The sequence below is a fragment of the Nothobranchius furzeri genome, chromosome 8 (assembly GCF_043380555.1).
Source record: "Nothobranchius furzeri strain GRZ-AD chromosome 8, NfurGRZ-RIMD1, whole genome shotgun sequence".
In the NCBI taxonomy this organism is placed as follows: domain Eukaryota; kingdom Metazoa; phylum Chordata; class Actinopteri; order Cyprinodontiformes; family Nothobranchiidae; genus Nothobranchius; species Nothobranchius furzeri.
The window spans coordinates 49,836,161-49,908,249 of record NC_091748.1 but is presented as its reverse complement, the minus strand read 5'-3'; the positions used below and the strand labels follow the sequence as shown (position 1 = coordinate 49,908,249).

Sequence of the window (72,089 nt, the reverse complement as noted above, 5' to 3'; positions counted from 1 at the left end):
GCTGCTCTTTTTGGTCGTTACCTTCACATTGTTAAACAGTTATAGCACAGTGAGTCCTATTATTACATACTGGAACGTCTCCTGATTCAAATCATAAAAACTTTTTAGTGGTGTAGTGCCACTTCGTGCCACTTGATGGCAACAGAGAGCCGTCCCCCCAGCAAATTCCAGTTTTATTTTCAGGAAACAATTCACATTGGAAACCGTCACAAGACACATATTCATAACTTCACTTTAATTTAAACAGGCAGATTTTTTTCTGTCATTATTTCACATCTTGTATTTGGTTGAAACCTTGCCCCGTTGAGTTGGGGTTCTCTCTGGCTTCATTAAGTGTTGTCTGGCAGGTTTCAGTTATTATGAATGATGACCTCACGCTGACAGCCAGGAAAAGTACTTTGCTGCCCATTCTGTGAAAAACTGGGCCTTTTTTGTGTTTCACTGCTGCATATCTGTGGCTGTCAGAACACGCACCACACATCTGAGATTATTGCAAAGTTAAGTTGTCTGGGTGTGATGGTTTTGATTATCAAATAGGGTTAGAAGTGTGCGTGTTCATTGTGAAACTGCTGCTGGCGCTACAAACGGGTGATCTTAAAACGATCAAGTTAGTTTTTGTGCTTCTTGGATGGAAACTAAAATCAGTTTCAATATCTGGAAAAGAAAAAGTCAACACTTTTCTCACCCCCCCCCCCCCCCCCTCTCCTTTCTAATCTCTAACATTTTGTCCTAACTACCAACTCTTAGACTGCACGCTCACGATTCGGCTTGCCTGAAGGTGAGTGACACTTGAGAGGGGGAAAAAAGAAATAACCGTGCAAAAGTTATGCAAAAAAAAAACCCACAAGTTTCTCCTTTTGTGCTTCTGCTCTGTGATTTTTAATGTCACTGTTGGCAAAGAGCAGAAAATGACCGTGTGATTTCCGGGTATTTATTTTAACACGTTCAAACTGGAAATGGGGTATTTTTAGTTTGTAAAATGAGGAAGATTTAAATTTAAGTCACTACATTTTTGTCTTTCTCAGCCACAACCCCAATGATATGAATGTCATCATTGTGCTTTTGGACTGGAGCGTCTAAGTGGAGCAAAGTGATATAAAAAGCCTCTTTGGTTGATAAAGGAGGATAAGTATCCACAGAGAGCCCTTGCTGAAGAGCCATTTGGTGTTGTGTAAGGGCCTGTGGTAATAAGTCGCTGTCTGTCCCTCGTACACTGTAATTAAAAGATTGCAGCGTCTGCACCCGGGTGTGAATAGCACGATAGGCTTTGTGACAATAGTTCGTGTCATCAGTGAGTGGTGCTCCACCACAGCTTTGGGAAAGCTTGCTGTGGTTCATTTGAGTCAAACATGAGGAATAAAGGAGAGCAGCTCTTGTGATTCATGGGTTTAGGGTGATGTCACCACTGAACTAAAGCTTTAATTGATTTCTTTTCTGTTTGTCACCAGGAGTTCATACAACATGTGCAACGCGTCAGGCTTTAGCAATAAAAGGACACAGATCAGGAAATAATGAATTCAACGAAAGAGATGCTCTGTTTTGGTAGCATATGTCACACGTTTGGACAGATGTTTGTGTTATTGAATTGGGGAATCTCTTAAGAAGTCAGTCTGATGTGAGTTCACATCTCTTTGAAAGTTTTACAAAGTCCAAAAGTCTAAATTCATAGAATAAACACAATCTGATCAAACGCTAATGTAAATGACATCTGTGGAAAACTGCTATGAATCTGGAATTTTTATTTATTTTGGTAGCATCTCCAGCTCTAAAATCACCTAACATTAAAACAAAGTCTGCTTTATTTATTTATTTTTTATTTTATTTTTATTTTTTTCATGAAACATGTCAATTTTCCTTCTCTACAGTTCAAACGTGGTTATTAAATCAATATTATCCTGGTATTTATGGAAAATTTATCAAAATTCCCATAAACACACTCCTCAGCACGTGGAAAAAGGCTGGATCCACTCTACATTAAAGCCCGGATGGAGAACATGTAGGCCAAATGTGTGTTTTTTTTTTCACAATCAGTGACATCCTTGTAGCAGTATCTGTGACGGTGGCCCGCCCCGTAATCATAAGGTTGCAGGTTCAAGCCCCGCTCAGTCTGTCGCCGTCGTGCCCTTGGGCAAGACACTTAACCCACATTGCCTGCTGGTGGTCGTCGGAGGGACCGGTGGCGCCTGTACTCGGCAGCCTCGCCTCTGTCAGTGCGCCCCAGGGCAGCTGTGGCTACATTGTAGTTCATCCCCACCAGTGTGTGAATGTGTGTGTGAATGGGTGAATGATTGGTTGTGTTGTAAAGTACCTTGGGGGGTTCCAGGCCTCTAGAAGGCGCTATATCAAATACAGGCCATTTACCATTTAAAACATAATATTTGAAGATGCATTATGTAGAAATGAAGTAACCCTGTAGGAAAATGTTGTTACTGCAACAACTTCAAACAACTCTGGAGCTTTTTGCTGGCCGTTGTCGTCAAATTACAGTTGTTGGTGCTGCAGTGTTGGCTCGCAGGAGACACGGCACCCCCACCCTCACTGATGGTAAACAGTAGTTAAGTCCCTCCTTGTTTTGAAAGGAGAAAAACTGACAATCCCACATTCAGCTGGATATGAAATATGTTTCAGTACAATCTTCCTTCCAAAATGTTCTCACTGTAAAAGTCTCACTATATTCTTACTTCACCTCAACCAAAGCCATTGGTCAAACACATCTCCACACTGTAGGCACAGTTTTAATAGTTTGATGGAGAAATGTTGTAATAAAGTAGTAATTTTTTATTTTTCAAATCTTGATGTCTTGAAATTGGTATTTCTTGTGAATGTGTTATGTTTTATTTGCCCGTGAACTGCGTCGTGTTACAGGTGTACACCCATGGAAGTTCAGGTGCATCCTGATTCTGGCTGACGTTCACTTGCCGTTTTAAAACTACACAGTAAATTTTCATAAGCTTTGTCTGATAGCGCAGTCAAGCAGAAGAAACGCTCTATAGATCTAAATCATTTAAGCTCTTCTTTGGGATTCTTAAAAATCAAGAGCAAATGTGAACCACTGTATTGTTTTATACTTTTACAAAAGATCATTAAGGTTCTTAAGAATTTTGGCTCCAGAACAAAAGCCTCTTGTTGTGGGATAATGACAACCTACTAGAAATCAAATGTTTTAATTATGATTTTGTATCAGCCTCAACAGATTAAAAGGCTGAAACTGTAAGTCTTGCAAACGGTTTTCAGATCAGGGCGTGGCGATCTATGGACCAAAACTTGTATCTCGATATCTTTTAGCTGAATTCCAATAGACAATATATATCTATAAATATATATTGTATACATAAATTCATCAGCAAAACAATCAGCAGATCAGCAGCTCTCCATCTCTGTTTCCTGATTACACGGGGGAGGGGTTTGACCTCTACACAAGCAGGATAAACAAATCTTTATCAGCAGCCACTATGAAAAGACTAGCTGAAACACGAACAAACGTCCCTAAATAATAAAAACCACAAAGCCAAATGCAAAAATAACACGGAGTCAAGTTGTTCTTGTTTGAAAATTATATTGATATTTTATAAATATCGATATATCGCCCATTCCTATTTCAGATACATGTTCTCTCATCTATAATTAGTAGAAGTGCCATAAACACTGATAAATACAGCGAGTACAGAAAATATTCAGACCCCCGTCAGTTTTTCACTCTTACGTTGCCGCCATTTGCAAAAATCAGTTCAATTTATTTTTTCCCCATTAATGTACACACAGCACCCTATATTGAAAGAAAAACACAGAATTCTAGACATTTTTGCAGATTTATTAAACAAAGAAACTGGAATATCACACGACCCTTTGCTGTGACACTCATACTGTATTTAACTCAGGTGCTTTCCATTTCTTCTGGTCGTCCTTGAGGTGGTCCTACACCTTCATTGGAGTCCGGCTGTGTTTAATTTTACTCATTGGACTTGATTAGCAAAGCCACACACTTGTCTATAACAGACCTTACAGCTCACAATGCATGTCAGAGCAAATGAGAATCATGAGGTCAAAGGAACTGCCTGAAGAGCTCAGCGACAGAGTTGTGGCAAGGCACAGATCTGGTCATGGTTACAAAAAAGTCTGCTGGATTTAAGGTTCCTAAGAGCAGCACAGTGGCCTCCATAATCCTTAAATGGGACACATTTGGGACAACCAGAAACCTTCCTAGAGCACGTCGTCCAGTCCAATCTGAGCTACTGGGGTAGAAGAGCCTTGGTGAGAGAGGTAAAAAAGACTGTGTCTGAGCTTCAGAGATGCCATCAGGAGATAGATGAACGTTGTAGAAAGTCAACTGTCACTGCAGCCCTCAACCAGTCAGGGCTTAAAGGCAGAGGGGCCCGTCGGAAGACTCTCTTCAGCGCAAGACACATGAAAGCCCAAATGGAGTTTGCTAAAAGACAACTGAAGGACCCGAAGATGGTGAGAAATAAGATTCTCTGGTCTGATAAGACCAGGATAAAACTTCTTGGCCTTAATTCTAAGCGGCATGAGTGGAGAAAACAAGGCACTGCTCATCACTTGTCCAATACAGCCCCCGCAGTGAAGCATGGCGGTGGCAGCATCATGCTGAGGGGGTGTTGTTCCGCTAGAGGGACAGGATGACTGGATGCAGTCGAGGAAATGATGAATGTGACCACGCACAGGGATATCCTGAACAAGAACCTTCTCCAGAGTGCTCAGGAACTATTAACCAGTAGTCTGAGGATCCAACATGCGAGCCATTTGTAGTCTTTACTATTGTGTGAAGATGAAATGATGATGAGATTTCTGACCAAACATGTGCAGCAGGAAAGAGGAGCAATAAAATGAATCACAATGAAGGCATTTTCTTTATGTGCTGGCAGGGCCTCCATCATTACACACTCTGGCTGTGAGAGCGTGAAATTCTCCCATGAAAACGTTTTGATGTCGGTCGTACTCATCAGGCAGAGATGGAGTGACCTTAACTTCATGAAAGGACGGGCAAAAATCAAAAGCCCTCTCTCCAGCTGGTTTACATCAGCGCTCTTATTGGCCTCCTTGGACACTCTCGTGCAATTCAAGCAGCTGGAAGACCTGTGAACTTACCAGTCATAACTGGGACAAATTCATTTGTGGAACAGGTGCAAAACAGAGAAGCGACAGATGACACATTAACTGACAAGCCGTGACTCACAGAGGACATCGGATTTGTCATCCCCTTAGTTCAAACAAAAGACCCATCCATCCATGGTCTGAACCCACTTTGTCCACGTTGGGTCGTGGGGGCGGGGGGGTACACCCTGGACAGAGAGCCAGTCCACCGCAGGGCAACACAGAGACACACAGGACAAACAAACACACTCTCACACCTAAGGACAATTTAGACAGACCAATTAACCTAACAGTCATGTTTTTGGACTGTGGGAGGAAGCCGGAGTACCCGGAGAGAACCCACGCATGCACAGGGAGAACATGCAAACTCCATGCAGAAAGATCCCAGGCCGGGAAGAGAACCCAGGACCTTCTCGCTGCAAGGCAACAGCTCTAACCACTGCGCCACCCCAAACAGAAGACCACAAACTGGAATTATGATGTACTGTAGTCCTCAGAGCTGTTTTGATGAAAAACCACAATACTCTGACACATTTGTTTGTCTGGCTGGTCCTGTTCTGGGCAGCCTTATGTGACATTTCAATTGGGTTTGAGATGAAATGTGGAGAAGACATTTTCCAGTGGCAGGTGGCGAGCTGCAGGATATTGAGTGCCTGATGTGTGAAAGCAAATAAGAGACCTGAGAAGGAGGAAATGAAAGGTTTGGAAAATATAAACGCTCTCAGCGATGAGCCAGTGAGGACTTAGAGGGTGACAATTTTCCACGAACCAAAGCGTTCCGAAATTACACACACACACACACATGATCCAGTGGGCAAAATTATCCACCTTGGAACTTTATTGCATGTGGATGCGACATGGTTCAGCTACATAAACACACACTGGTGCTGGTGTGTGAAGATGGCAAATTTTCACCTGGTCGAAGCGGTCAAGTGTGGTTAAGTGTTCATTGGGGGAGCTGATTGAAGTGCCGACCTTTTGGTGAGGCTGTGCAAAGAGGGGGCCTGCAGACTCTGTCAGCTGTCAGATACTGCATCCAGCCTGGCAGTGGGAGTAGGGCCCTGACTCTAGCCTCCCACGGCTCTGCCCTGTTTGTGTCATCCATCTCTCTGTTCTTTCAGCCCTCCATTCCACGTTAACACCCACCCATCCACCTGCCAAACACAAAAGGGCCAGACACAGCCACAAAAAATATATTAAAAAAAATCTCAAACATCCACACAAACGCATTTTAAAGCCGTGCCAGCCAGGTAACATTTCCACAAATAGCAGAGTGGGCATTGGGGAGAGAAATCACAAAGCCACAAGCAACCTGCTGTAGGGGTGAGATAATCAGCTTTGTGGTAACAGCAAATGGCCCCCTGAGTGGCGAGGCAGGTAATCGTTGGACTGAGTGCTTCTCTGGGAGAGGAGGAAAAGTGCATTTCTATCCTTACACGAGTGCCGGTGAATATTCAGGCAGAAAATGAGCAGCCAGCACAAATATGTGCAATTACACAAGAGCTAGGGATGGTTAGCGGTTTCTGCTGTGCCACCGGATGCTGTCGGCACCGAAATAAGGATTAAAAAAAAATTAAACAATGGAACTTGAAGCTGCTCTTTGGCTTTAGCAGCAAAATCAGAAAGAGAAAGGGACAAAAGTCTTCATGAGGGGCAGGTTTACATGCATTTCCCACCAAAAAAAGTGTATAATGCCTTTATGAAATGGAACACACTGTAAAGATGCATCTTGCTAATTGGATGCAGGATTGATTATAAAAGTGGAAAGGAGTTGAAAGATAAGCAGAAAAATACTTTTATTCAATTGAAACCTGGACTTTCCAATAAGCAGCTGCATTAAATCCATACAAATGTCAGTTTCTGGTAAGTAAAATAAACCTGCGATAACTTTGTGCCGTGCCTGTGGGACAGATGTACAGAGTGATCTCTGGCCCAGACAGAGGAGTAAATTATGGTTCTGTCCCTTTCACTTTGTGGCTGCTTGACATTCCAGTCGGAGGTGCAACAGGGGCATGCTCCAGCAGCAGGGTGGGACCCATCATGTGTGTACAGTATGTACAGTGTGACTTTTGGACTCGTAAATATTTGTGGCGAGGTGCAACGTGGCTCAAAAAGTTCAGATTGTGCCGTGAGAAAGGAGAAAGGAGAGGTCTCAAAATATATGTCAAAGGTCAAAGCCAAGCACATGGGGGCAGCAGTTCAGGAGGTGACCTTGCTGACATCGATGATCGGCTGTAGCTAGACTGTTACACCCCCGACATGTGTTGTTAAAATGTGAAGGAAGGGTTTAACATAAGAAACATGACAGTGGATTAAAAATGGGTTTAAGTGCCATATAAGGTTTTAAAACAAGCGAGCAAACAGGCGGAGAGCATTGTTAAAATAATGCCAAACAAAAGACTCAGACTAGGTTAACAATAAAAGACCAATCACCAACATTAAAAACACCTGGTTAGAACTTGTGTTAAAAGTCTTAGCAAACAGAAGGTGTTTTAAAAGCAAAGTCAATAGAACTGCATCACCAAGTTAACCTTTAAAACGATATCTCTGGACCACTCAGAGCTTTCACTTTTTAAAACTCATCAACTCAGAGTTAAAACTATAAACTCATCAAAACAAAGGGGTTGACACCAAAATCTGAGGCCCTGTCCACACGTAGCCGGGGATCTGCCAAAACGTAGATATTTTTCTACGTTTTGGCCTGTCATCCACACGAAAACTGAGTTTTTTCACACGAAAACGGATCTTTTTAAAAACTCCGGCCAAAGTGAAGATCTGCGCTTTCTCCATTTTGGGTGTCTGCGTGTGGACGGACAAAACCGGAGTTTTAAGGTCCACAACGTCACTTTCCGCGACAAAAAAATGCTGACATCACGTGTGCGACCTGTGTTTACACTAGCCGGCAACATGGATGCCCTCAGAGCTGCGCTCGCTTTATCGATTGTCCAAGCGCTTTCTGCTTGTTTGTTTTTGCAAGCGGAATTACTGCTCCTTGCGGAAGACCACAGACGAAGGACGAGGTTAAGAACGGGGGAAGTACTGCCGCCTACAGGTCTGGCATGTCCTTAACAACGTATTTATCCGGGTACGTGTGGACAGAGTTTTTTTTTAAAACGCGGTGGTGTGGATGCAAGTTTTTGGAGGGGCGGATATTCGTTTTCAAAACCCCGGCTACGTGTGGACTAGGCCTGAGTCCTGGAGGACAGCAGAACATCTGCACTGCTGCCTCCCAGACTGCTGAAGGCACAGCCTTTTTACCCCAGGTGTCGATCGTCAAAGGGATTCGTCTCAGCTGTGCTCCTCAGCAGCCTGGAAGAGAGAGGGGGGTGGGGGGATCCTGGTGCACCTGAAGGGGCCAGGCTGGTGGCCATAACATAGACATTCACCATGGTGCCTTGTAAGAGTTAAAATAAACAAGACAAAAAAATACTTCAGTGCTGTCAACAAATGAAGTGATTAAGAGCGATCTGGAGATGCTCCTCCACATAATTTGGCACCACGAACACAGACAGGAGGAACCGCAGCCGTGCGTCTCGCTCTTCGTGCAAGTGTCACAAAACAGCCCTGCAGGGGGTGGAGCAGGCTCATGAGCTGGTGTGAAGCCTACAGTCATACTAGGTGAGTCTGCTGCAGAAGCTTCAGATGGTTCAATCAGTGCCAGGTTATCCGAGTGCGCCAGAGCTCCTTTATGGGATAAGTCAGCTCTCCAGAGAAAGCAATTTTCCTATCTGAGAGGGCGCACAGACTTTCCGTTCTCCTCTGTTCACATCAGTCAGTCCCAAGTGATCTTTCCATCAGGCACTGTGTGTATGTGTGTGTGTGCGTGTGTGTTTCCTACCACCTGGGGCTGTTTCACGTGCCTTTTCCTACAGTTTATCTGTGGCTGGATTGAGCTGATCTGCTCTCCCCCATTTTTCCAAAACACATTCTGAATGTGCCTGGGCATGATATAGCATCTTCACACATGTCTCTCACTCACACACACACACACACACACACACACACACACACACACACACACACACACACACACACACACACACACACACACACACACTTATTGTGGTGAAAACACTATTTTTGTCCAACTTAATTGCATGGTTAGCACAGGTGAGGGCCCTGTTATACATCTGTGTGTGTACTTGTGTACATGCGCTCAGTCGTGCCAAAAAGAGGAATTGAGACGGTGTGTAAATAACGCCAGAGAAGCACCTACTGCTCGCCTTCCTTCCTCCTATGTTGAAACCTCCGTGCATACGTATGTCTCTTCTGCCACCTGTGCTGTTTTGAAACTTTCCAACAGATGGACAACTTCTTGAAATCTTACAGATGATGTGTTTTCCCCAAAGCTGATACATTGAGACGATAACCCAGTGAATTACGATGTCACTCCATGAATGAATAATCTGTAATCTGACCTCATGCAGACTCTTGTAATCTTACAGCACACGTCAGAGTTCATGCTAGTGTGACAAAATGATTTCAAAAAGGACTTTAACATTTAAATGATACAAAATGTGAAAAGTATAGAGCAAGCATATCTACTATAAGAGACAACAGAAAACCTGCAATCTTTCCACAATATTTCATGTACTTCTTTACTAAAAGTGCCATGTCATGCATCTCGACAGGTCAGACTCTCATATCCTCAGAAACTGTGTTTTAGAAAAACAAGAGACCGGAGACCAACATTTTAAGAAAGCGTGACGCCCTCTAACCTTTACGATTCCAGTTATCATCTTCCTACTGTAGCAGGTTTTTTTTTCTGAATCTAAAGTTGACCTTTTGTTGAACGTTTTGTGGTTTTGTAGTCACAAGTTGGAAAATATTTCAACAAGCTAGTTTCCACCTGTGAGACAGCTTTCTTGCACGCGGCCTGGATTCCTGCAGTTGGACTTTAATATAGTAAAAGAGTAATGAAGAGTATGAATAGTTAGTGTAAGATCACTGCTATACTCTTGTTGACCAACTATATTAATTCAAAATTTCCTTCATATTAGGCGCCATCCATGTAGTTTCCCTCCTCTTCAGGGTCTACCTGTCACCACCATCCACCCTCTCTCTCTCTCAAAAACCCTTCAAAGTATTTCACCCCCATCTTGGATGTTCCAGCTTCACAACATTCGGACAGAACAGTGACGGCAATGACTCAGAATCAAATGTCCCACGTAACATCATTATGCGCAGAGGTCACTTACGCCACAGAAATCTAATCCCTCCATTTTCACTCTTCTGCGCCAGCAAAACACACGTAAAAGCCCTGCCTGTGACGAGTGTGTTGCAACGCATGGCCCATGTAACAAATAGCTGTTATTGCATGAACATATTTTGCACGAGTTCAGCTGAGGTCAGACATGCGCTGAATGTGGTCACCAACTGATACCACCGGTGGAGGCCTGCGAGACGAGTCGGTTCCATGATGACATCAAATAGCGGGCCAACGAGCTTCTTAAACAGTTCTGAAAAGGTCAGATAGATGGATTCCAGGGTAGAATCACTTCTGCGTACAGTAACTATTTACGGTCCACAGGCCGTGTCAGCACGCAGCCAAAAGCAGAACACGTGTCTGAAGGTTCTCCTCAATATCACACATTTAGCTGCATGATGAGGGAAATCTGGATACTGCTAACCAGCTAGCAGCCAGTATGAAAGGAGAAACGTCAGGTTCTGTCTAGAGATAACTAAAACTAACTACCAACAATGTGGAAGCTGACTGTATGATGTGTCCTGTCACTTTTGTTCAGTTTAAAAACAAACGGAAAGGCTAATTTTTATTTTTAAATTTGGAAAAAATGAATGGTGTGTGCGTGTGTGTGTGTGTGTGTGTGTGTGTGTGCGTGCGTGCGTGCGTGCGTGCGTGTGTGTGTGTGTGTGTGTGTGCGTGCGTGCGTGTGTGTGTGTGTGTGTGTGTGTGATTTTATTGTAAAACCACACATCTACATCTCTAGGGGGCAGATCTGTGGTCCCTCACACTCTCTATTGGACGCTCCTATAGAGACACCTTACATAAACAAGTGTGTGTACACACACAGGTGCTCACATGGTGCTCTTAAAAGTATGGACTTGGGAACGTTAAACACATGTCTTAAGGCTATGGTGGGCACTTAATGCACTGTGATTTATTATCGTGTGACTGTTCAGTTAAACAATGTTGATTATATATTTCTTCAAGTTGACGCAGTGATAGCTTGATCTTGTTGTATTGTTGTTGTGTCCCATTTTTTTTGTTTCTTGTTTTGCTTTTTTTTCTTGTCTCTTTCTGCAGGTCTAGAAGCAGACTCTTGTTCATTATTGTTTATTTTTGTGGACCCCCCCCCCCCCTTCCCCCCTCTCTCCCCACCTTTTGTCTTTTCCTTTCTCTTTCACCTCTGTCTCCGTGTCTGGTCGGAATTACAAAGCATTCAAAAACAATAATAAAGTTTTAAGTATCAGGCGTGACATTAAAAGCAAACGCTTTGATGCTCCACCTGAGAGTAAATCTGTAAGGCTTGTCACCAGCATTCAGACATCAGTTCTGTTTGCTTCACAGCCAGACAGGACACGGTAAAAAAATAAACCACACATCTACTAACTGAGTTGCCATCAATACAATACCTTCTGTATGTTTGCTGTATTTTTCTGCGTGGCATGCATGTTATGCTAGACTTATTTCTCAGAAGACATTTTTTTGGTTCATCAAAAGGCAAAGCACAGGTTTTAATTTGGGTTTTATTCCACTCCTGCAGTGATGAAAACCCAAACTCAACTTTGAGTGTCAATATTATCCCAATCATGTGTTTTTATACATTTTAACCACTGATGAATCATCATTACCACAACCATGGCAAACATTGGTCTCATGCCAACATTTAACTTCTAATTCAGACTTAGTTGTAGAGCACAGAACATACAACTCATGACCCATGTGTCAATCATCTTGTTTGGATAAAAGCTAAACATACAAGCAAAGTAATTTCTTAACTCTATTTTGGGGAAAGGAACCTGTTCATGAAGGCATGCTACACGCATCTATCTTTATCTCAATCTCACAATGGTCTCCAAAGACTTGCATGAAAAAAAAAAATATTACGTTAGTTTGAAGCCACAACTATGGGGCTAATGATTGATTTACTATCAGCAGTTCATGAGTCGAGACTTTTGTTGCTATTATGGCAAACATTTACAATAAGGTGAGGTGGAACAAAGGGGGGGGGGGGTGGATATTTGTTCTCTCAAAGTCAGACTCAGAATATTTGGGAACAGTCAGAGATATTAAAACACTAAATCCATTAATGGATGACGATGGGTTTGAACGACTGCTTCCAGGTTTATTATACTGAGCATGCTAAGTGGAAACATACAGCGTTACATACGTCTGACAAATATTTCACACCCACAGAAAGTGGAGGCCTAAATTAGCCGGATCTGCCAGCGATATTGCTTGAGAGCACATTCAGTTTATAACACGCCGTGTACCAGTCAACTCCTGCTTCCGCCTCCATTTGTAGTCTCAGTTTACCCTTTAAACTGCTTCTGAACTTGGCACATCACAGCCAGCCCACCACGCAATGTGTCTGATTATATAAAATTCTCATCCCCGTTCTCGGTGTTGTGTGACAAACACACTAGTAGAGGCTTCATACACACATCCTTAACAAGCAGTCAACACTAGACACGTCATCTGGTACAGCAGAAATAGACACAACTGACTAATTAACTGTGAACTCATATTTGGCTGACTGGCTATATCAAGTAACATCAAAGAAAGACTAGAACATGACTAAACATAGACACGACCGACGCTCGGTGGAGAGATTGGTCCGCTGGTTGTTTTCTTTTATTCGGTAATGTTGATGAAGATACAACAAGACAGCAAATGAATAACTATCACTGGCCAGTTATTTACAGAAGATGTTCAATGAGTTTGAATATAAATACTAATACACAAATGTTAACATGATTATATTTGTTAGACATCTTAGCACTTTTAAAGTTTGTTTAAGCAAACTAACGAACCATTACTCTTCTTTAAGATGCCCTATGATGATTTAGCTCCCCACCTCATCCCTGAGGATGGACACAGCTTCCCTACAGATGAAGACCATTTCACCTGCCTGCATTGACCCTTTGCACCTACGTCACCTAATCACGAGGGTCCACCACATTGGCTTGCAAAAGCATGTAAACAGTTTGCGGCATGAGTACTAAAGAAAGAGAAAAGTAGAGCCTTAGATTGTATTTTGTTTGCTTTTTGTGATCTTAGCCTGGCTTGAAGTAGTCCAATCCAATTTCAGTCATCAGAAGAAGCAGTTAATCTAGGTGGGGCAACAGGGAGTCTGTAGTCACGCCCATCTACTTCCGGACCACAGGTCCCCGGAAAAACAAACAAACAAAAAATGAATGCAGGTCAACGGGGCTAAAAACGCTATTTTCTAATTCTGATTGTAATGTACCATGGATGTCACATATGATGTCTGCAAATTTTAAAGACACATTTTGATGCCAAGAATGTGTTTATTTTTGAATGTGGGGAAACTCTATTTTAGGTTTTGTGTGAAAATAAGTCCAGGACTACAAATGAGCATCACCAACTTGGCGTCATCGAACACAAAAAGAAGCAAAGGTTAAATGGCTGTAAGTTCAGTGAACTTCAAATCCTTCCCTCAGGAAGAAAGAACCGCCATAAAAATGGCCATTTGGTAAGTAGCAGCTATGCTAGGGGAGAGGAGATTCTGACTAACACCACCACGGCGAGACAAGATATCTTTAACGGCAACGCTCATCGTGCTAAATCAATAATGTTATTTTAACTCACGTAATCCTACAGTGGAACAATAACATTGTGAATAATTAGCAATTCACAACAGGAATATAAAACCGTTATTTTTATCATTTCAGGTCCATCACAGTCAGTCTCAGTCTTCCTCATGAATTTGAACGTTAATCTCACCCAGTACAACGTGTTCGATGCAAATCCCAAAAATACTTTGAGGGCTGCTAGCTCATTTGTTTGATCACTGTGTTTCATCTCCGTCCTCAATCTCCATCAAAATTATATATAAAAAAAAGACAAGTTGACTTACATCCTTGTGCAACATCTGTGTAACTGTTACCATTTTACTGTGAAATCAGCTTCATAAAAGCAATAAAAGGCCACAAACTGGCTCGTTTTAACTAACTTCACAGGAGTTTTGACGTGTGTAAACAGTCTTTCTGCCAATCATCATGGCAAAGAGGGCGTTCCATGAGCAGCGTGATGTCACAGCAATAGGTCAATATGTGAGCTAGCCTGGTGTTACGGAATTGAAGTGATGTAACTATCTAGAGTTGTATTTTAATACACTGTAAGTAGATCACTTGTTATAATCAGAAGATGGGCTGTTTTTATCATCAGGGAGTTTAATTAAACACTCTGTATTGACTTTGAGACAAGAAAAGAGAGAGAGTTGGGATCGTTTGAGAATCTTTAATTTCTTAATTATAAATTCTTAACAATATACCAGGACTAACTCTGTGATGGATGAAAATAGATTTGGATGTTGTGTTGGTGCGTGTGTGTGTGTGTGTGTGGTTGGTTCAGACTCCTTAGGCTGACGTCATTGAATCTGGTCGTCTTTGTTATGACTAAATATCACGAGGCTTATAAAGTGATGACATGAGCTGCTATTTTGCCGTGTACGTACCCAGTGGGGGGCCTCCCAGGTAGATCAGGAAATGCCAGGTCCAAGAACCTCGGATGTGCGCTGGAGCTGTCGGAGCAGCGGTCGCAGCACTTCAAAGTCCGTCTGAAGGGTCGACCCCGGTACCAATCGGCAGCGTCAGCAGGTGCTCTTATTTTGAAAGGATGTCATCTGGTTGTTAAACGACGAAAATCTCCAACTTCACAGTTCTTAGTTTAAAGAAGAAAATACATCTGGCCAGGCTGTGCTTTTCTTTAGGATGACGGTGAATAGAACTGAAGTCAAAATGGAACTGAGCTTAAAATGGCGTTGCCTTGTTTTATATCTCTGAATTGTTGATAAGTTTTAGTAAAGCGGATTGGATACTTTAAGTCAACAAGCCAGATTCTCCTGCGGCAGCCGAAAGCTCTGATTGGTTGGAACAATGTGTCATGCGTTTCTATGGAGATGAGGATCAGTCTGTCCGTGCAATAGTCCTGTTTTCAATAAACATAAATCATGACATATTTATTTCACAGATCATTCACTTGATTATTATTGATCAACATCTGTTTCGAATAGCTTTAATCACAAATCAAGTACTTTGATTATTGAAAAGCGTTCTTCTTCTCCTTCGGACTCTTCTCCTGGAATGTAAACAGTCTGAGGAACACCCGACCTTGGCGTTTTCAACACAGGTGTTACTGTGCACAGGGGCAGCTGTGTGGAGCTGAAAATAATGAACTTCATAACCTTACACTGGCGAGCTATCCTATATGTGTGAATGTGTAGTCTGGTCAGGAGCCATAAACAGAGCTCGGTCTTAGGGCGGGATCTACAGTTGTCTTTCAAACTGACTCCTCATGCTGTTGGACAACAAACAATGTGACATACTCACCTCTATGTTTGTCAGTCACTGGGGCAGTCCGCCATACACCGTTGAAGAAGATGAAAATACATCCTTTTTCTAAATAAAATACTTGTAAGTACCTCTATCTGCAAAGAAAAGCCCAGGTCTAGTTAGTCCAAAGTTGATACAAAAGCTGTTTCAACTGATCCATCAATCCCCCTAAATTAGTGAGAAATTAGATGTTTTTTTAGGCCCTGTCCACACGTAGCCGGGGATCTGCCAAAACGTAGATATTTTTCTACGTTTTGGCCTGTCATCCACACGAAAACGGAGTTTTTTCACACGAAAACGGATCTTTTTAAAAACTCCGGCCAAAGTGAAGATCTGCGTTTTCTCCGTTTTGGGTGTCTGCGTGTGGACAGACAAAACCGGAGTTTTAAGGTCCGCAACGTCACTTTCCGCGACAAAAAAATGCTGACATCACGTGTGCGACCTGTGTTTACACTAGCCGACAGCATGGATGCCCTCAGAGCTGCGCTCGCTTTATCAATTGTCCAAGCGCTTTTTGCTTTTTTGTTTTTGCAAGCGGAATTACTGCTCCTTGCGGAAGACCACAGACGAAGGACGAGGTTAAGAATGGGGGAAGTACTGCCGCCTACAGGTCTGGCATGTCCTTAACAACGTATTTATCCAGGTACGTGTGGACAGAGTTTCTTTTTTAAACGAGGTGGTGTGGATGCAAGTTTTTGGAGGGGCGGATATTCGTTTTTAAAAAAAACCAGCTACGTGTGGACTAGGCCTAAGTACCCTGAAGCTTGACACACATGTTCACAAGTTTTTTATGCATTTTTTCTGAGAAATGATGAAGCTGAATGTACCTGTTGTTTGCAAATGGGAGAAATGTCAATGCTGATTTGCAGGAAAATGTAAAGTTAATAGTGCACATTAGCCTCAAAATCCCACAGTAATTAGCATGTTTGTTAAGTTTAACAATCCATGCTCAAAATCTATGTTTATATACAGTAACTGATGTTGATTGGTGGCGGTTTTAACGAGGACTGGACCCACAATATTTGAAGAAATGCAACCAATGAAAAAATTAAATTCCTAATTATGTCTTTTTTCAGCACACAACCCCCACCATGTGTGTCAACTTGACATCTTATTTGTATTTTTATACATTTTAACCACTGCTGAATCATTAGTAAAGATTCATGGAAAATCCATACTAGAGTTTTCCTCATGGGAAACAGCAGATCAACACCTCCAGCACTCCCGCCTCCTTCTCAACGTTTAGGGGCTAATTTGGTTGTGCTAAAGGTCCACATCGTCATTCAGCAGTGTTCAACATTCTCATCCAAGTCACTGTTTGAGAGTCAGTGTGAGATGAAGTGAATCACCAAATGCCTACTTACTGAAACTGAAGGTTTGCATGTATCTAGACATGAGTTTGAAATTCTCCATATTTAGTTTTGTTTTTTACACGTTGAAGAACTTTCTAAGTGCGTAGAGGGGAGTGCAGCTGGAGCACCACAGTAAAGGCTGTCTGGGTAATACAACGGATTAAAGCAAAGCCTTGTTTTTGATCATTAGTCACACACACACAAGGGGTCAGCGCAGCCTTCCCTGTGTGACTCACTTTAGCTTTGCAGTTGTCCACCCATACTCGGTAAATATTTAACCACACGTCACTGGTGGCATTGCTGATTTGTTATTCTCTAATCGACTTTGGCTCTTCATTTGTTTTGGCAGTATTTTTATCAAGTGGTGGAAAATTAGCTCAGAGCACAAGGTCAGGTTCATTTGCGTGAACAACCGTTACTGATTTTTGTCTTCAGAAGGAACTCCAAATAGAGGATTCCCTGATTAAAACGGCTATGAAACATATTTTCAATGAACACAAAGTCCACTGGACCTCCATTTTATGGAATTACTGCTGTTATCACAGAGCACTAAAGCACACACACACACACACACACACGCACGCACACACACACACACACGCACACACACACACACACACACACACACACACACACACACACACACACACACGGCAGGAGGAAGAAATTGACAAAGAGGGGACAGCGAAAGAGTGGAAATAAAAGGGGAGGGGGGCATTAGAGTAGCGAGGGACAGAGAGGGAAAGATAAGAAGGGATGGGGGCGGTGGAGCAGGAGGGAGATAGGAATGGATGACGTCATCAGTGGGGACAGGGGGCTATTTTTAGAATGTAATGGGGGAAGGCTGCTGCGCTATCCTCAGGCCTGACGTCACAGATGAGATCAACTCAGCACGACCTGCCACCTCGATCATGTGACCTATAATGACCTTCCCTGTTGATAATTAGATTACTCTACGCCTGCTGCAGCACACAGGCCTGTGTGTGTGTGTGGGGGGGGGGGGGGGGGGGAGACTCTGCAAAACTATGAAAGCAAAACAGTGCTTTGCACACAACATGTAGCGGGTTAAAGCAGCCGAGAGAGAAAACTAATTAGAAAGAGTGCAAACGCAAGGGTGGAGTACAGAGAGACTACAGGAGACTTCTACAACAGAGGAGCACCAGCCAAGATTGAATTAGCCTGCAGCTTTGGCTCCCCCAAAGCCTGGGACGGAGGAGGATTAGCGGGCTGGGATTCTGGAGTGTGTGTGGGAGTGTGTGGAAGTTTTCAACTGTGTGGGTGGAGAGCGGGGTGATTTGGCAAGTTCTGAACTTGCTTGCACTAACAAAGGAAATGCCTGCATCTGGAATTTATCACCAGTGTGTACTGTATACACACATGCACACACACATACAGGGCTGTTATCTCCCGTCTGTTGTCTAGCAGCACAAAACTACTGGGAGTACTGGTACAGCATAGTTGCCAGTAAGCTGATTTGGTGTCACCTTATTCCATGCTGACCTGAAAGAGCAGTGTTGTTTTTTTTTACAACTGATAGTGGTGAATGGAAAGAGGCACTGCAAAAGTCATATCTTTGTTTTACCAAAACGAAGCGCAATAAGTCCATTCTGTGTTGCCAAAACCACCTACCCAGCCACCCACACGTCCTGCCCTGAGTCTCTCTCTCCTCCATCTTTTCCTCTTTCCACTTTGTTCTGCTCTGTTCTATTTTCTACCCTCCACGCTGACACCTAACCTTTGTCGGACCACCGTGGGCTGTCAAACAGACAAATAAACAAACACGCAGAGCTACCACCCTCCCAGCTTGGTCGACTTTCACAGCTACAAAGGCTCTCATCGTGGTCGGCTTGTGTCCTGTGGGTGGATTTCATTAGCTTTTTTAGCACATTCATCCCAGTTCCAGGCTGTCCTATTGTGGGCCTTTTTAGTGTGAGCAGGCCAGCTCTGTAAAAGGCAGCAATTATCGGGTCTATTTTGCGGGGGCGTTGTAGTTTCGCCACTTGGAATGAGGCTGTGCAGTGAGTGGTTTGCAAGCTACAGATCAGGGCTTTGGGAGAAAACTGTGGCACAACTAGCATCCTGTGAGCAGCGTGGCGTCACGACACAGACTGTGAACAAGACAAATGTTTCGCTGCACATGCACAGAATATGGAGCTCAGTGTGAAAATTCCTGTTACAAACGTGATAGGCTAAGGCACAATGGTACGTTGTCTTCACACAGGACACATGGAGACTCAAACCACTGTGATTAAGGTAGGAAGTAACTTTGTTATGTTTAAAGAGCAAGTCAACCCCTACCAGAGTCTAACTCCACTCCCACTTCATGTTTGAAAAATGCAACACATGCTGTTGCCTGGCAGACCGAGAGGGCGGAGCCACTAACAAATACACACACACTCAGACCCACGACAGCATTGTGACATCATAATGTACCAGTTTACATCATAGCATACTTCTTAGCCAATAGCGGTGGCAGATTTAAATGAAAATACAGTGCAGAGTTTTTACCTGACAACGGCACAACCCTGACAGTTTTAGGCACAATATTTCAATTTTAACTAAGATGCACTGAAGTGCCAAATTATTGACGACACGTGTCTGCAGCACGATTAGACACTCGTTTATTTAGTTTATCAGCAAAAAAAAGTTTATTTGGGGGTGACTTGCTCTTTAAGGGGAATAATCAACTTGCACCCCCAAATAAATCCATTCATCCATTTTTGTTTGCTTATCCAGAATTGGGTTGTGGGCCAATAGCCTAAGCAGAGAGGCTCAGGCTTCCTTCTTTGGAAACAGTTTGACTGAAATGAAGTGTTTTGAAGATTTGGCTCAAGTACCGGAGCGGTTTCCACCCAAACTCCTAACATCATTACGCCTCTCGCTTTGCCGAACCACTAAACTTCTCCCTGTTGCTTCATAATCACAAAAACAGACACTTTCATTCTAAGTTCAACCAACGCCAGAGCAACAACTGTACACTAAGACTACTATAATGCAAAACACCACATCAAATAGTGAGTCCTGATGACTCACTTGGCAGTCTGATCCTTTTACCTTCCACTGAGGAATGTGTTTGCTAAGATTTGGAGTGACTAACATGTTTTAAATTTTACTTAAAAAAGCCGCATAGCCATACTCACACATAAACACTACATGCCATCCTTGGGAGAATGATTGTGACACATTTGGCCGGGATCCAGCATGTTCCCGGAAACGGTCGGGTCTACAGATGTTACCGAGTTTATTCATTACTCACTGACTCAGCAGCAGTATTGTAGTGTCCCTGATGATCTTCGTGTTTTGAACGTGAGATGAAGTATTAGTCCCCTGAGAAGTTTCAGTCAAAAGTTTCCCAGAAGAAAAGAGTCAGAGGAATGTCGTGACTCGCGTTGCAGTTATTGAGACAAAAGGGGGTCTGGTTTGAAATGTTCCTGGCCTGGATGTTCAGTTACTGTAAGCTGTGACTGTGACTAAATCGAAGTCTGAAGCGACGCATTCTTTTCTTGTTCACTGTTATCACATGTTTTTGACAATTTCACTCCCTTTTTCTTTCGTTCTTTTTCTGACACTCACTCCGGCACGTTGTGTGCCTCTGCGTTTAAAGCTGGGGAGCTCGAGATGTGTCATCAGTCATCTGTGCTGTGAGCCGAGAGGGCGAATGGGCTGCACTGCAAACAGGACGCCTTCTGCAGGTGTGGGATCAGGGGCCCCCGTCCACACCGAGATCCTCTCTCCTCTGCAGTCATGTGACAACTCTTCAAAAAAGAAAAAACAAACTTTTTCAGCTCTGTACAGTATCTTGTGTTCTTTTGTGTTCTGTTCTAAAGACGTAACACTTTTGTTTCACACCACATTTGCTACTACTTGCTACTATTATGACCAGACATCTTTGGCTTATGTAATGACCGTCCTGCGACAAAACACATAAAGATTCTCCACTAGACACACATTATGTTTTACTGACTAACTTTAGTTCATTGTCAACACTTTTAGTTTGATTTTGACTCAAACTTCATGTGTGTATCTTAATTAACTCACAGTTTTTTTATGTTATTTGTCACAAGGCACACATTCCCATGCTGACCTTTGAGTGATCTCATCTTTGTCTTGACACATGAGCTTGTATGAAGTTAAACCAGAGTGAGATGTCAACATTTCCCACCGTATTTTCTAAGAAACAATTATACATTGGCCCTTAAAATATCAAAAACAGGCCAAATGCTTTCTGATTGGTGGGCCAAATTCCTGCTTGTATCAAAATATTTATGAATGAAAAATGAAATATACGTCATATGCCATTGCAACTTATAGAACTTGTGCTGATGGGACTTTTTCTCAGTCTGATGCCAGAAAGCTGTGAGTTCATTATGACTTAATGCGTGCACGCCAAATTAGGTAAAAGTGCAGAACGCTGTGTTCAGAAGGAAACAGCCTACTAGCTCTGCACTGTTATAATGTTAGGATGTAACAAAGACTTTTCTATGGCTGAGTGACTTTTTGAGATAAAACAGTCAACCAATCAACAGTGGATCTGTTGATTTTTAAAAGATGCCTTGCAGGAAAAAAGAGGAAAATTTGTGACTCGTACTTTAAGAAACAGAGGCTGTTTATACTTTTTATCATTTACCAACCCTCTGCTTCTGACCCTGAAACTGATCTCAGCTCTTGAAGGATGTCTCAATTCCTAAAATACATTTACAGTTATAAGCAAAGCTGCATACCTCTGTCCTCTGCAAAAAAAAATTTAATCGTGATTGTACTTTCTGAACTGAATAGAAGCTGTCCTTCACCCTTTTTAATCATTTATAGTATTTTTTCTGTTTATTATGATGTCGAATGCAGTGTGTGACGGGTGGTAGTCAAGGGCGGGGACCTTGGCGGTCTGATCCTCGGCTACAGAAGCTGGCTCTTGGCACATGGAATGTCACCTCTCTGGTGGGGAAGGAGCCTGAGTTGGTGTGTGAGGTTGAGAGGTTCCGACTAGATATACGGTAGTCGGACTCACCTCAACGCATGGCTCTGGCTCTGGAACCAGTTTCCTTGAGAGGGGTTGGACTTTATACCACTCTGGAGTTGCTCCAACTGAGAGGCGCAGAGCAGGGGTGGGCATACTAGTTGCCCTCCGTCTTGGTGCCTGTACGTTGGAGTTTACCCCAGTGAATGAGAGGGTAGCCTCCCTCCGCCTACATGTGGGGAGACGGGTTCTGACTATGGTCTGTGCTTATGCACCAAACTACAGTTCAGACTACCCATCCTTTTTGGAGACCTTGGAGGATGTGCTGGAATGCGCTCCTTCTAGTGACTCCCTCGTTCTGCTGGGGGACTTTAACGCTCACGTGGGCAACGACAGTGAGACCTGGAGAGGTGTGGTTGGGAGGAACGGCCCCCCTGATCTGAATTCGAGTGGTGTTTTGTTATTGGACTTCTGTGCCAGTCATGTATTGTCCATAATGAACACCATGTTCAGACATAAAGGTGTCCTGTCAACTGACCACTACCTGGTGGTGAGTTGGCTCGGATGGTGGGGGAGGATGCCGTTCAGACCAGGCAGGCCCAAACGTATCGCGAGGGTCTGCTGGGAATGTCTGGCTGAGTCTCCTGTCAGAAGTAGCTTCAATTCCCACCTCCGACAGAACTTCCAAAATGTTCCGGGAGAGGCGGGGGACATTGAGTCTGAATGGACCCTGTTCCGTGCCTCCATTGTTGAGGTGGCCGACCGGAGCTGTGTTCGCAGGATCAGCGGTGCCTGTTGTGGTGGCAACCCCCGAACCCGCTGGTGGACACCAGTGGTTAGGGATGCTGTCAAGCTGAAGAAAGAGTCCTATCAGGTCTTTTTGGCCTGTGGAACTCAGAGGCAGCTGATGGGTACCGGCAGTCCAAGAATGCGGCTCGGGTGGTCGCCAAGGCAAAAACCTGGCCATGGGAGGAGTTTGGTGAAACCATGGAGCAAGACTTCCGTATGGTTTTGAGGAGATTCTGGTCCACCATCCGGCGCCTCAGGGGGGGAAAGCAGTGTGCTACCAACACTATCTATATTGGGGACGGTGTGCTGCTGACCTCTACTCAGGACATTGTGGATCGGTGGGCAGAATACTTTGAAGACCTCCTCAATCCCACCGACACGTCTGGGGACTTTAAGTTAAGCTCTCAGATCTCTGGTGCTGAGGTCACTGAGATGGTTAAAAAGCTCCTCTGTGGCAAGGCTCCAGGGGTGGATGAGATCCGCCCGGAGTTCCTTAAGGCTCTGGATGTTGTGGGGCTGTGTTGGCTAACACGGCTCTGCAATATCGCGTGGACATCAGGGGCAGTTCCACTGGACTGGCAGACCGGGATGGTTGTCCCCGCAAGGTGTGTTCCAACTACAGGGGGATCCCACTCCTGACCCTTCCTGGTAAGGTCTATTCAGTGGTTCTAGAGAGGAGGGTCTATCGGATTGTTGAACCTGAGATTCACAAGGAGCAATGTGGTTTTTGTCCTGGCCGTGGAACACTGGGCCAGCTCTATACCCTTAGGGGGATCCTGGAGGGTGCGTGGGAATTTGCCCACCCAGTTTACATGTGTTTTGTGGATTTGGAGAAGGCGTTTGACCACGTCCCTCGGGGGGCCCTGTGGGGGGTACTCCGGGAGTATGGGGTACCAGGCCCTCTGATACGGGCTGTTAGGTCCCTGTATGACTGGTGTCAGAGCTTGGTCTGCATTGCCGGCAGTAAGTCGGGCTCGTTCCCAGTGAGAGTTGGACTCCGCCAAGGCTGCCCTTTGTCACGATTCTGTTCATAACCTTTATGGACAGGATTTCTAGACGCAGCCAAGGTGTGGAGGGCATCCGTTTTGGTGGCCTGAGGATCAGGTCTCTGCTTTTTGCAGATGATGTGGTACTGTTGGCTTCATCAGAACGTGATCTTCAGCTTTCACTGGAGCGGCTCGCAGCCGAGTGTGAAGCAGCTGGGATGAGATTCAGCTCCTCTAAATCCAAGACCATGGTCTTGATTCGGAAAAGGGTAGAATGCCTTCTCCGGGTCAGGGATGAGGTCCTGCCCCAAGTGGAGGAGTTTAAGTATCTCAGGATCTTGTTCACGAGTGAGGGAAAACTGGAGCGTGAGATCGATAGATGGATTGGTGCTGCATCTGCAGTGATGCAGGCGTTGTACCGGTCTGTCGTGGTGAAGAGAGAGCTGAGTCAGAAGGCGAAGCTCTCGATTTACCGGTCAATCTACGTTCCTACACTTACCTATGGTCATGAGCTTTGGGTAGTGATCGAAAGAACAAGATTGCGGATATAAACGGCCGAAATGAGTTTTCTCTGAAGAGTGGCTGGGCTCTCCCTTAGAGACAGAGTGAGAAACTTGGTCATTCAGGAGGGGCTCGGAGTAGACCCGCTGCTCCTCCACATCGAGAGGAGCCAGTTGAGGTGGCTCGGGCATCTGGTCAGGATGCCTCCTGGACGCCTGCCTGGTGAGGTTTTCCGGGCACGTCCAACCGGGAGGAGACCTAAAGGTAGACCCAGGACACGGTGGAGGGACTATGTCTCTCACCTGGTCAGGGAACGCCTTGGGATTCCCCCGGAGGAGCTGGCCCAAGTGGCTGGGGAGAGGGAAGTCTGGGCCTCTCGCCTTAGGCTACTGCCCCCGCGATCCGACTCCGGATAAGCGGATAAAAATGGATGGATGGACAAATGTGACCTCGAGGGAGCAGATATTCTAAATCCTAAGGCCATAGGTAAACTTGTAAAGAGTAACAGAGGCGTGTGTTGCAATAACAATAGGTTTATTAAGTCCACAATTCAATAAACCTAAAAACGTGGGTAACAAGGTTCACTCACTGGGTAAAAGCTTTTAAAAATCCCTCTTCGTTAAAACCCAGTGGATAAACACTCCCTAAACTCTAGTCTTGACTTTAAAAATGATTACTTAAAACCAAACAGACAACTGAAAAACAGCAGCAGGACAACCTGTGTGAAAAGCACACTCATGCTAGTCCAGCATCTCCACCAACAGAACAATGCTAATCACAAAAACACTACTTCCCGACAGATGACACGAACAACTACACCTTCCCTCCGTCTGTGTCATTTCAACAGACTGTTACCATGAAGGTAACAGTATGCAACCTGCTGTTTCTCCGTCTCTGGGTTCAATTTTCTTGTGTGGCTACAGGCTAATTTATCTGGCCGTAATGAGCCAGCTGGTTGTCCTGCTACAATCGGGCGTTCTCCAAATATGGCCGTGCTTCCAGGAATGGACGTGCCCCAGTTACACAAACAAATCTAGAGTTTTGTTTTGTTAAAAGGATATTTCTGCCATTTTGAAGTGTGTTGTGTAAAATTAAACCCGCTTTAGCAAGTCTACAGAACAAGCTTTGAACACAAACATGCACCTCCATCTGGGGATCTTCGCGGAGTAGCTTCTGCTGCAGGGCTATTCAACTGCAAGCTTTGAGGGCTGGTATCCAGCAGGTTTTAGTGGTTTCTCTGCTCCAACACACTAGATTGAGTGGTTGAATCACCTGTGCAGCAGCTCATCTGGCTCTGCAGAAGCATGTTAATAACCTACTAATTAAAATCAGGTGTGTTGAAGCAGAGTTAAAACCAAAACGTGCTGGACACCGGCCCTCGAAGCCTGGAATTGAATAGCCCTATTCTGCTGGGACTGGAGACCCACGTTGAAGAAGGGAACGAGATAGCGCTTAACACCAGTCACCATTTTCTAGGTCCAAATGCCTTTTGTTGTCCGTGACTTCAAATGGTGATTTTCTTTTTTGGACTCTGGTAGCTGGTCCTAAATTTGAGGTGGTAGCAGCCAGCTGTTTCTCCGTATTATCGAGCGGAGAACCTTTCACACCAGCGGTGCTCTGTTGCTAAATACACTAGTGTGTAATGAATGGAGGACCGAGGAAAGTGCGGCGGTTTGGCAAGCCTGACAAACAGATAGTCCACTAGTTTCTTTCAGTCTGAAATGTTTTATTGGGGTAGGTTTTTCGACAAATGTGAGAGAACCACTTTATTACATTTTTTCATCTCCACATATATAGATATACTATGTTAGAACATTGTTAGGAGACATGAAAAAAAATTGCTATTGAATCTTTAACAAACAATTATTCTAACCAGTTAAAGATGGCTTACTGAATCGCCCCTGCACATGTAAAGAAGTTGCATCCAACAGTGAAACCCTGAGTGGAGTGTTGCTGTTGTAAAGCAGGTCAGTTTGATGGGGATGTAAACGTTTAGATAATAATAATGTGAGAACTGTTGTAAAATTCAGGCAGGAAAAATACACTTTGGTCTGGGCTGCTCTCAGATTGGCAGTTAGCCAATCAGTCCTATAGCTGTTGATTCTAGTTTTCCAAACTAAGGCCATTGAGGAAGTTGGGTGAGATAGGAAATATGTAGTACTTTTATAGAGAAACAGTCTAAAAACAACTAAAACATCTCTATAAGGTCAGAAAACATAAACTTCCCCAAAAAAGATAAGCAGATCTCTAGCATAACATCCATCCCTTCCCTTCGATCCCCTGCAGATCTGGAAAAAATCATCCATGCCTTTGTGTCATCACGCTTAGACTACTGTAACGCTCTTTTTACTGGTCTCAGCAAAACCTCCCTCTCACGCCTTCAAGCCATCCAAAATGCAGCAGCCAGACTCCTAACCTAATCCAGCAGACAAGCTCACATCACCCCAGTTTTACAGTCCCTCCACTGGCTCCCGGTAGAATATAGAATACAGTTTAAAGTTTTAGTGCTGACCTATAGAGCTCTTAACAACCAGGCTCCAAGCTACCTATCTGAGCTTTTATCCCCACACATCACCTCTCGGAACCTTAGATCCACATCTGAAAACCTCCTGGCTGTTCCTCGAGCCAGACTAAAAACCAAAGGGGACAGGGCATTTCAGTCTATTGCCCCCAGACTTTGGAACAGTCTGCCTTCAAATCTCCGTCTCTTGAAATCTGTAGAGGTCTTCAAAAAACATCTTAAAACTCACCTTTTCATCCAGGCTTTCCCCCGCTAAATATTCTAAAAGATGGCTTTGTTCTTCTTCACACCTTGACTTGGTTTTTACTCCTGGTTTTGGTTACTTTTGTTGTCACTGCTATTGTTTTTATGATGTTTTTATTGGTTTGAGGTATTTGCCCTGATTTTACTCATGTTGTACAGCGCTTTGTGATTTATATCTGTGAAAGGCGCTCTATAAATAAACTTTACTTACTTACTTACTTACTTACTTCTGATGATTATGAATCAAATAGTGTGCCACTAATGTCCAAAAAATGTTATCATTTGTTTTAATTACCACAATAAAATGTGGTTCTTATGAAACGATTTATCACATACCAACACTCACTGTGTGACCCATTTTTTAACCATCTGTATCAGCATGCAAGGTAAGCAAGCATCCCTAGTGCGTGGGTCAGATTACCGCGTCGGGGCTGTGAGTTAGCGAGGTGTGTCCGTCCCACTCACAGCCACTCTGGGTGAATCAGGAGGACATTGTGGCAGGGGTAATACAACAGCAGCAGGCTGAGTGTGCTGGGCATGGTTCATTTTTCTCCCGAGGCACTGGGCGGCCCACGGGTGACTTTGATGGATAGGAATGCTTCTCACCCACACACACACTCACACGCCCACACATGTCCCACACACTCAGCGTCCCACACAGCAATGCATGCACGCAAAACCGCGGACAGGTATGTGCACAATCCAGCCCACGCACGCCGCTCTGTCCGACCAAATGTGATGCTCTGTGTGTGAAACGTTTACGACCCGCCCACATGGCCTTCCTCCTCTGTCAATAAACTTTTCTTAGAAGAATGTGTGATGCATTATCGTAGAAATAGTTGCACGTAGGGGTTGTTCCTGCCTCCTTCATCTTGTGCTTGGCCATGTGCATCCTGGTGCTGCATGCTGCACATTTAAACACTTCTAGACTGCATCATTACAAATTTGAGCATCAATGCTGCTTTTTGTTCTTAACCACATCGCAATTTGTCACGTTAGCAGGGACAGAATGGGGCAGCATCCTGCATTAATATATATTAAAACAAATGATATGCTGAGAACACCAGAGAAACCTAACCCTGTAGTTGAATGAGGACTTGGGTATTTGTAAGACAAAGACCTAGATTTGTCCAACGTCTTGTCATATCACTCAAAAACAAGCTCTAATCTGGGCGAAGCAGGTCAGAGAGTTCTATATTACCTGAGCTGTGTTGACAGCCACACCTGCGACAAGCCAAGTAACGCCATCCCTGAAAAGAAGAGCTTGACTCTCATGCTGCAGGAGTAACAGACATCAGTGCCAATTTGCAGCTTCTTCACACTAAAGATCTTGCACACACAGACCCTATCCTGCCAGCATGACCGGCATCAAAACAAGCTATGAAATGCAACGCCTGACTCAAACCGAGGCTTGTGTTTCAAGTGGGAACCTGACCAGCACTTTTCACTTTTCTTCCTGTGATTCAGCGTCTTCCAGAGGGGACGAAAAAGATGGAGACAGATAAGGACAGCAGAGTCGCTGGGGCGACAGAGAGACAGCCACCTTTGTTTGTTCATGTAGCTTCTCTGAGATAACGCCAGTGTTTCATTGGAACACACACACACACACACACACACACACACACACACACACACACACACACACACACACACGGGTGATTCAGTTCTCAGGCACTGAGATAACACGCCAGTGAGGCATAGTGTCCCCTGCAAAGATGGGAGGAGTGTGTCTGTGCTATCAGACAGACAGTTCGTGCTGGGCTTGAGCCTCAGGCAGCAAGGAAGGAAAAGTTCTTAGCTGCTTCCTTCTTGGCTTTTTCTGAAGGCAAAGTTAAATGTTTTACTTTTTATCACAAATTGCACAACACAATGGATCCCTCGCCCTTGAGGTGAACCCCGGTGAACCCTGGTATGGTGATTATCAATTGTATGAAGTGTCTGAACCACAACATAGAGATAAGTCCTATCTTCCTTATGTCAACAGGCTGCTTTATACAAAAGTACTACGATACTAAGATACTCAGACTTGTTGGTCCCTGTATAACTTGCTAGTGTTGGGTCGGACCCCCTTTGCCTTCAGATCTACTTTAACTCTCTGTGTCATTGATTCAACCAGATGATGGAAACATTGCTCAAAGGTTCTGGTCCATATTGATCAATACTCAGGTACACTGTGGTATTTAAGCCATGCTGGGGCCCAGAGTGGGCCAGGAGATTCTCCTTCATCACCATTACACCACCAGCAGTAGTTTTCAACCGTGATGCTTTTACATCGTTATAAATTTTGGCCTGGCCATTAAACTGTTGAAGCTGAAATCCAGGCTCATCAGACCAGGAAGCATGTTCCAGTCTCTGGTCCAGGTCGGCTGACCCTGTTTGAACTGTGGCCTCAGTCTCCTGTTCTTAGTTGAGCAGAACATGGTGTGCTACTGTGGTCCACTCTGCTCATTGTTCCACACGTTGTGGTTCAGAGATTGCATTGTCTTGATAGTGTTCTGCAGAATTTGGCTGGAACCAGTGGTACTTTGAGCTACTGTTGCCTTTCTGTTATCTAGAACCAGTCTGACCTTTGACCTAAACACAACACTCACAATTGATCATTTTGGACCCTGCTGGTGGTGGTTGGAGGGATTTGTAGCGCCATACGGCAGCCTAGCTTCTTTCAGTCTGCCTCAGGGCAGCTGTGGCTACATTGTGGCTCATCATCATCACAGTGTGAATGGTGCAAAGCATGTTGGAGTCCTCTAACTCAAGAAAGAAGTTCAAGCGCAGTTAACTTATTGTTTTATTCAGGCAGCTGCTGCTCACTGTAACATTTCAGACCATTTTCTGTAAACATTAGAGATGACACCAACAGCCATGTCACTTAAATACTTTCTCTTCCTCATAATAATAGGTTTAAACTTAAGCAGCTAGACTTCGCTATGGACATAAAACTAAAGTATAAGTATAAATGCCATGTGACTGGTTGACTTGCTATTTGTTTTAATGGGAGATTGAACACTTGTACTGGATAAAGTGGACAGTGTATGTGTGGAAAATCATGAAAAGATAAATCCTTTACAGTTACAGAGCACATCTTAATCTTGACCTTATTTAAGTATGCACTGTAGCTATTATACCATGAAGATGATTAACGTAGTAACTTTTTACTGTTTTTCCGAGAATCTCTATAAAGAGGTTTAAAGAACTTTGAGAAATCCTTAATTGGACCCGTCAATTAGTATCTCATCAACAGAAAATCTAAATTAAACCTCTGATCGACTGATTCAAAATGAGAAAACATAAATTTAAATCGTTATTTATTAATGTTATTGTTTGTTTGTTTGATAAACAACACTCAGGAAACGTTTAGAGCATCACTTCCTCTGAATTTCCCTAAAGGTGCCAGCAGAGTTTTCATGTTTACTTGGGGACTGCGCCAGTATCCAGGGAGCCTGTTTACCTGCCCCGTTGCCAGGTGACATTTTGATGTCATCAGACTGGCAACACCCCTGACAGTAAGCGCTCTTTTCATTGACTTTTCCGTTAAGGTGGTAGGCTTCTATCTGTATATTTTTAGTTTATTCTGAAAGACACGTTTAAGAGCCGCCTCGGCCTCCCAGAGAATTACAGCTTTTACGCACGTGGATATGTTAATCTGCCACGGTTCTGCGTGGGCGCCGCATTCCTCCCCACAAACGCAGGACATGAGAAGCGGCAGCGACGAAGCAAATCCACCTTAAATCATATGTTGACACAACAAGAACACCACTCTCCACCCATATCCGAGAGGAGCCTGTTAAAGATGAGTCTCACCTTCCCAGAGACGCTATTATCACCGAGAAACACGCCGGCGTACCCAGAACAGCCGGACGCATTGGGACACACGGCTGCTATTGGTCAGACCTGACCGGCACGCGGGGCGTAAAGTCGCGCGCTGAACAGGCACGAGCCCATTAAAGACCATACCGTGAAGCCGCTGCGGGTTTTCTATTGTTTGGATTAATATACAACTTTTATCGCCACCTGGGTTTACTTTACATGCCAAAACTGGGGGAACAAACTGAAACACAACACTCTACACCGCGAAGCTTGGCAGTTTTCGCTACTTTAATTGGTAAGTGTGCTTTTTTTAAAAACCATTTTTAATTTAATTAGCACGTCGGTGTCAATTAACTATTTTATCAAGGTTTGTTAGTGAAGAATTTCAGCATCAGTCACGGTGGCAAATAGTCAGGACATACTTTAGCTTAATAGTTTATTCCAACTCCTAGAGTTATGAGTTATGTTTGGGAGAATATGTTTTAAGTCTCTTTATTCTATACAGCAATAGCCAAGCCTGGTACTTAAATACATTTATAATTTGTGCCTGAAGCATTAAAAACCAAATTAATCTCTAAATAATCACACAAAGTTAAAATTAATATAAATATCAGAAGAATTAGATTCAACAAACACAGGTTTTGGGAAAGGTCGTTCTCCAGCCACTAGGTGGCGACTAAGTATCTGACTTTATATCACATCTCTGAGGTCTGTAGAGAAGCCAGAACAACGTCCTCTGTGAAGGCAGCAGATGTCTCCATAAAATAAAACTATATATATATATATATATATATATATATTCCTGAGTTGCCACAGTATTCATCTATATGCCTTATTCAAAGCTGCGCTCCACTGCTGCAGATTCGTGTGCAAACGGGCTTTCTCATTCCGGGTTCCCTTTACTGGAACAAGTTATCTGGTACTCTTCTTCCTTAAGGGAATAGTGATGTGTGTTTTGCATATTGCTCGCGATCACGTTCATGGCTTCTGCTTGCTTCGCTTAGGAGGAAGTAGTTTATCTGAATGTATTTACACATCATTTAAAAATAACAATAGACCATGTCTCACGCGGCAAGTTGTGTGGTTTTGGTGCTGGCGTGGAGAAATCCGACCAGTCACGGGATCTAAATCCGGTCTTTAACGTGTGATGCAGCAGGATGTATAGAAGGATGCGTGGTGGTTATTTTAAGGACCGATGCTGCTCTGAGCTTTTGCAACTCAGCAGTCTTATGACGGATGACCCAATTAGTGCAAAGATGACAGAATGTAAATGAAATAAAAACTGGAAAAGCGGAGTGTTCGTAGCCTAATTATTCGACTTGACTAATGAAAAAACAAACAATTCTTATGGTTTTGGTAGGAAAAATAAACTATTATTCACTCTTATGGTAATCCTCTCGTGTCCTGTAAAACCTACGGACATCAGAGCAGGGACCGCTGCTCTAGGCTACTGTAGTGTGGGCTTACACTTTGTTCTGTGCTGTAATTTATTATGAATGGCCTAAACTCGTCTGCCCTCCACGTGAGTGTGAAGCTCGTCCTCCCATTGGATGACGCCAGCGACATCCTGAGCGAGCGCTGCTGTGATTGGCCGAGCTGATCCGGGGGCTGTGGGCGTATTTTATCGATGGTGGAAGTGGAATACTTTGTGACAATGTGCATTGTCGATATTTCACTGGGGCTGCTGTCGGTGTGAGAGCGCAGCAGAGAGCCTCTCACGGCTAACCGAACGAGACTTGCGGCTCCGGACCGTGTGCTCTGTGCAAAAAAAAAAAAAAAAAAAAAAAACTCGTGGTAAATTTACACGGATTTTTTTTGTATTAGACTTTACGCACATTTTTTAAAGGTAACCTCTGCGTAAAGTCGTCTCTTGCGTTTTAAATGTATTATTTTCTTTTTTGCGTTTCTTCTTGATATTTGCCCAACTATGTAGCATTTCGGAAGACTTGCCTACAAGCTGGAAAGCACAACAAAGAAAAAAAGACCAAACAAAGAGACAAGCGAATCTTCGGTTTAGCTGATTACCTGGGCGGATGTTCTCGTGATAATCGACTGAAGAGGAGACGGACTTTGTTTTATTCTGACTTTCCGGGAGGAGGGCGAGAGAAAGGAAGCTTTCTGAATGCTGCTTTTGATTTGCAAAGGGGACAGCAAGGGGCGGTAGTCGAAGCGAAGGACCTGCTTCACCATCCTCCTCACCTTCTCCATTCCCGACTCTGCTCGTCTCGTCCCCGTCCCCTTCCCTGACCACAGGTTATCGAATGGACCAGCATCCCAGCGCCCGGAGCTGCACTAGTCGCGGGGCTTCGTCCTGCGAGGCCGTCCCGACGGAACCCTCCATGAATCTGTACATCCACTCCACCACCGGCACTCGCTTCGAGCTCTCCCTGCCCCTGGAGGAGACCGTGGAGGGACTGAAGAGGAGACTCTCACAAAGACTCAAAGTACCCAAAGAGAGACTCGCTCTGCTGCACAAAGAAACGTAAGCAATCATTCTTCATTCAAAGTAAACCAGCCTGTGTTTGAGCTCAAATTGTTAAGGATTTTTTGAGTTACCCTTTGGCACCCAGGTGATTTGTTTCACGGTTTTTAACAACACTTTAAAAGAAAATATATTTGAACACCGCACAGGTCACTGGAGCACAGATGCAGTCTGCATAATTGACTTGATTAATATCTCTAAAAACACAGATTGAATAGCTTTACTGTATGAAGCAAACACCGTATGCACTGCTGGAAGCACAGGGTTTCTCCTTGCTGTTGCACGAATCTGTTTTCTTGTCTAGTCCGTGTAAATGTGAAGATGGATGTTGTCTATAGATGAATAATGCAAGCGTTTCTTCATGCTATGCTACTAGTGTGAGGCACTGCCTGACCAGTTTCTGCAGCATTTAGGTCTGAAGACCTAGCTGATTGGGAGATGGCTGTTCAACCATTTGTTATTTAAAACTACCTGAAACCCAAAGCTCCTGATCGGGATGAAATATTCAAAAACGAAACTGGAGACTATCAGCATTTTTTTTGGCTGCTCCCACCTCCCAGCCATTATCAACCTATAAATGACATCATCCCCGAATACCCCGTTTTAATCTCCCTAGACCCACTGTGAGCCAGGGATGATGGCCTTTGTTCAGCGGCACAGGGTGAGATTTGGGTCATGCCCGTGGAGCAGGCTGTCTTAAACATCCTTTGCTAGCCCTGTAGGAAGAAAACAGGCCAGATCTGTATTTTGTAGCATGTAGTGATCTGCAAGAGAAAACATTTTTAGAAATGTGCACAGAAATGAGTTTTCATGCAGTGTCAAAATGAACTAAAACTTAAAACAACCTTCATGTCACATATCGTTTCTCTTGTCCTGTGCACGTTTGTTCTAAGTGGAGTTTTTGCTTATGCTCTGTACTTACTTCCACTTAGGCAAGTGGCAGTGGTGCCAAATATCCACTGTGAGCACTTGTCAAGCTCCGCTATACTTGAAATTGAAAAATGACAGCCCAATCAATACTTCTCTTTCGTGAAGCTTTTCACCCACGGCTCTTTTCCAAACTAGTTTTGAAGTCTGCCTGCCCCCCCTCCCAGCTGAAGGTTGTTTGTGTGTCTGAAGAAAGAAGATTCTGTCAGCACAGTCTTAATTATCTCGTTCTGTCTCACTCTGCAGGCGACTAAGTTCAGGCAAACTCCAGGATCTAGGCATCTCTGATGGGAGCAAGTTAACACTTGTACCAACAGTCGAAGCAGGATTAATGGTAAGGCTCATCTTTTTGTTCTTTTCCATCTTTACTTTGGTAACGGTTGCTTTGAAACCTATAAAACTGCTGTTGTTTCATTTGCTCTGCAGTCTCAAGCATCAAGACCCGAACAGTCAGTCATGCAAGCACTCGAGAGTCTAACGGAAACTCAGGTAAAGATTTTGTGCTATTTTGAAATGCCTGATAGTCTTAGCTTTCACCTTTGGTGTATCTTAGGTAAACAAAGTCCTCGTCAGTTTCAGAGCGATGACCATGAGATTCACACGCTGCACATGCATGCATTGATGGTTAACTCTTGATCTTTTGAATGAGACAAGTTGGCTTTCCAGAGCGTTGTTGTTGGGATATAATAAGCATCAACAGCCTCCTGTATCCTAGTAACGTGCGTTATAATCTGCGTTTGTGTGTTCATGCACGACACTGTAGGGAACAAGGCACGACATTGCACAAGAAAGGCTTATTTGCAAACCAAGGAGTGGATCAGCACTTACTTCCACCTTTCTGTTTCTGTCTTTTTATCTACGATCTCTCTCCACGCCTATATTTCACACACTGGCAGATACACATGCACACACACACACACACACATGCACTGTTACGTTTCCAGGAAGTGTGCTGTGGCTGCGTGAAGACTGTGTATACTGTAGTCTAACGCGCTCATAAACAGAGTGCTGGATCATCAGATGACAGCCTTCTCTCAATATTAGCACAGGGTTCCTGGAAGCCTTTGCATGCGCACACAGCCCAGGCTGGGTCTTCACCCTGCACTCACAATGAAACGGTGCTGGAATACGGTATGCATTTGAGTCAGTGTGACATGACTCACCAAAATGATCAATTGTGAGAGCGAAGCAAAAAAAAAAAAAGCTCCACTCTGGCCACAGAGAGAAGAGAGGCGATGAAGCCGATTGTGCCTGGAATTGTGACGTAAAAAGGACGCTGCAGTCACGTCACTCGGTCCAACTTCCTTTTGGGCAAAACTGAGATGTACATAACTGGATCATCCCTTTATTGCTGATAGTCAAACAGTTCAGGGTGGTGAAACAAGCTCTGATGCAAGGTAGTGAAATACTGCGCTTTAGTCCTGTTTTCATATCGAAGAATGTGGGATGCTTGAAGAAGGCAAGTGGGATTCTGTATGGCCCGTATGAAAATTTTCTTGTGGAAATCCTGGCCTTGTTGTGTGTGAACTCAGCATGCGCCTCGTAGCACTGACAGCAGATGACTGCTTGTGTGTAGGTGTGTGTGTGTGTGTGTGTGTACATGTGCGTATCTGTTGCTGTGTGTGTTACTGTGTTCGTGGGCTGGAAGCAAGCCTTGCCCATCATGCGGTACGCCTTTGCTGGGCAGCCAAGAGTGACTGTCATTTTTTTTTTTTTTTTTTACCAGAGACAGATGATAATTCAACCACCGGCCCAGAAGAGCGAATTCTTTGTTCTGCCTTTCCTTTCAAGTGTCTCTGTGGCCACATCACCCTGTTCTTCTTGGATTAATTATGAGTCAATTGTACATTTTCTTTCTCAGAACTGCTGTCTAGCATTACCAAATGCATTACTGCTACGTTCATCCTTGTTTCAGTCGTTGTCCTGCAAAAGAAACAAAGTATAAAGCTCACAGCCGATGAAGAGGTTGAAATAAAGGCGTGAATCTTTTTAGTGTGTTTATATCCAGAGAAATTGATTGTGTTTTATAATTCATGAAGCAAAATGGAATGATATAGATTGCGAGGAGATTACGGATCTGGGTAAGATTAGAAAATTGGAGCACAAAAGCTTTTCCTCATTTCCTTTCCCCCCTCCAACTCAGGGGCTATCAAAAATCAATCAATGCACTTAGCTCCTAAAAGTGTCTAACATGGTAACTGATACGCCCAAATACCCAAAAATAGCCTCGGGGAGAATTGGGTTGTTCTTGGTAGCGGTAGTCATAGATGAAGTGGGTCTAAACCTCCTGGACCCCTAATAAGCACTTACCTCTTCAAATGTCTTTGGTTATGTCAGGTCTCATTTCAAGATTGAGTGTTTTTCCAGGAAGTGTGTGTTCATGGAATACTAGGCTGAGCAGATCTCCTTATGTCTTCTCCTTTGTCTGGATTAAATGTCCCCAGCTACCTCCTTGCTAACAAACCAGCTTTCTCAAACACAGCACCTTTCAGGGCTCTCCCAGGCTTTTGTGTCAAGTTAGAGAGAAAATGCTTTATGGAAATTGAGTACTGGCAATTATTGAAATTGCATTTTCTCCCCCTGTGTCCCCCTGTTCTCTCTCTTGTTTCAGTTTAACAGCTCTCCTAGGGCACAGTAATGTAGATGTGCTGTGGTTCGCAAGTTTGGCTGCGCTGCCTCTGTTTGACCATGATGGCTGGCTTCTTTTAGTGCCTTAATTCCTCGTCTGGCATCTTGCTAGACTTTTTGCATGACATCTAAGCTGTATTAACCCACTGACTCCTGACAGCCTGTCAAAATGCACTTGCATACACTGCTTTCCTCTCATTCTGTCTGCTAAATAAACGCCATGTGTGTACAGCTTATATTTACACACTTGCATCCCAGAATTGAAAGGCTATACTTAAGAGGATTTCTGATACTGATTAGAGAAGGAGAACATCTCTGAACCCAGTAATAATAAAATAAATGTACGCTTATGTGACAGTAAAATCAAATGAAAGCAGTATTTATGATTCCTGGTCAAATGTTTGCAGATGATGACATCATTTCCTCATTTATAGATTTTAGCGGTTGACAAAAAAAAACCAAGAGGATTTTTTTTAGCACATGTGAATATTTGCTCATTGATGCACACTGATGCTAGAATAAAAGCCAACCAGGCGGGCAGGCATCACCCTCACCATCCCCCTATGACCGCCCTTCCCCCTTCAGCCATGTCTTTGTTCCCGTCTTCGTCTGCACCAAACCTGCCCAGCTGACAAACTCTTTAAACCCGCTCTAGAGTGATTGAAGGTCACTCGTTAGCTTTAGCTTTCGCCCATAATCCTCCTCCTTCATCCTCCGTGCATCTATCAGCTTCAGTTAGATTTGAGTACAGCTAGAGTGGTGCTTCCTGGTTGCAAAATCAATGCCCAGCTGGAATGAGGCTCAGCAGGCTGCAGACTGACAAATTTTGCTTTGAACGCTAACACAGATTGCTGTAGGAGGAAGCTGTGTGTTGCCATCCCATACGTCCCAGTGGAATACGTGGTTACATATCTGCTCTACTTGCTCCCACTGACAAGCACCCCTTGTCCTTACACTCCCCTCCCCCTTTTTCCTCATCCTCCTCACACGAGCAACAACAGGCCTGGATGAGGCCCAGCTTTGCCATTGTGTCTAAGCAGGAGTCACCCCTGAGTCACCCTTACCTCATTTCCTGTTTTCTGCATCCCCCCAGGAGGGGGGGAGGGCACATTGGCCTTGACAGGTGGACCAGAGAAGAAAATCAGACCTTTCTTGCTATATTTTTGTGGTAAATGTCACTTAAACTTGAAAAATACTAAAACAAGATTAGGTTTAGAGCAATATTCTTTGTGAAAAGGATAGCTGGTCACTGTGTACTTGTGCATCTCTGGGTCTAAGGCCATGACTGTGTGAAACAACTCGATGCAAATGGTCAATATGTTTCCTTTCTCAGTCCTGCTGCCTGTGCACCCCCTTATCTAGATGCTAGTTAATCAGTGGTATTGGTGCTACAGTAAATCATTGGAGAGTACTTTTATTGAGGATTTTGGAGTGCAAATGATTGAAAAATGACTGAGTTAGTCAAGCGGTCAATGTGGGAAGATCCTCCCCTTTTATAGCATTCTGCTCTCTGTGTTCTTGCCATCATAGGAATAAAAGCTCTTTATACCCAGCTTAAGAGATGGAGTCTTTGCTCTTCAGAATGCTAATTTGCCTTCTTTGTTGCATCAATGAAAGCTACAGAAATTAATTTGTTTCTGAATGTCTAAATCAAATTGTGTACGACAGAAAAGACAAAGCTGATCTAAAGGCCTATTCAGTCTCCGCTCATGTAAATCCTGGTTTTGAAAATTGCATTAATAAGCTGATCATGCAGTATTTTTTTGCACCTGTGTAATCCCTTTTGTGATGCTTAAAACACACAGTTGGCGGGAGATGCTGGAACGGGTTTAGGGATTCAAGGTGTGTTGTGGGGCAATCAAGAGAGAGGGGTGGATTTTGCAGGCAATTTCATTGTCCTGTTGTGTAAACGCATCTGGTCGCGAGGGCTTATGTGGGTGTGCACGTGCCAACATCCATTTTTAATGTCCGTATCTTTGTGTGTTCCCTCGCCGATCGGCCCGGGGAGCCTTATTTGTGTATGTTTGAGTCGTGACTGTCATTGTTTTTCCATGTCCACGTCTCTGTGGCAAAGAGCTTTTGTGATTCGAGTAGCACACATCGTGACTAGTGGGGCTACTGTGTGGGAGGATGGAGGCCAGGAATATCGGACCTGATAGCCACTACCAATATCTAATGGTGTCAAGTTAGTATTATCCTACAGATGAAACAGAGGAGTCGGAATCAAAAGGCTTGTTGAAGAAATGGTTAGGAAAAGGGAAGATGCCTGAAGAGTAAATGTGTTCATCACACATTCATCCCACAGCTTTTACTCGTCCATCCACATTGCTCCCATTTCTCAATCCACTCAATTGTGAGAAGACAAACATGCTTCCTTGGTGCAAAAGTTGTTGTGAAATAGTTTTCCATCACCGTGTGATCCTAGTGAATCTGCATTCATAAGCTGGTTTTTAGAAGCATTCAGAATGAGATCTCTGTCCTTGCTTGCACAACTTGAGCTGATGTTATACACGCATGAGCACTCAGGACTGACGGACTTGAATGTGAATCTCTTTAGAATAGCAGGCCAGTTGTTGGTCTTGTTTCAGTGAGGGGAGGACCATTTCCAGGAACCTGATCATCCTGAACTTTTGTCAAGCAGATCTCTCTTTTTATTCTGCTGATCAAATTTTGTGATGGCCAGCTGGCTCTCATGCCTGTCTGTTCCTTATCAGGCCATATTACAGACACCTATCTGTCCAATAGGCCCTTTGAGGACCCCTTCGTACCCCATGCTTTTAGGATTTGGGGCCAGGTGAAATTAATTGATTTTCTTTTTCCTCTTGTCTCTCTTGAGAGTCTCTTATTGCATTTTAGCTTGTGTGTGTCTGCGCAGAGACCATCTATAGTGTCCTGGTGTGATCAAACATCTAGGTCGAGTTGCAGGTTAATAAGCAGCTTTTTGATGTGCACCTTTCACCTAGCTATTGGACAGGTGAGCCGCTTCACTGGAACAAAAATATGGCTTCAGGAGATGGCTTTCTTCTCTCGTGGCTTACCCTCCCTCCACCCTTCTCCATCCCGCCTTCCAATCCTCTATCCTCTTTTGTCCAACACAAAGCTGCTCAGTTGTTCATGAATGTCAGCTCAGTGCTGCCAGCACACTCTATCCCCCTCCCCCTCCCCTCCGTCAAATCCTCCTTCAGCCTCTCAGCCACTCTCTTCCTCCCCTACTTCTTATCTCTCTCCCGTACTTCGCTTAGTGTGCAAAGGAAGAACGACTGCAAATGAGTTCCTTGAACCACAGGGACCCCAATAAATAAAACTGTCAGCCAGAGACGTCGAAATGAGGGGAGGAGGAGGGGGAGGCGAAGCCAGAGGCACACTCTAGCTGAATATTTCATCACCCACCAACACCACCTTCCCTCTGACACCCTACCCCCAATGCCCGCATCCTCCACCCCCCTTTCACCATCCTTGTTCCTTCATGCCATCCTCCCCCTCTGCTCTGCTCTTCATGTCTCCTCCCCCAGCTGCCCCCTTATCATATTCTCATTACTGCATAGCAACCAAAAGACTCCTAAACAAAATAGCACCTCCTGGACACCGAGGCCTATAGGACAAAGCTTTTCATGGCTCTAGGGTCAAAAAGATGGCAGCAACATCTCTTTTTATATATTTATTTTTATTTTCCAGCATCATGACACAATTTTAAGGTGTATGCTAGAATAAACTTGTCAAGCATGTTTCTATCTCAAAGCATCCACCTGCTTTTTCTCCAAGAAGGAACCGTCTCTTGTCTTTGCTTCTGCTTTAGAAAGAGAACAACGATGGGCTGGTTTCTCTCCGTCTCTCTTAACACAACAGCAGTGGGGCCCTCTGCTTTTCCTGTCTCGTGGGTCTCATAACAATCTAATACAACCATAGGTTTAGCAAAAAAAAGAAGAAGTGGGAGGGGGGGACCTAAAGACACGCAAGGAAGCTCTATTTTGTTTGCCTGTGGTGTTCCAGAAAGCTGTATCTGGTGTTTGTCCTGACATCAATGGTGGCCAGCTACATTAGCTGGCTTGGCTGCTCTGTTGAGAGCAGACAGGCATGTTTGGACTGGAGCTGAGCTGCTAGCCGAGACCCTTGGGAATCATTTGCAAGCCAGCTCTCAAGCACCAGAGAATCCCCCTCCCTCCCTCCCTCCCTCCCTATCTTACACACACACATACACACACACACACACAGACATAGACATACTCTCCGACGCAATTCCTCCCCTTGTTTCTCTTATATTCTCTGTCCATCTGGAAAAGGCTTGTTGTTACATGATCACTTGCCAATCTAGCCTCTGGCAGGCAGGCTGCACTGTATCATCCTCCGCCTCCTTCCTTCTCTTAGGAGACGGGAACTTTTTCAGGTGTTCCACTCCACAGCTCTCAGCCGCACAAGCTGTTGACTTTCCATTTCCTTGTATTTTTATTTTCTGCTGTTTTAGTTTTGTCAAGGAAACGGCACATTTGCAGCGCAGGATTTCTACACCTAAAGATTTAATGTAGCATTCCTTCTTTCTTAAATGAAAGCTAACCTCTACATACAGTCGTGGCCAGTCAAATGGCTTTAGAGTTACATTTTTTTTTCTCAGCTAATGATGTGTGTGGTTATGTGGGTTTGTGGCCTTTCAATTTCTTGCCTGAAGTTGAGGTTGTGGTGGGTGGTGCATGCATCAACGGAGACCCCTTATGAGTCGCATGCAATGTTACACACATTTTTAGCTCGTGTGCATGTGAAAATTAACACTGCTTGTGTGAGCAACTTCTAAATTGACTTTGTGAGTCAACAGCTGAGCGTTTTGGAGTGACAAAACTCGTCTGGAGGAGGAAAAAGAAAAAGGAGAAAAAAAACAAGGTGCTAGGAAGAAAGGCTGCCTTCCTCACGGGCTAATTTGAAGCCTGCCATGTGGTGTTGCGCTCAGTAGGAGTACATGAATTTCATCTTGGTGGTTTGGAATAATCCACACTAGTCATTATAAGTGTAATCAAGCCTCCTCTTTGTTTCTCCTGCTGTCACTCACTGTCATCTATTTTCTCTCACTTTCTTTTGCCTGTGCTTGCAAATACACCAAAAGAGAAATGGAGGGAAGAAAAGCAAAGTCCCTGTTTAGACTTGGTGTAAAATGACATCTGAGATTATCTTTGTGGAAAGAGACTATTCTCAGTGCAGTTTTTGGATAAAAAAAAACAAGTTTGCACGACCAACACGATGTAGATGTGTCCAGAGGTCAATTTGGTCCTTCCCACTTTCTGTAGGGCTGAATACAGCAAAGTAGATGCATATTTCCCTCTGCAGATGAAATCTAATTTATGTTGAGAAATTAAATGGATCTTGATGCTTACTTGGGTCAAATTGGTGCCAAATATAAAATAACCCTTCTCAACTGGACTTTTATTATGTTTATGGAGAGTCAGAGATCTACATTTACAGATGGATACTCACTCCTACCCAGCCCTTCCCCTATCCCCAGATACAAACACCAGGTTTGTTGTCTCCCTCGGGGTCTCTGTGCACATGTAAGGCTTGGCAAACTGTTGGTTCATTCTCTTGACAGCTGTCAGTCATTGGCACAGTCATTGCTGCCTCCTACTATTCTCCTTTTCTCTCTCTCTCTCTCCTTCCCCCCACCGACCTTCAGATTCTGCCTGTCCCTTGGGTCTCATGCATATACACACTCGCACACCTTCTCTATCAGGCAATCTTTTGCATACGGAGTTTCCTTGACCCATCTCGCACTGCACCCTGCCCTGTCCTCCTCATTTCATACCGTAACCCACACCTGCAGTTTTACTGCCTTGCCACAACGAGGTAATCTTGGTGGGTGTGGACTGTTTAAACAATTCGTCAGTGTGTTTCTGTTTCTCCCTTCAGCCTTCTTTATGCTAATTTTGTTCTGCCTTGATTATTTACATTTTAATTTAAAGCCATTGGAACATCTCGCCTTGTCGTCCTTTCACCTGCCTGTCCTCCCTTTCCATCTTTTTTTTTCACGTCTTGTCAATACCATGTCCAAAGGTCACCCTGGCAACAGAGACGGCGGTCGATGAAGAAATAAGCAGAAAGAAAACAGAAGTTATAGAAGATGGGGACAGGCAATTTTTAAGGATTGGTCAAGATCTTTAGTGAGACACTCATGAAATGCGAGGAAGAAGTGTTTATACCAAACTCGCCCGTTGTACTTTTGTCTTTGTATTTGCTGTTTTGATTCGGTCATATTTTGGCCTTAGATGCAGCCTTCATGTAGATTATTCATTTTATGTGCCTCACCCTCCAGTGACGGCTAAAAGCACACAGGCAGTTGGTTCTGTCAGAATCTTTTTTTTTTATATAGAATGGAAGCATTAGTTTGCATTTGCTGCTACTAGTTTCTCTCGTTTGCATTCATTTGAAAACCAAATTCAACGGCATCATTACTACTAGGTTCTTGGGACGAAAAGGAACATTTTTGGCCTTCAAACGACTCTTACGCAAAACTACAAATAACACAAGACTATCGGCAAGCGGCAACGTGCAGCCGCAGGAGATGGACAAAAGAATGTTTGTTGTTTAGCGTGAATATCCTAGCCAAGGCGTGACAACTAGGCTGTGTGTGTGTGTGTGTGTGTCCAATCTGGCCACGAGTGGGTAGGCAAAGTTTTCCACACTTAGTTCTTGTTAGCCATTGCCAAAGGCCCAAAAATGGGCAGCCCTTCCAGATCCGTTGCAGATTCACAGACAATTAGCTATTCTGTGTTGGAGAGGCGGGTGGGGTGCATTTCCTGAACGTGGGACTGATTTTTCAGGCTACGAGCCAGACAGAAGGGTGGCCTTTGTCTCTGAGCTGAATGACACTGCTGAGTAAGAGCGGACCCAGAGGCGGTTGGATGCAAGCAAAGAGTAGTCTCTATTTGTGTTTCCCAATAGGTCTCTTTATCCACAGGCAAATAGTTCACTGTTTCAGAATATTAAATGGCTGCGTAATGGTCTAATGTGGCATGTCTGCTCAAAGCACTGTTGTGTTCAACTTAACTACCATTTAAATGAAGGAAGGCAGTATCCCTGGGGAGGCTTAAACCTTTGGGGGATTTTGGTGCAACAATGCAAACCTTTTAAGTCGGCGTTCGTGACCTGACAAAAGTCAACACATGCCTTTTGACAAAAGAACATTTGTGAAGTTACTCCAACGTCTTCTCTTTATCTGTGTAGGTCAGTGACTTCCTGTCCGGCCGGTCTCCCCTCACCCTGGCGCTGCGAGTAGGTGATCACATGATGTTCGTCCAGCTCCAGTTAGCGGCACAGCAGTCTGGTGGTCCCCAGCTCCAGCACAGGCATCTCATCACCCGGGGCAACACGGAGGCCACTGCAGGACAGCCCACAGGGCAGCCCCGTGTCCCCCACACTCACCCGCACTCCCACCACCACCACTCCCACCATCCACACAATCATCCCAGCCCCCACTTGTCACAGCCTCTCCCTGCTCCTTCTTCCCCCTCCTCCCCAGGCTCCTCTTCCTTCCCTTTGCCCTCTACGCACCACCAACCGGTCCCTCCCATGTACCACCAGTTGCCCTCCACTGCTCATTGTAGCCCCCCTACTCCTCCGCCCCACTCTCCGCGCCCCTCCCACATCCCTGGAGGTCTTTTCCGTTCCCCTCATCATCACCATCATCATCACCAACACCACCACCACTACCACCAGCCCTCGTCAGGCCAGCCCAGCCACGACATCGGCCAGGCCAGCCCTGTAGCTCCGGTCCTTTGTCCTGAGGTAAGAATTATAAACATCTTTGCATTTGTGAGGAGACAAACTCCTAGTGTCTACAGCAGCATCTCATATAATTTGTATTTAGGTTTTATCAGTCTAGACCCCAGTTTTAAGTCCGCTTCTCTTACGTTCACACTTACAGTCAGGTCCATAAATATTGGGACATCGACACAATGCTAACATTTTTGGCTCTATACACCACCACAATGGATATCAAATGAAACAAGATGTGCTTTAACTGCAGACTGTCAGCTTTTATTTGAGGGTATTTACTTCCAAATCAGGTGAACAGTGTAGGAATTACAACATTTTGCATATGTGCCTCCCACTTGTTAAGGGACCAAAAGTAATGGGACAGAATAAGAACCATAAATCAAAGTTGTACATTTCAATACTTGGTTGCAAATCCTTTGCAGTCAATTACAGCCTGAAGTCTGGAACACACAGACATCACCAGATGTTGGGTTTCATCCCTGGTGATGCTCTGCCAGGCCTCTACTGCAACAGTCTTCAGTCCCTGCTTGTTCCTGGGGCATTTTCCCTTCAGTTCTGTCTTCAGCAAGTGAAATGCATGCTCAGTCGGATTCAGGTCAGGTGATTGACTTGGCCATTGCAAAACAGTCCACTTGTTTCCCTTCAAAAACTCTTTGGTTGCTTTTGCAGTATGCTTTGGGTAATTGTCCATCTGCACTGTGAAGCGCGTCCAATGAGTTCTGAGGCATTTGGCTGAATATGAGCAGATAATGTTGCCCGAAACACTTCAGAATTCATCGTGCTGCTTTTGTCAGCAGTCACATCATCAATAAATTCAAGAGAACCGGTTCCACTGGCAGCCATACATGCCCACGCCATGACACTTCCAGCACCATGCTTCACTGATGAGGTGGTATGCTTAGGATCATGAGCAGGTCCTTTCCATCTCCATACTCTTCTCTTCCCATAACTCTGGTACAAGTTGATCTTGGTCTCATCTGTCCATAGGATGTTGTTCCAGAACCGTGAAGGCTTTTTTTAGATGTTGTTTGGCAAACTCTAATCTGGCCTTCCTGTTTTTGGGGCTCACCAATGGTTTACATCTTGTGGTGAACCCTCTGTTCACACTGGTGGAGTCTTCTCTTGATTGTTGACTTTGACACAGATGCACCTACATCCTGGAGAGTGTTCTTGATCTGGCCAACTGTTGTGAAGGGTGTTTTCTTCACCAGGGAAAGGATTCTTCAGTCATCCACCACAGTTGTTTTCCGTGGTCTTCCGGGTCTTTTGGTGTTGCTGGGCTCACCCGTGCATTCCTTCTTTTTGAGAATGTTCCAAACTGTAGTTTTGGCCACGCCTAATGTTTTTGCCATCTCTCTGATAGGTTTCTTTTGTTTTTTTCAGCCTGATGATGGCTTGCTTCACTGATAGTGACAGCTCTTTGGATCTCATCTTGACAGTTGACAGCAACAGATTCCAAACGCAAATAGCACACTTGAAATGAACTCTGGACCTTTTATCTGCTCATTGTAATTGGGATAATGAGGGAATAACACACACCTGGCCATGGAACAGCTGATAAGCCAATTGTCCCATTACTTTTGGTCCCTTAACAAGTGGGAGGCACATATGCAAATTGTTGTGATTCCTACACCGTTCACCATTGATTTGGATGTAAATACCCTCAAATGAAAGCTGACAGTCTGCAGTTAAAGCACATCTTGTTCATTTCATTTGATATCCATTGTGGTGGTGTATAGAGCCAAAAATGTTAGCATTGTGTCGATGTCCCAATATTTATGGACCTGACTGTATGTAAAGAACTGAGGTCATCATGGGTTGTTAGTCCCATCGTGAATGAATAATGAAAAGATGAGCTATGAGTGTCTGGCTTGTTTGGCATGCTCACAACTAAATAATTCCCTCTTATAATAATTAGATTAATGGAGCGAGATCCTGTGGTTTAGTCAGGTTTGCACCAGAGTGGGCTAGTACATTGTCACACCTTTCTTTGGTCCATCATTTGTCATAAGATTATTAATTTTTCTATGCGTTAATTTAAGTTTCCACTTATGTGGGTTACTTGTCACTTTCTCCCAGTGAAAATTACCCAAATGTCAGTGAACTCTGTGGGAGATGAGGTTCACAGGAAGGAAAGCAAAGAGAAGGCCATTTAGGAGAAAAAGGAAATGGCTATTTCTCATCAGGCTACTGCACGCATGAGACACACAAACACTAAGATGTTTGCTGGGTTTTGCTTTCACTCTCAGATGCCTGTTAACTAATCTTAGTTAAGCCAAGGCGGAGTCACAGAAGGTCCATAGATTTGTCCAGACACAGTTTAAAGCGCTCTTATTTCTGCTGCATGTTATGGTAGAAAAGTCAGGTTTCCTGTTTTCTCTGGTTTCTCTCTGCTGTTGGCTTCAGGTTATTCCAACTACTGTAAATGCTGAATGCAGTCGCGTGTTCCAGAGCACATAAGGCATGCACATGTGCATATTTATGCCTTTATATATGCAAGAGTGAATTATTTTCTTCAGAAGTCTTTCCTAAATTTCCCCTCGTATCTTTATTTTTCTCTTCAGGCCAACTGCAGCCCCACGAGCTCCAACAGTGGAACCACTTCCTCACCACGAACAAGAAAACCTGGTGCCATCATTGAGAGCTTTGTCAACCATGCTCCCGGAGTCTTCTCAGGGACTTTTTCAGGTGAGAAGACACCGACCCGTTAACATTTATTGCTCACTGAAGCAATAATCAAATGAACTTCCAGCGGATAGCATTACAACTTGCAATCTTCATAAAGTGATTTGAAATATTGAACAACTGTTTCTGTGCGGATTTTAGAAATTTTTGTGTTTGACATAAAAATGTTTTTCCAGTCTAAAAATACATAAATTCTAATATTTTTTACATTTTCTGTGTCCTCTCTCAGGCACTTTGCACCCCAACTGCCAGGATAGCAATGGGCGTCCAAGACGTGACATTGGTACCATCCTTCAGATCCTCAACGACCTCCTGAGCGCTACACGCCACTACCAAGGCATGCCCCCCTCCCTCACCCAGCTCCGCTACCAGGCCCAGTGTGGTTCACCTTCATCCCCTTCGCCCTCACCACCCCCTTCACCTCCAGTTGCTGGTATGACAGACCTCTCTGCCAAAGCTACCTCTGTGCCTGCTGGCAGCTCTAGCAGCCCTCCTCCATCTCTTCATCCACTGGTGCAGTGCCAGAGCCAGATCCGTATGTGCAAACCCCCTGGTGAGTGAGTCTACTCCACAAACACCTTCTTTTCAAGCAAGCATGTCAAGAACACAGAGATAAACCCCATGTACATTAAGTCCTTGTCCCTCGAAGCTCTAATACTCTCATGAAGCAGATGTTCCTGCAGTCACCACTGCCTTGGTGCTGTTAAATGACAAACCTTACCATTTTGCAAAGTGCTGCTCCTGTTTTACAACCTACTGAAAAATCCATTGGTCTTTTTCATAGTGCATCATGGGTAGCTCAGTTCTGTTGGGATGGTTCTACATCAATTTCTTCAACTGCTTATTTTCATCTCTAAAATGCTTACAAAGCAAGAACAGTATAATCAGACTAAAGAACAAAAGTAGTCATGCTCATGGCTCTCTTGTGGTTTTGATGTAATGAAAGGATGAATAGAACTATAGAAGGGGGTCTCCTTAGTATGCAATGCAAGCTTTTCAAGACCTGTTCAGTCAGGCTTCCCTCGCCAGTTAGCGAAGTTGACTTTGTTTGAGTGTCAGTGAGAAAGGTTTACCTCTTCAAGCCTGGGTGGGGCTATGTTTAGATTAGGCTTGGGGTTATTTAACCTGCATCTTAAAGAAGAGCTGCAGCTGGGACCGTGTGGGCTGGACAAACCTCAACATACCCATGCTAGAGGGCTGGGCTGGGCTGGTGTTCAGATGATACCACTTTGGCGACAGGGCTTGGGTGTTTTAAGATGTTCTTTCCTTGTGGTGACATGGGACAGATGTCCAGAACTGATAACATTCAGTCAATGCTGGAATGTCAAACTGGCTGTAGTGAGGAAAAATGAAAATGTTCTTTCCTGGCTTATTACATTCACTTGAAGTCGAATAGTCTCATGCATTTACCAGAATTGTCTTTTTATTAGAGCTCATAAATACAGTTCTTAATGTTTAATGTTGTTCCAAACATAGCTGAACACCAACTCACTGGGACTGTCCACTATTCCAGGGCTTCACCCTGACTGCCCCCAGAAGTACTCAGTGAACAGTTGGAATAACACATTTATTTTCCTAGCTCAGGGAAGACCATTGCTTCACTACCCCCACCTTCAAATGCAACCCGCCCTTCCCCTCCTCTCCTACACTTCCCATCCTTCCTCACCCCCCCACCCCCACCCCCAACCTCGTTGTCCAAAAACAGCCCTGTCTGTAAAATCCATCCCTCTCCTCCTCCTAATCACCCCCTTTTCTTGCCACGTCTGCGTTGTGCATCAATACATTGTCTGTGTCCATTTGGTCTTTAAATAGTTTTATTCCAAAATGCAGCTCTGAAGTGGCTTTGTGGACTTGAGCGGTGAGAGGAGGAGGCGATGGAAGATGGGGGACGTTAAAACCACAACACTAAGCCTCCATTCATCCTATGGGTGGTTGCATCCTGTCCATCAGTCCACTTTATAAACCAGGGGTTAAAGGGTGACCGAATAGCTCATCGACTGCTATTTACTCAGTTTACTGCCTTAACATTCTGCTTGTGATGTACATCTGCACACAGTGATGTTTAATGGGTAACCTGCCCAACTAAGAATCGTAAAGCTGAGCAAGACGGGGAATGGACGTATCCTGTTCCACATGGAAGCTGATGACTAAGCGCTCTCCAGAAGTCTTTTATCTGTCAGCACTGGTTGGAGGACTTTCTGGACTGGACACCCTATCTTAACTCGGCTTCACAGAAACCTGCTTTCATTCAGCCGCTGGGGGGAAAAAAAAGTACCTCTCACCTGCCTGGAAATGTGAGCACAGCCAAACTCGGGTTAAGGCAGCCACTTGAAAATGTCATATAGCTTGGCTGTCTCTTGAGATCCTTTACCCTTTTCAGCGCAAGTTCATGTTTGAGGTGGAGAAGACAAGTGTAAATAAAAAGCTGGAATGGACACATGCACACTTGCTTAACCACAAGGCTTGAACTGCTAGCTTGGTTTCCTCATTTGACTGAATAATATAGCTGAATTGAGGGGATTTGTCAAACCTGGACTAGTGTTTGAATTTGAGTTGAAAGGCTGAGTATGATGGACTTCCTCACCACCAGCCCTGCAGTTGTCTGGCTGCCTCGACCCCTGCCAAAGCTAACTCATTGTGTGGACACTGGGCACAGGGGCTATAGGGCACCACGCTGAATCGTTGTGCAGCCAAAAGAAGAGGCATCTGTTGGATTATATGGCTGCCTTTCCTCCTGACTCTTGCCACAGCTGCTTTAGTTCAAAACAGGCAAAAAAGAAGGGTAAAAGCTTCCTCTCAAAGCTTCTCAAGAACATCTTGTCTTCCTCATCCTGTAACTAGCTTTCATTTGTGTTTGTCAGATCACGTTGGCTTCACCAAGGCTAAGACCGGGTAAGCCAAGGAAAGAGATCTGAGATTGGGAAAGATATCCTTTGCCCTTAACCTTATAGAGTCCTGTACTTAAACCCTCACCTGTTTGTTTGAGGCATGGCACACCACCCACAAGCAGACTTGGCTTGTTTTTCATCACAAACCAATATTTGCTGGGATGCACATGGACTGCACACCCTAGCAAAACGGTGTGACCACAGAGCTATCTAGAAAAGCCAGCCAAGCACATCGGGTGCCCTTTCATTGTCAGCAAGGAGGAAAAAAAGGAGGAGGAGAGGGAATGCAAATGAAGTCTAAAAGTCATTGAAGATCTTGTGTCCCTGCAGGGATGTCAGTGCCCTTTCACTGGCTGTCAAAATGTTAGCCCTGCTTTGATTGGTTGCTGTGGCCTCTCAGTGGAGAGCGTACTTTCTTTGATTCCAAGTTTGTGGACAAGTAGCTTGTTTATTTTCAGATGGGTGTGATTTTGTTTGGTTTATGGTTGAATGCACTGAGCCATACTCCTGAGATGTTGATGTAATGGACCCTAAAGACTTATTGTTCAAAGAAATATGTGTTATTGTCTGTTGTTTTGGGTTCAAATTGCCAGTTTAGAAACAAGTAAAGCATGCTCTATTTTTTACATTTTGATAAAAGACCGGCTTCGGCTGAGCAATCGGTAATATGAAAAGGAACTAAAGATGGCTTTGCTGCAGTATGATTCTCCTTCTCTTTTTTGCCTCTGGCCACCCCTCCCACTCCCCCCCCCCCCCCCCCCCCTGGTTCTCTGAATGCTGAACAAACACAATGTTCTCTCCGGAAGATCCCAAGACTTATCAAGACAAACAAACAACAGCAATAAGACAACTGCAAATGAAGGCCAATCTTTATACAATCAATAGACGGAGAAGCTCCTTTAATCTCCTTCTGTGTCCTGCATGCTGCAGCTCTCCTCCCCTTTTCTCTCCCTCCATCCTCTGTCTCTACTCCTTCATCCTCCCACTCCTCCCACTCTCTCCTCCCATCCATTCCCCCTCTCTCCTCCACCCACCCCTCATGTGCTCCTTATCTCAGTCCTTTCCATGTTGCTGGGCTGGGCTCAAAGACAGGGAAAACTGACTGACGCATCGATTATTCATAGATCACCCCTTCTCTGGCTGCTTGTTTTCCCCTGAGTTTCTTTGCAGTGTCTAATATTTTTTACAAGGTCTGCTTCAAAGGCTTTTAAGAGAAGAGTTTAGGTGGCAAAGCTGTGCACTGGTTTGGAGCTTTGGTGTGGTTCGTTCTGCCCTTGACCCATCTCATATTGATATCTTTTCTTGTCTGTTTCTAAGAGAATAAATGTTGTTGCTTCATTTGTCTTTATTGTCACACACAGCTCAATACCAATATAGGGTCTGTCTCTTCCTCCCATTTATTTTCAGTCTCTTAGTCACCCCTCTCTGGGTTCTCCAAGGTTATTATGTTAATGTCAGACCTTTGTCTGTGTAGTTGGACTGAGCCAGTCAGTGTGCATGTGTTATGTGAATAGCTTGTTCTTCTTATCCAGCACTAATAATAGCCCTACTGTCATAAACATAGTCTGGAGATCCCTGTGGCCAGCTGTGTCCGGCCCAGCCGCCCAGGGCTCCGGTAGTGACGCTGATGAATGGCTACACACACTCATGGACATAAACACACACCAGTTTGGTGTAGCTCCAAGCACATTCCCAGAACTCTTGCCAAGCCGAAGGCCAAGACCTCCTGCTGCACCGCTGCACTGCCCCTTTATGTATGCGAGTGTGTTCTTGTAGATTGCTGAGATGAGAGTAGATGTTCCACTTTGGAAATCCAGATCAGAACTAAGAACCACCCCCAGTGGAATAAAGAGAGACACTGCAAAGACCAATCATTCCAGAGAAACAGATTTTGTTCCTAGGCACACGTTGGCATTCTGCCATTTCATTGTGTATGGCCGTATTTCGACAAAGGCGAGGGGCGGTTAGCTTTTGGATGGTCTAAGGGGGGTTGAGGAGGAAAAAGGAGGACCGGAGTAGGAACATAGCCTTGTGGCATTAGTGTCGCATGGTGCCAAGGCGCTGAAATGCAGGGTTCTTCTTGTGTATCCTCCTTGTTCTCTAGAGATGACACAGGACTGAACATTTTAGTAGGAAGTGGAAAACTACAGTGATTTTATGTGGAAGATTGTAGTGGAGGGATCTCTTTTATAGCCTTGTGGCACTTTTTACATCCATTTTGTTTTCATAAAAGCAGAATTTGAGCTACTTTGCTGCAGTTTACTCTAGTTTGCAGTACCAGACACTGGTGAATATTTATAGCTGGAGAAAAGGTTTGGCACTGGTCGACTCGATAAGAAAATGAGAGAGGTAAACGAAGCCCACACAGAATCTGGAATTCATTCCGATAGAGGGGAAGGTTGGAGGAGGCCATTATCGATTTTGCAAGCCGACACCTACTGGTGATCCTTTACCCACCACCTTTTTTCTCTGCCCCTCCCCCCAGCCCCCCACTCCTCCTTCCTCGGGGGGAAGAATTCCTTAAACCATATTGCCATACCCCTCCTCTCAGCCCCTCTTTCCCCTTCTTTGCACAGACCAACCTTGCTGTCTCTGGTGAGACGAGGGTGGGGCGAGATCTGCAAGAGGGAGGGCTAGATGAGGGGGACTTCTCTGCGTGCGTGAGGGGTGAAAAGGGTGTAATGCTAAAGGAGGGGGTGCAATCAATGGGCTGAGAGTTGGAAGCTCGAGAAGAAAAGAAAGAAATGGAAGAAAAAAACAATTTTAGCCCGTCTCTCTCTCTCATCGCTTACAATTTCCATTCGCTTGCATTTTCTATTGAAAGCCAATAGCGTTGTCCTGGGCTCGAGATGGATGGCTGCACTGGAGCTAAGGTTTAATCAATAGGTCTTTTTAATTTGCCATCGATCCACGTTAAAAGCTACTGCGCCTATTGGTTGTGTGTGTGTGTGTGTGTGTGTGTGCGCACGCGTGCGTGTGTGTGTGTGCGCACGCGTGCGTGTGTGCGTGTCGTTTGAGCACATGCTTGCATACGGCTGTGTATGTAACCCTTCACACTGTATGTGTTTTTGTGTGGTAGTTGGATGCGGATTTGCGTGTCTGTGTGGGTTCTGGTATGCAGCAGAGGAAGAGATGGCCACTGTGCTTCGGTTTATTGACGTTCTAACCCATTATTTAATTATTTAATTCCCAGACAGATACTAATGGAGCTGGCTAATAGATTGTGGTTGTTTTTTCTTCCTTCCAAGCCTCTGAATATATGTATAAATGGAATTAGGCTCGACTGGACCAGTGTTGGAGAGCATTCGCAGTGCAATGTAAGACCACTCCCGGGAGACTTGACTCTCCTATAGGCACATCAACAGCTAGAAATGCACTTAGGCGCACACCCAGTCACTACGGCATCGTGCTTAATTGCTTTTGCAGATATCATGGGCAGCTATGAGAATGCGCCAGCTCTTTCATGTGGGTTTTATTTATTTCATCTTTTTGGCCCTGCTTTTGGTTTTCAAGGATATTCTGGTCTGAAGAGGTCTCCCTACTTGGTAATAAGGGGTGAAGTGGCACTGAAATGCTATTAATGAAGCTCAGTGGGGGAGGTTAACCACTAGACTCCATTGTCTGCTTCAGTACATGTTGTTTTATCTGTTGGTCAAAAGGAAATGATCCCAGTACGTCTAAGCTTCATCCTTAATTCTGCAAGGTTTTGACGACAGCTTGCTTCTTAATGCCCACACACACTTATGAACATCTTGTACATTGTTTTATTGTGAATAAATGATATTTACCATTTTCGGTAAATGCATTTTTCCGCTCTCTTCCAGGTGACCGCATACGTCAGACTGAAAACCGAGCAACTCGCTGCAAGGTGGAACGCCTGCAGCTGTTGATGCAGCAGAAGCGCCTGCGCAGGAAGGCCAGGCGGGACCAACGCGCTCCTTATCAGTGGCTGCCCAACCGCAAGGCCGGGCGCAGCAACAGTAACAGCAGCCTGTCCAGCGAGGGTTCTCTGGATCTGGACTTTGACGATTCAGTGTGGAAGCCCGACGTGAAGGCCGACTTGAAGTCCGAGTTTGTCATGGCTTGAATCACATGCTTTATTTCCCTATACGTCAAGATTGAGAGATGCACAGAGCATTTCTTGGGAATTATTTGGAGATATATTACAGAGGGAGTGTATTGGCAGGAGGCGAGATTGAACTGCATAAAGGAAATCAAAGTTGTCCTCGTGACTGTTATCTGTCGCATGAATAAAAGCTCCTCCCTGCAGACCTTAATCCTTCTCTGTCCTTCACGGATGACATTGTGGGAAGCAGAAACAATAACAAAGAACTGTGGTGTGATGCTTGGGTTTGGACAGGCAACAACTGGGCTTCACCAGTGTACAAGACTTGTGTTTGGGGTGCTGCGATATCAGTGATCATACCTGGACTTCAGCATAGCAGAATTAAGTGGGTGGTGGTGGCTGTTTTCAGTTTTGTTTTTGTTTTTCAGCATTTTTTTTAAGTGCACTCTGGGCTAAAATGAAGAGATCCACACTGGACTTTATGAACGGGACAAGAGCATCAGAAACTGTGGACTATTCCAATGGGCATTCTTATTATTCTCCAAACTAACCAATCAGAGTCCGGTTTGTTTCCTGTAACAGGGTGGTTAAACTTTTTTTCTCTTTTTCCACTTTTAAGCATATTGTATTTTATAAAAACAAAACGATATGTAGCATTGTTCACAAAGCATTCAGGTTTTCATATAACAGTTCAAAGTAGTTGTTTATTTGCACATGATCTTGATTTTAAACAGCTAGTCAAAATGTGCAAGGAGGAGGAGGCGGGGCCTGAAATGGAATAAAGGTAAAAGGAGTATTGACGTAGTGATACCAACCTCAATGACGTAGGGTATTGATAGGAATGACTAATAAACAAGATGAATAAATATTAAGAGAAAGTGCTTTAGAGGATTTTAAAATCTTTAAAATATATTATAGAAAACTCTATTTTTGTTTCTCTTCCTATCTGCTGTTTTGTAAAAACAGCAGCCCTCTGTGACTTTAGTCAAGTTGTTGACTGCCAGCAAACATGTGCATCCGTTCCACGATTCCATTAGCTCCTTTGTGAATTACTTTATGCTGCCACAACAAATAAAACAGACTGTTGTCATCCATCTCGGCTGATGCCGCACACGCTTGAATGGTCTGTTGAGGGATTTGGACTTTATGTACATAAATGTGACAGTTGGCAAATGTTTATGAGGGTGTGTGTATGCTTGGCACTAATTTTAAGATAATCTTAAACTCTTCTGTGGTTTCTGTCTCCGAAATAACTCCATATTATCACACCATGGAAATCAGCTGCAGTTTAAAGTGTAGATTACACAATGGCATCGTTAAAAAACAAGAAAAGCTAAATGAAAATTGTAGTTTTTGGCCCTTTAGATGTACTCGTTCTCATGACTGTGATGGTAAAGAAGGAGAAGCAGTGGCATCCTTTTCTAGTGCCTGCACCAATACATCCATTGACATATCAGGTTAGACCTGTTTACGGTTTTGCTGCTACACACGGGAGTTTCAAATGAGGATAACAAAATGACATGAATAGATAAAGCAAGTGGAGGGGACGGGCGACTTTTCTTTGCATGCAGAAGTGTGAAATCACACAGATTTTTTAAATAAAATTTTCTATTAAAGAAAAAAATGAAACTGGTGCTTTGGTAATGAAGGTTAACAACATGCATGAATTTGTGACGGAAAAAAAACAATGCTGCTTTATTGTTGGTTAGGTTTTTGTAACTTAAGATTTGATGTTAAACCGTGTCCTGCTAAAGTAGAACAACGCAAAACCAAAACCGACGAAGTGAAGCATAAATCTGTGTTGTTGCTCAGCACCGAACATTCCTGTTGTGTGACATGAAGATGGTGAGCAAAGACTCCCTTTGTCACTCCCTGAATGCTGTTATTTTTAACCCCCGGTGTTCCACGAGGACCCAGACAGCCGACCAACTGTTTAGCCTATCCTCCTCCTCCTCCTCCCCCCAGCCTGAAAGCTGACAGAGGCTCATGTGGACGAAACCCTGCAGGGACTCGACCAGTGGATTTAAACCCGAGTGAAGCATCTAGTCGGTCTCTTTACTCTGTCTGACAGACCACCTTACCACGATTGCACTCCCAGAAATTGCAGTGAGAGATTACCTTTTTTTGGTAAACCTCATCTTTTTTTTTTTCTTCTTTTTTTTTTAAGTGGCCTTACCTTTCACTAAAAAAATGAGACACTTGGGGACAATGGGGATGGGAATATTTTTTTTCCTGTTATTTTTTATTTTTTTGTGCATATCGTTGTTGGATTTGTCGTCACAGCGCCGTGTTTTTGTCACTGAGGACACTGGGCATATTTCGTTTAGTGCTTTTAGCTTGTGGAGTCTCTATTATGTCAAGGCTTCTGTGCCTTAAAAAATGCCCTTGCAGTGTCGGTGTCAGATTCAGTCCAGTTTCTGTCGGTTGATATACATGATTAGTATTCACAACCATGGCAGTCATAGATTTTTACGGGTAAAGCTTGTTTTGAGGGTCAAATAATTTGATTCTCAAATATGACCTTTGTCCCGTTTCTCCATTGTGTTGCCACGCTTGTTGGTCTGTCATCTGAACCTCATGTCCCCTGTTAACAGCAAGATGCAAAGAGCTACAAAAACGAGGAAGATTTTGCCACAGTACTTAAATGGTAAAGACAAAGTTCTCTGAGGACTTCAGACTACATGCACTTCCTGTTTCCATGAATGCAACAAAGTTAAAGGACAACTGAACGCCCCTCCCAAATTTTATTTATTTCCTTTTGTATATGTATGAACTATACTCTGTGTGTGCCTCACTTCTGTGTGAAACTCAAAAAGGAGAAACAAAACAAAAAAAGATGACTAAAGCATTACAGAGAGGATAAATAACAGTATGTTGGTGAAATTCTGATCACATCATTTAAGTTGCCTGTTCTTTCTTGTAGCCAACTATTGAAAATAACAGGTTTCAAGAATACAATTTACAATGTTCTAGCTCTAGACCGGTGTAGCACATGTGTGACTGTATTAATTTATGAAACCAAAATGGTAACTGTGAATTATGTATTTCTTTGTGCTTTATTTTTTGTTGTTTGTTTTATTTTTTATTTTTTATTTTGGAAAAAAAAAAGTTCAGGGGAGAATGTTGCAGCTGCAGCTTTATGCTTGTGTCTGAAAAAAAAAACGTTTTATTTTTGTTTGTTTTTTGGTGGAAAATAATGGAAACAGGAAAAACAACTGTTTCCAAAAAATAAAAATGGAAAAAGTTGGAAAAAAATAGGAAAAAAGAAAAAATATATGAATATATTTTTTTTCTTAAGCAATACATTTCAGTGTGACTTGTGATAGAACATTTTCTTTTTTTAGGTAATAAATAAATAAAACAAAATGAGTACATGACTGTGTCTCCATGTGTTATTATTTGACAACATTGAAACATGTTTAGTCCATTTTCACATTCACCGAAAGGCTAAAGTTAGGTGTGTGTGTGTGTGTGTGTTTAAAGGTTGCCTGTTTGAAAATTGCCTGTCGAACCACTGGGAGAATCCTATTTAAATCCATTTAAAGTAGGTTTACAGCTAATTAACATTTTGAGTCGATCCAATTCAAAATTACCACCACATGTAATCAACATTAGCAAACTGAAATTGACTTGATTCATTTTAAAGAAATTGATCTAAAATGTGATGTAATATTAGTTATCCATTTGTGTTTTTATTGACTAACTGATGTTGCAAGATCCTGCACAATTGTGTGAATTTGCCCCGAACATATACAACTGTATTTTTTCTCACCCTTATGATTATTTAATGAAGCAATGCAATATAAAGAGTGACAAAGCTTTCAACCATGCTGATGAATGTGGTATCACGTTATGTCAGCAGATAATTTCATTAATTAAACTCACAGTAGCGACACGACCATCCGGACTTGTAGGTCAGCTCTTCCCCTTAATGTACTGCATTTTATTCACATAGATAATGTGTTTCTTTGTAAAATGAGGCACGTGTGTACTGTGTATAGTGACAGATGGGTTGTTTGTCTTTTGATCCAGAAATAAATGGGATAAAACTTAGAAGAAGGAAAGGCAGTCACGTGACATATATGCTGCAAGAAAGTTTGCCTTTGCGTTATGGAAGCTTCTGCTCATTGTTTTGAGTAGCTATAGTGATCATATGTTGGAAAAACAGTTTCCTCTGTATTAAAATGGTTTCTGAGCATTCCCCCCCCCCCCCCCTGTCTGGCTTTTCATCCTCGTTTTGCACATCCCGTCTGTCCTTCGCCTGTAAAAATCTTGATTAGAACACTTAGTCAGCGTTTCATGGCAGAAATCGTGGGTGATCATTTGCAATACATTTCTTTTCAAAAATTAAAATTTTTGAAAGTACATATAAATTAATTGAAAGGATTATTAAGATCCAGAAAAAAGAAAATGGTGGTGTTTAGAATGTTTTTTGTTCTCTTTGCAGTATTATTTTTGGATTATTAGTTTCTCAAGGGGGTTAGCGTTGTTGCCTTGCAACAAGAAGATCTTGGGTTCGAATCCAAACCTGGGGTCTTTCTGCATGGAGTTTGCATGTTCTCCGTGTGGGCTCTCTCTGGGTACTCGGGCTTCCTCCCACAGTCCAAAAACATGACTGTCAGGACTGCTGGAGATAGCTGCGAGGATAAGTGGGTAAGGAAAATGGATGGATAGGTCGTTTCTCAATACTTGAGTCAAAAGTCCCCTGCCCCCCACTGACCAGTGTTGGGAAAGTTTGTTTAAAAAACGAACAACGTTCAGGTCATGCATTTTAAAATAAACTAGTTTGTTTCTTAGTTCATAATTAAAAAAAAGTTTTGAACTAAGTTCACTGTTTCAAAAACGAACTGGTTCATAGTTCTTTTATGTGTGTGTGTGTGTGTGTGTGAGTGTGTGTGTCTTATGAAATAATTTTCCAAAAGTTGGCACCCGTTCAGTCCACACTCATACCCAGCAGCAGTTGTTACCCTACAGGATATTCTCAATAACATGAGGAAAACTTTATTTTAATGGGAAATTATTAAACAATCTTAGGAACCAGGCTGAGGCGGCAAACTCAAAGTGCAATATTAAAAGTGCAAAACATAAAAAAAAATGTATACTGTTTCAGTTAAGTCCCTTTTCAATTTTTCTGAATGAACTTTGACTCCTGCACACAGCATAGACGTAGAAGAGTACCAACTGCTAGTGCTGGCCGGATGTTTTAGCTAGGCTTTAGCTCCGGAAAAGCTCTGTGGAGATCTAGATCCAGAACGGCGAAAGAACGCGTTCATAAACCCGTTCACGCATGCCAAGACGAACTTTTACGTTCGTCAGGCAAAATACAAACAAGTTCAGTTCAAGTTCACGAAAAAAATGAACAAATTCATGAACAATAGTTAAATGAATGCGTTCGGGCACAACACTGCCACTGACATTATAAAAAAATCATAATAATAACTGGTGTTGTTCTGCAGATCTCTAAAAACAATCAATGGATTAACCAGATCCAACAAGCCACTGAATTCCGAAACTAAAACTTAAAAAACGAGTTATGAATCAGCTCATAGCAGCAAATCTCCCAGTGCATGCTTTCATCCTCATAGCCAATCACAATGCAGCAATGCAGAATATAAAATTGTGTCGGGAGTCTTGGTGCACAGGATCGTTTGAGTATTTCAGAAACTGCAATTCTCCGGGGAACTTCACCACGACGGTGTCAGTTTACTCAGAGCGATTCTCATTAAGTGTGATAAAACAGTGAATTGAAACAGATTGTTGATGAGTAGTCTGTACAGAGAAAAGAGTGTACACCAAGTCTAAAAGGTTGACCCTCTGGAGGCAGGCATCACCGATTTGCAACGTTAACACCTACCTACCTGGTTACTCCACATACGTATTTCACGAGCATTTTTAAACTCAGAAGTATCCCTGAGGGACTTAGTTGTTCGTCCTTTTATCAAAACTGATTTTGAGCCTGAGAGGGTTAACGTGCTACAAGAACCATAAGAAAATGTTATATTTGAGTCATGCTAGCCAGAATTCTGATGGTGCAAGTGGGCGTGGTCCGATCAAACCTGATCAGTGGAGGAGAGCTGGTAAATCTGAACTTCGGCAAAGTTTCTGCAAATTTCTGTTTTCCATCTGCAGTTAGCACACAGCCTAAGCTGGAACAAAAATGATCATTTTAATTCCTCCATTTAAGCATTTAAGTTTGTTTAACTTTAGCCATTCTCAGCTCTTCTATCGATTGCCCATCCACCACACCTGAATGAAAAATACATGCCTGGGAGAGTTGCGTCACAAAGGTGGCTCGTACCGTTGTATACTCCCGTGCATATGTTGCACTAAACAAGAATAAGCTGGAAGCTCATTTGAAAGGCAGTTTGTTTTATATGCTGGGCTTTAACGGGCATTTGGGTGGTATGGATGGCTTTGATCCACTTGACCCCAACTGTTTGTAATAGCCTTTAATAATCAGACCACAAAAACAAACTGTTGAAACTGGCACAAGCTACAGCTTCTATATAAAAGGTTTTCACCTTCTTTTCACTGAAATGACGTGACCTTGTTAATGCAACGTGTGAAGTCTAAAATAAAACAAAGCTGACAATAGAGCCTTAGATTATTATGGCAGTGAGTTTCTTTGAAGACCATTTAAGCCCTCTTCCTCCTCCAGCTGTCCGTTAAATGAGACTAACAGAACAGACCACAAGTAGGAATGTTGACACACAGTTAAAGTTAATATCACAGGTGCAGCTGGCTGATTCTTCTCATTACTGGATACAACACCAGCGAAAGGTGCAGCGGTTCGCCGATGAATTCTCATGGCTTCCAGTCATACTGCAACTACCTCTTCTGAGAAGTCACTGCCTATTTCTGACTGCATCTGACAGTCAGCTCTCTCAGCCTCTGCAACTTTCTGCAGGTTTTGCCGCCTGTGGATGTTAACCGCCTTTAGAGGCAGAGAAGAACTCAGCTGCCACCGCCAACTGAAACCCCGTGGCTTTGGGATTGAGAGGAGTTCCACAGCGGTGGGGTTTCACACGTTGGTGAATGATCTAAGATAAGATGTCTTCGGCTGTGCCCTGCTCTCACTCTAAAACGCATACGTGTGCAGACGTAAACACGAGCATAACGGAAAATGCACCAGGATGTCACAATGCAAAGAAAGCGGGTGGTGCACTCTGTGAAAGTTCACGGCGAACACATTTAGCTCACTGCTTGTGCAGCCGGCTGAATGTGTTGTGCGCATTTGGGAAAGGCGTATTTAGAAAGAGCCGAGTGTGTTTTCAAGGTTCCCTGTTCTATTTGTTTTTGTGTGTGTAAGATTCCAAAGTTGCATCTCCAAACTACAGATACAGACATGTCAGCACTCTGGAACCGTCTTTGTATTTTTTGTCCCTCAACCAAACAGTTTGTGTACATTTCCTGCATGTAAGAACCGAGTGGTTGCCCTCCACACATCGATCACTGGCTCTTTAACCGACCAATAAGAGCAGACTGAACATTTCATAAGGAGATGATTGAAAGTAAAACTGCTGCTAAAATGGAGTTTTCAACTTTTAAACGATTAGCCACGATGAGTTGATTTGTCACGGTGTGATCGGCAAACAAGATAGTCAACAATACAAACATTAACAAACCTCATCCTTTATTCTATGAAGTATTGTTTTTTTCTGTTCATCTTGCCTGTTGCAGCGTCACTTCTGCTTTCTGCCTTTCTGCTCAAGGCACATGCGCAGCAGTGGCCATCAGGGTGAGCGATAAACAGTACATCATGGCAAGCTGGCAACATAGCTCCAAAGTTTGGAAGCATTTTACAAAGACAAAAGAGAAGCGCGTACAGTGCAACATCTGAAAATTAGAACTTTCCTTTCACGGACCACCACGGTGGTGCACGAACACCTGAAGAGGAAGCATGTCGTTACAGAGGACAAACAGGGACAGTCACCTCTGTAAGCTAATTCCCTCTCGTTAGCTGCTAACATCAGCACCTGTATTTAAAGCTGTAGCAACAAGTGGTGATGGCGATTTCATTACCTTTAACACACACGTGTCACGTATTTGCTCTATTGTTATAAACACTAATGATTTATTTTATCCCTCTACATTACAGTGTTAATAAACACTCCACTTGATTGAATGAATTTGTTACCAAGACAACATGCTCACCTCAGCAAGCAAACGTTCTGGCCGAGGCAGTTTTGAACGTGCTGGTGATGGACATGAGGCCCCGTTGCGAGATAAGCTATCATCTTGTCTTTACTTCTAGAGGACACAACAGATAACACTGAACTAGAAGCTAACGATGGGTATATTAGAGCAGCCTCATCCTGGTGCAATAAGCTATACTTTGAACATGACACGATTAGTCAACTAAACGCCAAAAAAACTAGTAATTAGTTGACTATTAAAACAATCGTTTGTGGTGGCCCTGATTTAGGCGAAACCACCTCAGGTAGCAGATTACCAAACTAACTTGACTCCATGCAGAACAGCAAGTGAGGCGGTCTAAATCTTTGATTCTGAAGTTTTCAAAACCTTTTTCCAACCATTGCACATTTTGACCTAGAAGTGAAGTAGCCCCTAAAGTCACTTCTTTGCCTCTGTAAAACAATTGACTCCAGCATATTTGGCAGAGACCATAGAAACTCGCTAATGTGCAGCAACAACCTGAGTCCGAGATCACTGCTGGTGGGTTTGCCCTTTCATTAAATTTCACTCAACTTTTGGCAACTGGAGAAACATTTTCTGGCCTCTGTGTACATGCTTGTCTGGCCATTACTCGTTAACCACTGGACACACGTGAATTAACTAACCCCCATGTTCCATTAAATGTCGCTTTCTTTTTTGCACACTGTTTGCCAATCTTGTGAAACTGCTTGTTTGAATGAGATTTGGCTTTGAGTAAACTTCAGTCATGCCTTTATAGCCCCCTTCAGACAGGCCATGAAAAACGGAAATGTTCCGGACTCTGTCCGTAAGACCTTTGTGTCTGAATACAAACATCCGGATAACACGTTCCGGAATTTAACCGGACGAAGCCCCTAGTAACAGGTCCGGGCTTGTTACGGACAGGGTGGCTGCTTCAGACTGGTGAGGTAGAGTTCCGGACAGGGAGGAGGGGGAGGAGGAGGGGACCGGGGGACGCTGTGCGCACCTAATAAGGCTCATTCTCACCCCTCTTCTCGAGGGGGTCTGCTTCAGGCCGACCAGGGCCAACACACCCACTGCTGACAGCAAATTCACACCTTCCATTAGAGCAAGCCTCTGATTGGTGGGTAGAATCAGCCCACATGGGCTTAAGGCATGCTCAATTCATTATCATGCTGATTACCCAGAAGCTGAAAGTGTCTCTGACTGCATTCCTTGCATACCTAAGCAAGGATGTGTGGAAACAACCGGGCCAGGCTGGGGCCGACTGGGGCTACCCGGCCTGGGCCAACCCGGTACAGATGGGAATGGCCCACTAGATAGCCCGCTGCTGTAGCATGCGGCGAACCACGGCAGCTCGCCTCCTGCGGTACCGCCTAGACGCGCGACGGAGCGCTTCACACCGCTTCAGTGATTCCTTTAACCATTGAGCTTCATCATCCAGGTCTCTTATGCGTCTTCGTGTGCGCAGAATTATGCTTAAGCGCCTCGTGATTTTTATCTTGAGAGGCGCTATAGAAATGATATTTTCTTCTTCTTCTTCTTAACATAGGTCCGATTTTCTTCGTGGTGTGTCTGAAAACACAGTTCCGGTTAAAAACCGGATTGAATTGTCCGCAAATGTTCCAGAATGTCTATCTGAAAAGGGCTCAAGACTCTTTCTACTCTCCTTTGTAGAAGTGCATGATTTTACCATTTTACACAACCAAAACAAACAACCTCTTAGCTCTGATGGAAGCCCCATCTGCACACGGGAGTAATGGAGCGAGAACAGTTAGGAAGCATTTTCTTCCGGTCAGAGCGTCCACATCAGAGTCTGTCCTCAAATCTCCTCCTTTTTAAGACCTTGCGGCAGTTCACACGGTCAGCTGGGACCTTGTCGTCTACGCCTTGTTTGTTCCCCGCATGGCTGAAAGAGAATGATTTTCAGCGTGAAACGTTACCTGGTGGATATTTATGCAGCTGCGAGGCTGTGAACAGAATCTTTGATATCTTTTTTCATGCGCGGTCCCTCTGTGAAACTTTCAACAAGCCCTCTGAGCCTCGGCAGGACAATGTCCACACTCAGAGGTGTGCAGCTGTCGATCCTCATCGACGGGGAGTTGACCTCGGATTCAAACTCTCCAACCCCGGACGCAGAAGTGGAGCAAAGGTCACGGTTAAAATAAACCTCGAAGGCTGAATAAACAGGATGTGTCTACCCACTCAGAAACAGGGCACTGATTAATCAAACAATGCTGCTTTTGGGAGGAAAAGAAGTTTAAATCATTCATCTGGAACTGCACAGAGTAAACATTCTGTTCAGTGATATAATGAATCAAGCTGCTTAGCAACAAACGCAGCTCCCAATGTTCAGAGAGGATGTTCTCCCATCAAATACACAGTCATTTATTTTAAGACCACGAGCGTACCTGTGAGAATGAATAGAAATGTCGAGGTATTATTCAGTGGAGACGACTTGCTGGCAGCCAATCGCAGACAGCCATGATGCACTGATAATGAGAAGTGCAAACTATTCTGTCAGTTACCTATCAGTCACATGCCTTCTAATACCGCCTCCACTCTAGTTAGAGTCAGAACATTTTCAATAATATTTTTATCATCATTAAATGCATCCAATCATGCTCTCTAGCAGCAGGACCGCGCCGTTCTCAAATGGGCTTGAACTGATTGGTCAGTGGTGCCGCTGGAAAACAGCCATCCGTTTACAGCCCATCCAAAGCGAATGAATCACTGAATGATTCAGAGTCGTGTGGGCAACCATTCAGCAACTATTTTGACCTTTATGCTTTTTCTGTGTTTATTTAAAGCTAATAAGTCCTTTACTTTTAGCTTCAGACAGCTAAATTTACCCTCTTCAGTCCAGCTCAGGATATTCTTCGTCTTTGTGACATTCGGTCTACAGTTTGTCATTTTCTACTTTCAGGTGAAATTGTGAAGAAGACGAAAATGCCAGGCAGAGGATTTCTGTTTCTTTTTTTTTTTACCTTGAAGATCGCTATTATAGACTCAGCACCTGGGTGGTTTCTAGCAGCTGTCATATGTCAAACACCCATCTAGTAGAAGTCTTCCACCTCTCTTTCCTCTGAGAAGATCAGGTACTGTTTCAGTCGTTGCTCTGGTGACCTTTAGCAGCTGTGTGTGTGTGTGTGTGTGTGTGGGGGGGGGGGGGGGGGGGTCGGCTGAGCACTTAAGTTTTCTTGTGACTTATTTTTATTTTTTGCATCTGTATAATTTTCTCCAGGATAAACACACAGTCCTGAATCACTGAGCTGCCCTATTACTAATTTGCACAGTAGGTACTGACCTAAATCCTAAAAAACACAATAGCATGCTTTTTCTTACCTTTTACACCTTTTGTTCAGCCCATGGCTGAAGATAATTGCAGACTATTTCCTTGTGCAGTAAAAGTGCTGACAGTATGAGATTAACCCGACCTGTGTGATTATACAGCACTGACTGGTGTGGCAGAAAATGTGACCCTGGGCTGAGGAAGTGTAACAGAAGAAGAAGAAAATATCGTTTCTATAGCGCCTCTCAAGATAAAATCCACGAGGCGCTTCAGCAGCCTCCAGCGCTCCACAGTGCATCATTTCTAGTCTTGGGGTCTCTCATTCTGCAGATTATCAGTCTTGCTGCACGATTAGTTCTGTGTCAGAGTTAATAGTTGGAAGGTGTGCTGTTGGTGCTTTGTTCTGACTGCCCATCCTTCACCTCAAATGTGACTTCTCATGCTAAACATGCAATCAAAAAGGGCAGGCTGGCAGTTTGAATGTCCTCTGCCATTTTTGTTGTTTTGTTTTATTAATTTATTTCCTTCTCTTTGCCATCTGTGATCACCGCCACAGTGCTGCTAGCCCCTCTCACTCAGCCACCCTTCCATCAATCCACCCTTGGCCCCTATTAGCGAATGCGGCACTGTGAGTTATGGAATGGCTTTACAGTGTGCTGAAACAGCTGAGGTCATGAATACAGACAGAGTGCACGAAGCCCTGTGTGCTGAATGCCAATGAGACGGTCCTTCTCCAGCCAGAAGCTCAACACAAGAACTGGCTTGCCACTTCGCATGAGACACAAGACACAAGGAGAGGCAGAGATCCTGCTGATCAGCCGAGAGTGCATTTTTATGTGGGAGAGCAGTCAGCGTTAACCATCTAGTAAAGGGCAGAGATCCCTCTTAGGGAGTGAAGATCTTGGCTTGTCTTAAACACAAACCATTTTTGACAAGTACCCTTCCTCATGTGTATCTTTTAGGTCTCAAATTTTTTTTTGTCTTGCAGTGCACGTGAAAAAACCTCAGGTGTATGCATGGGTTTTGTATAGTTTCCTCTGCAAAAAATAGGTGGTTTTCTAACCTCACTAAAAAAAACAAACATGCAGCTGGAAAAACGTTAAATGGGAAGGGCTCTAAGCTGTGGTTAATTGTTTCATTTTAGAACTTGAAACAGGTTCATTCAAAAGGTGTGATGCAGAGTACAAAAAAATCCCTGCATGGTTAACATTAAGTCAAAATTCAGAGTCCGCTATTACTAAACTGCTTTACAGTTGCAGCATTTGTTTCAGTCACTTAAAATTTCTTGTTAATTCACATTTATTTTCCGCTTACCTTGATATGAGGGCAATTATTTGCAATCAGGGGCAATTTAAATGACTGATAAGAACAGAGCTGTTGGCGTATGCATGCATGGGCTTGCACGTGCACGCGTGTTTTGGGCGTGTATTTGTGGATGCCATTAATGGTGTTTGTTTGTACTTTGGGGGAAGCCCTACACTCATTGTTCATAAAATCCCATATATGGTAATGTAAACACAATGCTTCGTAACTCCACTGGAGCGTGCAAAACTGAATGAACACAGGAAGGCTCACTCTGGCAGGAAGTGGCTGCTGCTGCTATGGCAACAAACTGAAACCCAAGGCTGCGAGGGAGACTTGCCTTTCTCGCTGTCTTGACGTCATTTCTAGTACACTACATTTGAAAGGCTGCAGCGACAGGGCACATGCAAAACAAAGGTTCAGGGAACTTCTGAGCATTTTAAGAGAAAACAAAATGGTGCAGGCTGAATAAATATTTCGCCCAGCTTTTTCAGACGAACCATGCAAGAAAATTTCCCCATATGTTCAGCAGTATCACAAACAACAATTTAAAAGAAGCACGGAGAGCATGATTACTATGAGAAAAGCACATTATTAGAAGTGTTACTGATGAGTAATAGTGCCAGATTAGCAGCTTGGTTACACCTCATTCCTCAAACTCTAACACGTTTACAGATACGTGCTGTGTGAAACAAGTGCAGCTTTTTTTGTTTCCACAATCACCAGTTTTATACGTTTCTTCCCTCCAGTCCCTGTGTGTGTGTGTGTGTGTGTGTGTGTGTGTGTGTGTGTGTGTGTGTGTGTGTGTGTGTGTGTGTGTGTGTGAGACAGGTACTGTACTTTATGCTGTCCTATAAAGCAGGAAACGTTACTAAGCACATCGTTGAGCGTTATTAAACAAAGATTCTCTTTATTTATATTACTGTTATTGTTAACTATTAAGTGTCTATGAGGTTAGAACAAAGGGCTGAGGGGATGGTAGTGGTGGTGGGGGGTCAGCTGCTTAGTAATGCATTAAACACAAACAGTTGTTAATTGCTTTATTTAATAGTTTATTAATGCCTAATAATGCAGTAACTAAGGTTAATAAAGGGACACTTCATGTAAAGTGTTACCAAATGACCTAAGCGACTTCTATATGTTGTATAGTGCTACTGAGAAGGTAGTGGTTGAATTTTTTTTACCAAGTTCCCAAAATATTTTCTTTGGTCAAATAAAAAAAATTTGAAAAACAAATAAAATATTTGCATGAAATTGAGTTTCACAACAGCAGTGTACATTTTTAGTATATCAGACCCAATGTAAGTTCACATCACTGTGAAAGAAAGAAAGAAAGAAAGAAAGAAAGAAAGAAAGAAAGCAGGGGCGTGTCCAGGGAGTGGCCTGGGGTAGCACATGCCACCCTTGGAATCTGATTGGCCACCCCAGGTGCCACCACACTAATTTACCTTTAAATAGGCTTTTCATTGTCCACAAAAGGCTTGGGCGTAAAATAAAAAAAAGCATAACCATGGGTGCCACCCATGCACAAAGTTGTGCCTCACCTGGGCCACCCCATTTTAAAACATCTGGACACGCCACTGAAAGAAAGAAAGGAAGAAAGGAAGAAAACAATTCCCTCTCAAAATACAGAACAGTCCCCTGCATGGCTGAGTCAGAAGGTCATTAGAAAAACTGAGAAAAGCTGTTTCAGTTGAATGAGCGGCTCTAAGAGATGTCTTATTCTCACCTGGATCCCTGTTCATTTACCCCTTTTCCTCCAACTTTTTCCCAGGAACATTGCTGAAGGAGCTTGGGTTGGAATCAACGTTTGGCTTATACGCTGCGGGCATAAACAAATGGGCAGGTAGATCCCTGGTGTGTCTAAAACTATCTCATAAACAGTATGCAGTCTTGAAAAGGTGAGTTTTTATGGGGAGGGATGTGTGAGGTTTCATCTTCAGTCATGGTGAATTGCTCCTGTCTGTCATGGTAAAACCTCATTTCACTGGTCTGTCTACATTCCAACTTTCCCCTAACTTTTAGGAGATTGGATCATTACTGAATGATGAGATTCTGGATCTGAGTGGGCAAAATTACCTTTATCCATTGGATTGTCAGGCTGGACCTTAAAAATATGGTGAGAATTTCTGTCATCTGGGGGAGGCTGGAGTGGAGATGCTGCTCCTTCCCATCAAAAGAAGTCAGCTGGGGTGGTCTGATGAGGATGACTTCTGGTTAACTTCCTTTGGATTTTTCCAGGCTTATCATATTGGGAGGAGACCCCGAGGCAGTCCTAGAACTCCCCCTGAAGAGATTGTCCATCCTTTTTGGCCACGGGAATCCTCAATTGAGTGGATGGTGCAGGGGGAGGGTCTGGGCTTCCAGCTTGGACTGATACCACCTAGACCCGACTCTGCATAAGCAATGGAAAATGAAAACAAAGACAAACAAGACACTTAAATGCTTTTTGTAAGTATTAAGTATTTTTAATGGAGAAAAGAAATTATATTTCGCCATCTCAGCCCTTTAATTTTAAACTTGCCTCTAAAACGTTAGGACTGAATGCATTTTGCTTTAATTGCTCACTTTTGGCTGTACTTCACTGCTGTCACAATACAAACCTCAAGCAAAAAAACCAAAGAAAATTGTTAATCACCAATTCATCTCTTTGCTCTTTTCCCTGTAATTAAAACTCAGCAAACATGCAAGTGTATTCAATTCCATCTCCACAAGTGTACTGCAGCCTTTATCCTCAATAAGTACCTCTTGGTTCTTAATGCTTCTGCAGGATTGTGCAGCAACAAGACAGAAAGAAAAGGTAAAGATCTGATTTCTCTGACCCTAAAGGCTAAATCCCTAGATAACAAACCTCTTTTCAATAGGAATAGAGTTTACAGTGGTGTGTCTGCTCATGTTGTTGGGGGTAGTTATAGACAATGGGACACGTGCGTTGAGATGGGGAGGCTTAAGAGGGGGCATGTGCAAATGCAAATAGGGGTGAACCCCAAAGCCCTTATTCAACATAGCTTCTATGGAAATCCAGCTCTTGTTTCAAACAACACACACACACACACACACACACACACACACACACACACACACACACACACACACACACACACACACACACACACACACACACACACACACACACACACACACACACACACCTAGTGACAAACACCTGCCTGTTCTTTGGACCAATAATGATCCAACCCCCTCCTATTCCCATCTCCCTTTTTTATTTCCTCTCAAAGAAAAGAGACAGGTGCTTGAGTCCTCTGGGTTTTTGGCTCCATAGAGATCATTAGTCCTTCACACACACCTTACAAATACATGCAGGCAAACAAGAGTAAGAGGATTCCTTTTCCATACCAGTCTTTCTGTGCTCAAGATTAATTGGTCATTTTTTTTAGGAATGCTACAATAAAATATCTGTCTGCTAAAGTTTTGGGTTTTGAGTCACTCATCAAATTAAGGCTTAATCAGTCAAAGACAATTCTTTTAGCAGCTATCCTTAAATTTAAGGGTCACTCAATCCAAAACCCTGCCATCAGTCTAAGATTTTGGCAAGTTGCACGCCTGATCTGTCCATCCGTCCGTCCATTTGTGTGCATTTATCTACTGTTTGCAAAGGCAACAGGTTCAGAAGGAATGGCTTCCCTATAACTCATGTTGGTTGGATCTTACGATGTTCCCGGTCTAGAAAACGCATCTGCATTTGCATTAGAACTATTCCGAGTTGGGGATCTGTGGTACTTCTGGATTTTGCATGGCTAAGCTTCAATAGTCAAAAGTCAATCAAGTTCTTACACCATCAACCCATCATTGAAATGCTGAAAAGCTTAACCAAAGACCCATATATAACTGCGCTGTATTCTGGGTAATTTATGACCAAGGCCAGGCCACAAGGCACCTCCCGTGTATCCTTGCTCAGCTAGCTAAACGGCTAACAAACAGAGAACAGACGACTCGGTAGAACATGAACATTGGAACACAACTTGGCGGTTTCTGATGATGTATCTCCTAGGCAACCGGGGCAAGGCAAGGCTCCTTGGCATTGAGAAACCCCCTAATAAACACTTAATGAGGGGAAACAGGACAACACGTCAGAGGAAGAAGGAGCAGATCCTGACACATTATATTAATAGCTATATGATATTAGAATGACACATCACCAGCCTTCTAGTAGTTACCACTGAGTGTGATCCTATTGTCCATGGTGGGATCAGTAGATCATCTGGGACCTTCCTGCCATGTTGGCCTCCCTTCCTCTTTGTCCAAAACGGCATGGGGCCCTCTGGTGCAACAGGGGGCCAGTGATCAATAGGGATTTTGCGTTTGTCTGTGAGTGTTTGTGTGTCTGCAATGGTGGGTTTCTGTTACCCCGTCTGCATTTGTGTTTCCATCTGCGTGTTCATTTAAGTGATGCCGGGAGGAGGGGGCGGCGTCTTTTAGTTAGTGCTATAGTTTTGACTGATAGGGTGGTGGGCCCCGGTGCGCAGGGACCCAGGGGAACGGCTCTGTATTGGCAGGCTTTGCAGAGAGGCTTTCTGTTCCCCCCATCGATCCCAACATGTCAATTAGACAGACTGAAATAAATGTGCCCTGAACCTCTGCAAGCCGGCTGTATGTTGAACCTCCCATGTAAACGACACCCACATATCAACCCCCGAGTCACCGGAGCTGGGGGCATACCAAAAGGCCTTGTGGGTTAGAATTGACTGAGTGCTTTTCCGTTGCACAGATTGTTTTTCACTTTGACCCCCAGCGTTTACTTGTGAAAAGTCAGACAATGCGTGTGACGCTGCAGACATCATGTAGGTGAATTACCTTTTATGGGTGTCACTTTGCCTTTGGTTTTCCCCCAAAAAAACATCTGCCACACAAAAGTCAAAACAAGGCAGGGGAGTCTGTGTTTGCTGCCCAAACTTTAAGCTGTGTGAAAACGTCAGCATTTTGCAATTGTCACAAAATCCTTGCAGGTATTTGTGACCTGAACCCCTCTTTATTTAGTCTTAATGAGTCTGACACTATGGGAAATCTGAGACAACTTTTGAGAGGGCGCAACCTTTGAAAACAAGTCGTGACTGACAAAAATGTAATCTGACATTCAAGGTGCAAAACAAGCCAAAGAAAATGGCTAAT

General features: G+C 43.8%; 1 protein-coding gene across 1 annotated transcript; it reads left to right on the top strand.

Annotated features, from left to right (window-relative positions):
- Nucleotides 1-30,747: 30,747 nt before the first annotated feature.
- Nucleotides 30,748-57,606, top strand: midn (midnolin). The gene is made up of 8 exons (XM_015971608.3): nt 30,748-31,093; nt 33,052-33,280; nt 34,454-34,541; nt 34,634-34,696; nt 44,039-44,599; nt 47,155-47,278; nt 47,505-47,828; nt 53,988-57,606. Exons 1-8 carry the CDS (start codon nt 31,018-31,020, stop codon nt 54,248-54,250), a joined length of 1,728 nt encoding a protein of 575 aa, XP_015827094.3. The 5' UTR covers nt 30,748-31,017; the 3' UTR covers nt 54,251-57,606.
- The last annotated feature ends 14,483 nt before the right edge of the window (nt 57,607-72,089 follow it).

Bases quoted from the DNA above. Each gene is read 5' to 3' on its own strand.
- midn (XM_015971608.3), top strand. From the start codon at position 31,018: ATGCCAAAACTGGGGGAACAAACTGAAACACAACACTCTACACCGCGA. The intron at 33,281-34,453 runs GTAAGCAATCAT...CTCACTCTGCAG, and splicing joins GCTCTGCTGCACAAAGAAAC to GCGACTAAGTTCAGGCAAAC. The intron at 47,829-53,987 runs GTGAGTGAGTCT...GCTCTCTTCCAG, and splicing joins CCGTATGTGCAAACCCCCTG to GTGACCGCATACGTCAGACT.